This window comes from Lissotriton helveticus, chromosome 3_1 (genome assembly GCF_964261635.1).
Source record: "Lissotriton helveticus chromosome 3_1, aLisHel1.1, whole genome shotgun sequence".
NCBI classification, from domain to species: domain Eukaryota; kingdom Metazoa; phylum Chordata; class Amphibia; order Caudata; family Salamandridae; genus Lissotriton; species Lissotriton helveticus.
Genome location: NC_136061.1, coordinates 936,558,475 through 936,630,563, shown reverse-complemented (window position 1 = coordinate 936,630,563; position 72,089 = coordinate 936,558,475). Strand labels below are relative to the sequence as shown.

The 72,089-nt window shown below is 45.8% G+C and overlaps 1 protein-coding gene across 1 annotated transcript; it reads right to left on the bottom strand.

Moving 5' to 3' along the window:
• Positions 1 to 16,740: 16,740 nt before the first annotated feature.
• On the bottom strand, positions 16,741 to 51,865 carry LOC144823103 (dispanin subfamily A member 2b-like). The gene is made up of 2 exons (XM_078681280.1): positions 51,616 to 51,865; positions 16,741 to 18,482 (listed from the first exon to the last, which is right to left on the bottom strand). Exons 1-2 carry the CDS (start codon positions 51,802 to 51,804, stop codon positions 18,330 to 18,332), a joined length of 342 nt encoding a protein of 113 aa, XP_078537406.1. The 5' UTR covers positions 51,805 to 51,865; the 3' UTR covers positions 16,741 to 18,329.
• Positions 51,866 to 72,089: the final 20,224 nt, after the last annotated feature.

The following is a 72,089-nucleotide window of genomic DNA, read 5'->3' as shown; positions in this document are numbered from 1 at the left end:
CCACATCCACCACCACATCCACCACCATGTCCACCATTATATCCACCACCACCACGTCCTACACCACCACCACATCCACCACCATGTCCACCACGACCACCACCACATCCACCACCACCATGTCCACCACCACATCCACCACCACGTCAACCACCACATCCACTACCACATCCAACACCACCATGTCCACCACCACCACATCCACCACCACATCCGCCACCACCACATCCACCACCACATCCACCACCACCACGTCAACTACCACCACCACGTCAACTACCACCACCACGTCCATCACCATGTCCACCACCATCACCACATCCACCACCACCACGTCCTCCACCACCACGTCCACCACAACATCCACTACCAGATTCTTCACCACCATGTCCACCACCATGTCCACTACCACATCCACCACGTCCACCACCATGTCCTCTACCACATCCACCACCACCACATCCACCACCATGTTCACCACCACATCCACCACCACCATGTCCACAACCACATCCACCACCACCACGTCCACCACCACATCCATCACCACGTCCACCACCACATCCACCACCACCACCACATCCACCACCACATCTACCACCATCACATACTCCACCACCATGTCCACCACCACGTCCACCACCACCACTTCCAACACCAAGTCCACCATCACGTTCACTACCATATCCACAACCACCATGTCCACCACCACCTCTACCACCACGTCTACTACCACATCCACCAACACCACGTCCACCACCACATCCATCACTACCACCACATCCACTACCACATCCTCCACCACCAAGTCCACCACCATGTCCACTACCACATCCACCACCACCATGTCCACCACCATGTCCACCACCATGTCCACTACCACATCCACCACCACGTCCACCACCAAGTCCACCATCACATCAACTACCACATACACTACCACCATGTCCACCACCACATCTACTACCACATCCACCACCACGTCCACCACTACCACCACTCCCACTACCACATCCTCCACCACCAAGTCCACCACCATGTCTACTACCACATCCACCACCACCACATCCACCACCACATCCACTACAACATCCACCACCACCATGTCCACCACCACCACCACTACGTCCACCACCAAGTCCACCACCATCACGTCCACTACCACATCCACCACCACCATGTCCACCACCACGTCCACCACGTCCACTACCACATCCACTACCACCATGTCCACCACCACGTCCACCACCACCACGTCCACTACCAGATCCACCACCACCATGTCCAACACCACCACTTCCACCAACATGTCCACCACCACCACATCCACCACCACATCCACCACCACATCCACCACATCAACCACTATGTCCACCACCACCACATCCACCACCATGTCCACCACCACCACGTCCACCACCACCACGTCCACTACCACCACGTCCACCACTCCCACATCCACCACCACAACCAGCATGTCCACCACCACCACGTCCACCACCACCACATCCACCACCACCATGTTGCACGTCCACAACCACCACCACCACGTCCACTACCACATCCATCACCATGTCCACCACCACCACCGTGTCCACCACCACGTCCAAAACCATGTCCATCACCTCATCCACCACCATGTCCACCACCACCACCATGTCCACCACCAAATCCACCACCACCATGTCCTCCACCACCACGTCCACCACCACCACGTCCACCACCACATCCTCCACCACCACGTCCGCCACCATGTCCACTACCACATCCACCACCACCACGTCCACCACCATGTACGCTACCACATCTACCACCACCATGTCCACCACCACATCAACCACCACGTCGACCACCACGTACACCACACATCCATCACCACACATCCATCACCACAACGCCCACCACTACCACCACGTTCACCACCACGTCGACCACCACCTTCACCACCACCACCACCACATCCTCCACCACCATGTCCACCACCAGGTCCACTACCACATCCACCACCACCACCACATCCACCACCAAGTCCACCATCACGTCCACTACCACATCCACTACCACCATGTCCAACACCACATCTACTACCACATCCACCAACACCACATCCACCACCACGTCCACCACTACCACCACTCCCACTACCACATCCTCCACCACCAAGTCCACCACCATGTCCACTACCACATCCACCACCACCACATCCACCACCACCTGCACCACAATGTCCACCACCACCTCCACCACCACCACCACCACATCCACCACCACCACATCCACCACCACCACATCCACCACCACATCCACTACCACATCCACCACCACCACCACTACGTCCACCACCAAGTCCACCACCATCACGTCCACTACCACATCCACCACCACCATGTCCACCACCACGTCCACCACCACCACGTCCACTACCACATCCACTACCACCATGTCCACCACCACGTCCACCACCACCACGTCCACTACCACATCTACCACCACCATGTCCAACACCACCACCTCCACCAACATGTCCACCACCACCACATCCACCACCACGTCTGCCACCACATCCACCACATCCACCACTATGTCCACCACCACCACATCCACCACCATGTCCACCACCACCACCACATCCACCACCACATCCACCACCACCCATCCACCACCACCAAATCCACCAACACATCCACCACCACCACATCCACCACCACGTCCACCACCACATCCACCACCACATCCACCACCACATCCACCACCACCACATCCACCACCACATCCACCACCACGTCCACCATTACATCCACCACCACCACATCCTCCACCACCACCACATCCACCACCATGTCCACCACGACCACCACACCCACCACCACAACATCCACCACCACCATGTCCACCACCACATCCACCACCATGTCAACCACCACATCCACTACCACATCCAACACCACCATGTCCACCACCACCACATCCACCACCACATACACCACCACCACATCCACCACCACATCCACCACCACCACGTCAACTACCACCACCACGTCAACTACCACCACCGCGTCCACCACCACATCCACCACCACATCCACCAACACCATGTCGCACATCCACCACCACCACGTCCATCACCATGTCCACCACCACCACCACATCCAAAACCATGTCCACCACCTCATCCACCACCATGTCCACCACCACCACCACGTCCACCACCACATCCACCACCACCACGTCCTCCACCACCACGTCCACCACAACGTCCACTGCCAGATCCTCCACCACCATGTCCACCACCATGTCCACTACCACATCCACCACGTCCACCACCATGTCCTCTACCACATCCACCACCACCACATCAACCACCACGTTCACCACCACGTTCACCACCACCATGTCCACAACCACATCCACCATCACCACGTCTACCACCACATCCATCACCACGTCCACCACCACATCCACCACCACCACCACATCCACCACCACATCTACTACCACCACATACTCCACCACCATGTCCACCACCACCACTTCCAACACCAAGTCGACCATCACGTCCACTACCACATCCACAACCACCATGTCCACCACCACGTCTACCACCACGTCTACTACCACATCCACCAACACCACGTCCACCACCACATCCATCACTACCACCACATCCACTACCACATCCTCCACCACCAAGTCCACCACCATGTCCACTACCACATCCACCACCACCATGTCCACCACCATGTCCACCACCAGGTCCACTACCACATCCACCACCACCACCACGTCCACCACCAAGTCCACCATCACGTCCACTACCACATACACTACCACCATGTTCACCACCACGTTCACCACCACGTTCACCACCACCATGTCCACAACCACATCCACCACCACCACGTCCACTACCACATCCATCACCACGTCCACCACCACATCCATCACTACCACCACATCCACTACCACATCCTCCACCACCAAGTCCACCACCATGTCCACTACCACATCCACCACCACCATGTCCACCACCATGTCCACCACCAGGTCCACTACCACATCCACCACCACCACCACGTCCACCACTAAGTCCACCATCACGTCCACTACCACATACACTACCACCATGTCCACCACCACGTTCACCACCACGTTCACCACCACCTTGTCCACAACCACATCCACCACCACCATGTCCACCACCATGTCCACCACCAGGTCCACTACCACATCCACCACCACCACCACGTCCACCACCAAGTCCACCATCACGTCCACTACCACATCCACCACCACCACATCAACCACCACGTTCACCACCATGTTCACCACCACCATGTCCACAACCACATCCACCACCACCACGTCCACCACCACATCCATCACCACGTCCACCACCACATCCACCACCACCACCACATCCACCACCACATCTACCACCACCACATACTCCACCACCATGTCCACCACCACCACTTCCAACACCAAGTCCACCATCACGTCCACTACCACATCCACAACCACCATGTCCACCACCACGTCTACCACCACGTCTACTACCACATCCACCAACACCACGTCCACCACCACGTCCACCACTACCACCACTCCCACTACCACATCCTCCACCACCAAGTCCACCACCATGTCTACTACCACATCCACCACCACCACATCCACCACCACGTGCACCACAATGTCCACCACCATCTCCACCACCACCACCACCACATCCACCACCACCACATCCACCATCACATCCACTACCACATCCACCACCAACATGTCCACCACCACCACTACGTCCACCACCAAGTCCACCACCATCACGTCCACTACCACATCCACCACCACCATGTCCACCACCACGTCCACCACCACCACGTCCACTACCACATCCACTACCACCATGTTCACCACCACATCCACCACCACCACGTCCACTACCAGATCCACCACCACCATGTCCAACACCACCACGTCCACCAACATGTCCACTACCACCACATCCACCATCACATCCACCACTATGTCCACCACCACCACATCCACCACCATGTCCACCACCACCATCACATCCACCACCACATCCACCACCACCACATCCACCACCACCAAATCCACCAACACATCCACCACCACCACATCCACCACCACGTCCACCACCACATCCACCACCACATCCACCACCACATCCACCACCACGTCCACCACCACCACCACCACGTCCACCATTACATCCACCACCACCACGTCCTCCACCACCACCACACCCACCACCATGTACACCACGACCACATCGACCACCACCACATCCACCACCACCATGTCCACCACCACATCCACCGCCACGTCCACCACCACATCCACTACCACATCCAACACCACCATGTCCACCACCACCACATCCACCACCACATCCACCACCACCACGTCAACTACCACCACCACGTCAACTACCACCACCATGTCCACCACCACATCCACCACCACCATGTCGCACATCCACCACCGCCACCACCATGTCCACCACCACCACCACGTCCATCACCATGTCCACCACCACCACCACGTCCAAAACCATGTCCACCACCTCATCCCCCACCATGTCCACCACCACCACCACATCCACCACCACATCCACCACCACCACGTCCACCACAACATCCACTACCAGATCCTCCACCACCACGTCCACCACCATGTCCACTACCACATCCACCATGTGCACCACCATGTCCACTACCACATCCACCACCACGTTCACCACCACGTCCACCACCACCATATCCACAACCACATCCACCACCACCATGTCCACCACCACATCCATCACCACGTCCACCACCACATCCACCACCACATCCACCACCACATCCACTACCACCACCACATTCACCACCACATCTACCACCAAACATACTCCATCACCATGTCCATCACCAGGTCCACTACCACATCCACCACCACCACGTCCACCACCACCACTTCCAACACGAAGTCCATCACTACCACCACATCCACTACCACATCCTCCACCACCAAGTCCACTACCACGTCCACTACCACATCCACTACCACCATGTCCACCACCACGTCCACCACCACATCTACTACCACATCCACCAACACCACATCCACCACCACGTCCATCACTACCACCACATCCACTACCACATCCTCCACCACCAAGTCCACCACCATGTCCACTACCACATCCACCACCACCATGTTCACCACCATGTCCACCACCACATCCACCACCACCACATCCACCACCACGTGCACCACCATGTCCACCACCATCTCCACCACCACAACATCCACCACCACCACATCCTCCACCACCACATCCACCACCACCAATTCCACCACCACGTCCACCACCACCACTACCACCACGTCCACTACCACATCCACCACCACATCCACCACCACCACCACGTCCACCACCACATCTAACACCACCACATCCACCAACACGTCCACCACCACCACATCAACCACCACATCTACCACCACATCCACCACTACGTCCAGCCCCACCACATCCACCACCACGTCCACCACCACATCCACCACCACCACATCCACCCCCACATCCACCACCACGTCCACCATTACATCCACCACCACCACATCCTCCACCACCACCACATCCACCACCATGTCCACCACGACCACCACACCCACCACCACCACATCCACCACCACCATGTCCACCACCACATCCACCACCATGTCAACCACCACATCCACTACCACATCCAACACCACCATGTCCACCACCACCACATCCACCACCACATACACCACCACCACATCCACCACCACATCCACCACCACCACGTCAACTACCACCACCACATCAACTACCACCACCACGTCCACCACCACATCCACCAACACCATGTCGCACATCCACCACCACCACGTCCATCACCATGTCCACCACCACCACCACATCCAAAACCATGTCCACCACCTCATCCACCACCATGTCCACCACCACCACCACATCCACCACCACATCCACCACCACATCCACCACCACCACGTCCTCCACCACCACGTCCACCACAACGTCCACTGACAGATCCTCCACCACCATGTCCACCACCATGTCCACTACCACATCCACCACGTCCACCACCATGTCCTCTACCACATCCACCACCACCACATCAACCACCACGTTCACCACCACGTTCACCACCACCATGTCCACAACCACATCCACCACCACCACGTCTACCACCACATCCATCACCACGTCCACCACCACATCCACCACCACCACCACATCCACCACCACATCTACTACCACCACATACTCCACCACCATGTCCACCACCACCACTTCCAACACCAAGTCCACCATCACGTCCACTACCACATCCACAACCACCATGTCCACCACCACGTCTACCACCACGTCTACTACCACATCCACCAACACCACGTCCACCACCACATCCATCACTACCACCACATCCACTACCACATCCTCCACCACCAAGTCCACCACCATGTCCACTACCACATCCACCACCACCATGTCCACCACCATGTCCACCACCAGGTCCACTACCACATCCACCACCACCACCACGTCCACCACCAAATCCACCATCACGTCCACTACCACATACACTACCACCATGTCCACCACCACGTTCACCACCACGTTCACCACCACCATGTCCACAACCACATCCACCACCACCACGTCCACCACCACATCCATCACCACATCCATCACCACATCCATCACTACCACCACATCCACTACCACATCCTCCACCACCAAGTCCACCACCATGTCCACTACCACATCCACCACCACCATGTCCACCACCATGTCCACCACCAGGTCCACTACCACATCCACCACCACCACCACGTCCACCACTAGGTCCACCATCACGTCCACTACCACATACACTACCACCATGTCCACCACCACGTTCACCACCCCGTTCACCACCACCTTGTCCACAACCACATCCACCACCACCATGTCCACCACCATGTCCACCACCAGGTCCACTACCACATCCACCACCACCACCACGTCCACCACCAAGTCCACCATCACGTCCACTACCACATCCACCACCACCACATCAACCACCACGTTCACCACCACGTTCACCACCACCATGTCCACAACCACATCCACCACCACGTCCACCACCACATCCATCACCACGTCCACCACCACATCCACCACCACCACCACATCCACCACCACATCTACCACCACCACATACTCCACCACCATGTCCACCACCACCACTTCCAACACCAAGTCCACCATCACGTCCACTACCACATCCACAACCACCATGTCCACCACCACGTCTACCACCACGTCTACTACCACATCCACCAACACCACGTCCACCACCACGTCCACCACTACCACCACTACCACATCCTCCACCACCAAGTCCACCACCATGTCTACTACCACATCCACCACCACCACATCCACCACCACGTGCACCACAATGTCCACCACCATCTCCACCACCACCACCACCACATCCACCACCACCACATCCACCACCACATCCACTACCACATCCACCACCACCATGTCCACCACCACCACTACGTCCACCACCAAGTCCACCACCATCACGTCCACTACCACATCCACCACCACCATGTCCACCACCACGTCCACCACCACCACGTCCACTACCACATCCACTACCACCATGTCCACCACCACATCCACCACCACCACGTCCACTACCAGATCCACCACCACCATGTCCAACACCACCACGTCCACCAACATGTCCACTACCACCACATCCACCACCACATCCACCACATCCACCACTATGTCCACCACCACCACATCCACCACCATGTCCACCACCACCATCAAATCCACCACCACATCCACCACCACCAAATCCACCAACACATCCACCACCACCACATCCACCACCACGTCCACCACCACATCCACCACCACATCCACCACCACGTCCACCACCACCACATCCACCACCACCACCACGCCACCATTACATCCACCACCACCACGTCCTCCACCACCACCACATCCACCACCATGTACACCACGACCACCACATCGACCACCACCACATCCACCACCACCATGTCCACCACCACATCCACCACCACGTCCACCACCACATCCACTACCACATCCACACCACCACGTCCACCACCACCACATCCACCACCACATCCACCACCACCACGTCAACTACCACCGCCACGTCAACTGCCACCACCATGTCCACCACCACATCCATCACCACCATGTCGCACATCCACCACCGCCACCACCATGTCCACCACCACCACCACGTCCATCACCATGTCCACCACCACCACCACGTCCAAAACCATGTCCACCACCTCATCCCCCACCGTGTCCACCACCACATCCACCACCACATCCACCACCACCACGTCCACCACAACATCCACTACCAGATCCTCCACCACCACGTCCACCACCATGTCCACTACCACATCCACCATGTGCACCACCATGTCCACTACCACATCCACCACCACGTTCACCACCACGTCCACCACCACCATATCCACAACCACATCCACCACCACCATGTCCACCACCACATCCATCACCACGTCCACCACCACATCCACCACCACATCCACCACCACAACCACTACCACCACCACATTCACCACCACATCTACCACCAAACATACATCACCACCATGTCCATCACCAGGTCCACTACCACATCCACCACCACCACATCCACCACCACCACTTCCAACACCAAGTCCATCACTACCACCACATCCACTACCACATCCTCCACCACCAAGTCCACTACCACGTCCACTACCACATCCACTACCACCATGTCCACCACCACGTCCACCACCACGTCTACTACCACATCCACCAACACCACATCCACCACCACGTCCATCACTACCACCACATCCACTACCACATCCTCCACCACCAAGTCCACCACCATGTCCACTACCACATCCACCACCACCATGTTCACCACCATGTCCACCACCACATCCACCACCACCACATCCACCACCACGTGCACCACCATGTCCACCACCATCTCCACCACCACAACATCCACCACCACCACATCCTCCACCACCACATCCACCACCACCAATTCCACCACCACGTCCACTACCACATTCACCACCACCATGTCCACCACCACGTCCACCACTACCACCACGTCCACTACCACATCCACCACCATGTCCACCACCACCACCACGTCCACCACCACATCTAACACCACCACATCCACCAACACGTCCACCACCACCACATCCACCACCACATCCACCACCGCATCCACCACTACGTCCAGCCCCACCACATCCACCACCACGTCCACCACCACATCCACCACCACCACATCCACCAACACTTCCACCACCACCACATCCACCACCACATCCACCACCACCACGTCCACCAACATGTCCACCACCACCACATCCACCACGTCCACCACCACATCCACCTACGTCCACCACCACCACATCCACCACCACGGTACAGCAAACATATGCAGAGCATTTTATCGCATTTGTTTCGGGACTACATTCTTTATTTCTGTACTACTCCTCTGGACTTGCTCAGCCCTAGCACATGTCTTTGTTTCTTTCGCCGCTTCTTCCCACAGGTTTTAGAAGATTCGTAACTATGTCAAATAATAAATATCACGAGCAGGACAAAGCTTTGTAGCGGAGCTTGAGGATGTTTTCACTGAGGTAAATCCCGGTTTTCAGAAGTGCTTTTTCATTTATCCCAGCATATACAGAGATCTCTAATTCCTGCACAGTGGCCATTTTATCGCATTTGTTTCAGGACCGCTTTTTTATTTCTGTACAGCACCGCAGACTTGCTCAGCCACGGAGTGCAGCTTTGTTTCTTTCGCCACTTCTTCCCACATGTTTTAGAAGGCTCGCAACAATGTCAAATATTAAATTATACGAGCAGGACTAAGCTATGTAGTGGAGCTTGAGGATGTTTCCACTGAAGTAAAACCTGGTTTTCAGAAGTGCCTTTCATTATATCCCAGTAAATACAGAGGTTCATCTCTCATTACTGCATGTTAAGCTCTGTCTGGACCTTAGATATATCAGTTATTCGTTTCCTTTTGTTCCCCTCTCCCTGGCTCTCTTGATGTTCTCCTCTGTCTCTCCCATACCTCATATCTTTGCTGCACTTACTTACATGCCATTTACATCTTGTCTGCTTGTCCGGCTTTGTCGTCTCTTGTGTCCCATTCACAGGGCTGTAAGTGGGCCATGTCTCGCCGTGTCTGAGCACCGGCAGTTTTTTAAGGGGGCCTTGAAACAGGTCTCTATCAGGCTCTGCTTTTCGCCCTGGCCAGGCGGTCTACTTTTTTCCATACTGCAGTGACAAAAGGCACATCGATGTGCGCATGCTCACCCTGCTCACTTCTCACTAGTGGAGAAGTTACGGCATGACGTTATGCCAAGTGAGTGTTGTAGGAGAAGCGAAATCCTTTAAAGAGAGTAATTTTCTATCTGGATTTCCCTTTACTTTTTGAAACTCATGAGCAGGAACATCGTTTTGGTGTCAGCAGGGTTTTAAGCGGAAGCTTTTTCAATATTATATACATCAAGCCATAGTTGCTGCTTATTCATCTTATGCAACCATTGACAAAGCCAATAGTCCGGACTTGTTGTAGGTATGATGTTACTTGTTGTATCAAATATTTGGATGCAATGACAGAAACAGCAAAATACAAGTTGGGAGGCACACTATGCTAAGCACAGATTTTTAGCTTATGTGATTTTAAGCCATGCCCTTGATTACATTGGCCACGCCCCTTTGAGAGACCCCCCTCCAGTTTTTTTCATCCCACTTAAAGCCCTGCCCATTCATCTTTGATACCTCTGCTGATTTCTCTGTTTTCTGTCCCGCTTAATGCTCTAAACACCCAACCCTGCTTCCTCGTGGTATTCTGCAATTTCTTCGACTCAGTTGTACTAGAATTTATTTTCTCCTTGTGGTTCTGAAGCTTACCCCTCTTCTTCTTCTGCATCTAATCTACACCTTTCGATCACTGACATGCTCCAACCCTATGTAGGCCTCCCAAATGACAGTCAAGTCTACAAGTCACCAAGGCCATCCTCTGGTCCTGGGATTTTCATTTAGAAACCCTTGCTTTTGGTACGTTTGTTTAATTGGATCAACTAAAGTGAACCAGGAAGGACTACAGATCTCTGAATGGACTGGGTTGTAACCCATAGACTTAGCCCTATTCAAGATAGGAAGATGGGTATCCGTGATATGTTCTGTTTAATTTAATCCTATTTTTTATTTTTTTTTCTTTGTCTGGACGCTCTGCTCCTCAGTTCTTCTTTTTACGGCATGCGGACTGTTTTTTGTTGTTGTGAAAGCCATGCTCTACGAAAATGTAATTAAACATGTGCAGTACAGACTGTAGCAGGCCCTGGGAGTGACATAAGTGGATACTAGGTTGAGTAGAGGCCGGATGGCCGTCTACACAAACCATTAGAAGGACACCACGCCCTTGAAATTATCAGAAGGGGGTCTTGGGAGAAAGCCTCCCAAGCTAAGCTCCGTATTGCTTTCTTTCCTGATATAAATCTAGCTTGTCAAATTACAAAACATATTGTAAGCAAGGGAGCTGGAACTCACCTTTCGCCCCTAGCAGGGTGGTCTGCACTCATTTTAGATTCAAGCAGCTGCGCATTATGAAGTGAAGAATGAATCACTTGACCACCCATCTTTGTCCAAACACATGAGTTATACCACATTGGCTCACGAAACAGGCCATTTCACATAATTTTGCAAGCGCTGTATTCTGCACTGTAATAACCCTGCTCTGGCACCTGCCCTTTGGGTGGGTAGTATGCGCGCGCTGCCTGGCACACTGGAGACAGACACAGAAGTTGTTCCTAACGGTGACTGTGGCTGCACAAGTCGACTCTCAGCATGTGACCACACTTAAACACTTTTGTGTGGGATAAGAGATAGATCGTTTTTGTTCAGCCAAAATTTATATTTTAACTTTCGACCTCATAAAACTACCTCCACCAATGCAATTTAATGGGGAAATTGAATTCCAAGGATATTTTTTCTGCTCCTCCGCTTAGGTGTACACCCACATTTGCAATTATGATAATGAATACCAATCAATTTTTCTTCAAAGAGAAGCGTCTACTTATTCGGTCTGCAGCAGTGTGTATAAAATAGTGGTGCGGTGGTAAAACGGGAGTGACCCATGAAGTCTTTGCTTGTTTTTTTAACTTTAATTTGCCTTTGGCACTCTTCCAGGTTGCCTGTTTTTGAGATGGACGTTATTTTTCACTTACCATACGAGTGGCATACGTCTGCTTTTCTTTAAAAATAGTGCGATAACAGGAGAAATCCCGGGAATATTATCAACAAATAGCGATATTTATCGGCAAGTAGGGTTAGCGGCAATTTTTTTATCGCCGCACATCACGGGATTTTATCGCTGAGATAACGTGCTATTAGCAACGTTTATCTCAAAAGCGATAAAATTCCCGGCGATAGCGGCATAATCCGTGAATATCGCTGAGAATACAGCGATATTAACGCATTATCGCTAACAGGGTCTTAGCCATTATATCCACCTCCCATTGGATATAATGGCTAAGAACTGGTCTGAGCAGATGTTAGTTTTTGGAGATATTCGCGATTAGTGTGAATATTTCCATCACTACGCCTTTGTTGGTAATAGGCGATAGCGATGTTAGCGACTGCTTTCAGTCGCTAACAGGTTGGGTACGCCCAATTTGGATGTCATTAGCGATGAAGATCGCTGACATGCAAAGCGGGCCCCAAACCGCTCACTATCGCCTACAAGCTGTCGCTAACTGCTGTTAGCGACAGCTTGCTAATAGGGCGATAGTATTATCGCTGCTTAGCGGCCGAAAACGGCCGCTAAAGCGTCGAAAATTGCCTATCGCCCCCTTTGATCATATGCCCCCCATACTTTGACAGTGAAAATTATTTTTCCTGTTTGTTCCATTAACACTTTGCTATCTATTCTTATGACTGTCTGTTAACTCTGCATGGCGACCGCTACTGCAATTGGCATTCTTATACAGTTTACTATAGGTATTGACTTGGATGCCATCGATGGGACAATACAACCATGATTCAACAAGCCCACCGTATAACATCACACAACATAATCACACACCACATAATACCACTCAACACCACATATTTAATCTCCATCTAATTACATTCTGCTCATTACCACATAAAGACACCCTCATCAATCCACTCTGTCACATAACAATCCATACAAAGACACTCCATACGTGCCACATAGTTGCATTCAACATAATTTCACTCAACATCACAGTTCCATGCCACACAATTCAACTTCACAAAATTCCATTCCACACCACATAATTCCACACCAAACCACATAATTCAACTACACAAAACAATTCCACTACACACCACATCTATCCAATCCACATCACAGAATTCCAAATCACGCAACAAAATTTAACACCACATAATTCCATTGCACTACATGCCAAGCCACTGCACACAATACCACTTCACATAATTACACTCCATAACACAAAATCCCATTCCACATAATTCCAGTACACTCCATACCACATAATTTCTATCCACATAATTCCACTGCGCCCCATGCCACAGAATTCCACGACACATAGCTCCACTGAACACTACATACATCCACGCCACACAATTCAACTAACAATTTCAATCCAACCCACATCATTCCATTTCCCACCACATACATCCACTCCACTCTATAACACATGGCTAAAAGACATTGACGATGCCAGTAGCTCTCGAATTGCAGAGACGTATTGGCTTTGCCAATGCTTGTTATAGTTGTTTGTGGCTCATTCACTGTGCTAACAGGGATCTCAGTGAATTTGGTTCAGATATTTTAGGAGTACCCCTTCTGCCATGACTCTCATTCTGCTCTTAAGGGCATAGCCTGGTTACACGGGACGGTAGGGGTGATTAGACCGGTTTGAGGACACTTTTCATCCGGGCTCCAGCTGCATATACTGGTGATAGACTTGCAGGCTTCCTAGACATTTCAGCAAAGCTGCATTTATCTGTGAGAACTGTACATTTGATTTATGCCTGTGTTGGAATATAGTTGGTGTGTGTGCACAGCAGTGCCTCTGATGTCCATCTTTGCCTCTTATGCCACACAGTTCAACTCCACTCAACACAACGCCATACAATTCCACTCCACACAATGCCACTCCACTTCCCTATACTCCACTATATTCCATTCCACGTCAGACAGTTACACTCCAATCCACACAATGCCACTCCAAACCACATAATGCCACAAAAATCCACTCTACACAACCTACACAATTCCACTCTACTCAATACCACACAATTCCACTCCATGCCCCTCGCTCTACACAATGCCACACAATTCCACTCCACACCACACAATTTCACCCACGCCACACAATTCCACTCTACACAATTCCACTCCACATCACATGATTTCTCTCCACACCCTAAAATGCCACATAATTACACTCTTGAGCCACACATTGACACACAATTGCATTCCACTCTACACAATGCCACACATGTCCACTCCAGGCCGCTACATAATTCACTTTAATTCCACTACACACAATTTCACCGCACTTCATACAATGCCACTCTGAATCACTACACCCCAATCCCCTCCACTCCACGCCACACAATCACACTCCACACGATGCAATACAATTACACTATGTGACACCCAATGTCACACAATTCTACTCCAGTCCACACACTTCAACTCCATTCCATGCCACACAATTCCACTCCACACAATTCCAATCCACTCCAGGCCACACAATATGACACAATGCCACTCCATTCAATGCCACACCACACAATATCCCTCTACTCCACTACACACAATGTCACTTCATGCCTCACTATTCCAATCCACCCCACTCAGTTCAACACAATTCCACTCCACTCATTTTCACTCCACACAATTCCACTCCACTCCACACATTTCCACTCCAATCAACATAATGCCACATAATTTCAGGTCACTCCACACAATTCTACTCCACACAGTTCCAAACAAGTGTCAGCTTTCTGTTCAGAGCAGCAATCTGCAGGTGGCCGGCGGTGTTCTTATTTTCACTTCCAGCTGGACACAAAACAAAGACCTGATTTAAAGGAACCATCATTCCTTTTTTGTTCAAGTATCATTCTGGCTTGCATCATCTGGAGGCTAATATCTAGATGGCAATGCAATGGAATGGAACAACGCTTATCATTTCAGAAGTATTTTAAATGAATTATGATTTGGATGCAGGTTTTTGGCTTTATTCAAACCCTCATCCCATGTAAGAGATGTGCTTGCACTGTAAGAATGCCAAATGTATCTGTGTGTATGAGTAATTACACAATGATTTGAATTGCACTTACTCATTTGTTTTATATTTAGTTCTTTTATAGCCCTATTCACCCTAGTGTAGGGTGTTGGAGCACCTTACACACAGAGACAATTAATCATGCAAGAATGCAAATCAATGTACAGCAAATGTTACATAGACAATGGGGGTTATAAGGTGTAGGAGTCACAAACTGTCCACACTTCTAGACATTATATGCTAAGAGGGCACATTTGGGAAAAACACAAAGTCAGGATTTAAAATGTAGGGCATTGATTGAGGTTTTCTGAACTAACAAGACTTTATTACTACACGAGGGAACCCTTCTTTGCAAACTTGGAATAATAACAGATTGAGAAAACGTATTACTTGCAGTTGGCATGCTATGCCTTGATGCTGGTTCATAGTTCATTGTGCTATATTAGAAGGACTGCAACTTACGAACAGGAAGTAAAAGGATCTCTGTCAAAAATAGCAACCGCCTTATCTTTCTACAATGTTGTGATCTGCATGTTACATGGTGTTCTTAGCTGCAAGCACATTAACACTATATGCTAGTTTCTGAGTCAAAACTGTGACTAGACAAAACACAGATCTCTCCAGCAGTTGCATCAACTATCAGAGTTATCTTACCATTATTTTTGCCCATTAAAATTTGCTGGGCAGACAAAGATCTCTGCAACAGATGTTGTGGCCCAAAAGGTATTATAATATGCAGCCTATTTGTGACCAATTAGTTAAACAGAACAGAGTTACGGTCAGATGTTTTTGGTATTGCCAATTTCTTTGTGGCAGATTTAAAATAAATGCATATGGTGACTGTGAGACTCAGCTTTCATGACTTCGCCCCCCTTGACTCCTCCCTATTTCCGCTGTCATATCTTGACCCCCACTTTATGGGTTCCTGGAGTAAATGCACTGTAATTCTCTCCTTTGACAGTTTCTCCTGCAAGCCTTTCTTTTCTTCCCAAATATGTATTTCTTTGCAGAGGGTTTTTACACAACTTGGTTGGGTGATGCACTCTGCCTTGCATGTGAAATAATGATCTGGGTTCCCTTTTTAGGCCAATTGGTTTTATTTGTATTAATTTAATGGCATTGTTTCCTGTGTGGTTTCTTCTTTTTTTATGCAAAGTTATATCTGTAGGGGCTACATTCTAAGAGTTGTCATAGAGCATCCATTTAAGTTCTCACTCCACTGGAGAGTGATGTTATTTTTGCTGATTTAAGGAGCCTTGATGAAAGTATTGGATTCTGGCACGTTATAGGCAGTGATACACTTCGGATTTTATACTGACTATCTTCTCTAATGAGCTCTTGGGACAGTGTCTGCTTGGGATTTCTTTTCTCTCTATTTGGGAATTTGTGCCCTGGATAATATATTCAACCTGGTTTGATTTCCCTGGGGCAAATGTTTCCTCACACTGGTTTCGGCTCAATGCTTATTTTATGATTAAGCTTTTCTTTGCAATAACTTGGGAAATGTAAATGTAAATGTCCAGTATTTGTAAAGCGCAAACAATTACCCGAAGGTGTCAAGGCTCTGGGGGCCGTCGGGAAGATTAAGCAAGCTATTGCCCAGAGTCGCATGGTGCTGGTCTGATCTGCCGCCAGCACCGGGGATCAAACCATGAGACCCAAGGTTCCAGAGTCAGTTGCCCCGGCCGCTGCGCCACAACTCTTCCAAATGTTCAACATGTATAACAAAGTATTTTTCAGAGCACATCAGCTTTGCAGAGTGCTGTCCATTTTGAGTCCTTTTCCATGTTGGGTTTCTGTCTCCTCCAGGATCCCATTTTTATGGGGTCTTTGGGGCATGTCCTCAAGAATAATGGGGCAGCGGATTTCAGAAGGCCATGGTCCAGTTAACGAGCAGATACAGAGGTGACAATGACTGAAATGAGCGTGATGGCCAGGCAGATGCCGATGAGGATGCTCACTGCAATGTTGTACTGCTTGGCGGTTCTTCCGTAGGCCGAAGCGCCACCAACGTCATTCAAAACCTTCCTGTCTCGGGCCTGCAAAGGGAAGAAATATAGAGGCTGTGAGGCACAATCTGAAGAAAAATCACCCTGGAGCACATATTCTTCACTCTTTCAGGAATAATATGGGGGTGCTGGGGTGGAGGACACGAAAGAGCCTGGAGGTCTCAAGACAACTGGTGAGGAGACGTCAGGGTCTGCCTATGGCAATGGGGAATCAAAAGGCTCTGTTGGCCTCTCTAGTATGTTCATCCTCATGACCTACCTGCATAGATGGATATTGAGGGAAGGTATGGGCTGCCGGACCTATTCTAATGTTCCCTTTCAAGCCTTCTTGAAGATAGTAGACTCTTCCTGGCTTCCAGCTAGGCCTTTGCTCTTACACTTTGATTCCTCCATGGTGTCTTTTCCAGTCCATGGACTAGAACGCCTCTTGTGGTTTATGAATATCCCCTGTATTTACTTATCTTTTTGCAAAGAAGGGCTTCCTCATGTTACTACTGTTCGTCTCTGGTAAACACAACCGTCCAGATATTTATGCATTTTGAACCCTATTTTCTCAAACAACTATTGGATGAATTTGCACCAAATCACAAAAAGCACATTTTCTGGGTCAGTATCTAGCTTTCTAACTAATTTGGTGTAATTCCATTCAGATGTTTTTGGCTGTAGCGCTCTTCTCTGCCCCTGCTTGATGTATCACCCAAAACATGAAGAGGAAACTGTGAAATATATATGTGTGCATGTATGCACACACATATATATACATATATATATATATATATATACAACCAAAACAGGAACCTCATTAAGGAAAACCACCGGACATCACAATTCACGCTGTTTAATGGCAATCTTCAGGCAGCAAGACTTAGGCAGACAGTGACTTTCAAAGTATAGCCAGACGCGTTTCAAGAGCTAGCGCTCTCTTCTTCAGTGGCATAAGTTGTACTGAGCAGCAGCGCATTCCAGGTGAGTTTAAATGTTCCCGCCCGGATGGGCGTGGCCGACAGCTCGGCTTTGTGGATAATGTAGTTAAAGGCGCGCTCGCTGCTCTGCATTAATTTTCAAAGTAAATCCCAAGTGGGTGAAAGTTACATCGCTGCCAGCTAGTCACCTTGAATTCTTAATGCCATCGTGGTGTGAACAGGCTTCACCCTGCAATGCCGCCTGCTCTTGTCCTTCCTTTCAGCAAACATCATTACGAGTCTGAATAGGATCCGCTTGGTAGCGATGGGTTTTCTTTGCGACCGAGGATCAGCCGCTATAAATCCAACCAAAACAGGAACCTCATTAAGGAAAACCACCGGACATCACAATTCACGCTGTTTAATGGCAATCTTCAGGCAGCAAGACTTAGGCAGACAGTGACTTTCAAAGTATAGCCAGACGCGTTTCAAGAGCTAGCGCTCTCTTCTTCAGTGGCATAAGTTGTACTGAGCAGCAGCGCATTCCAGGTGAGTTTAAATGTTCCCGCCCGGATGGGCGTGGCCGACAGCTCGGCTTTGTGGATAATGTAGTTAAAGGCGCGCTCGCTGCTCTGCATTAATTTTCAAAGTAAATCCCAAGTGGGTGAAAGTTACATCGCTGCCAGCTAGTCACCTTGAATTCTTAATGCCATCGTGGTGTGAACAGGCTTCACCCTGCAATGCCGCCTGCTCTTGTCCTTCCTTTCAGCAAACATCATTACGAGTCTGAATAGGATCCGCTTGGTAGCGATGGGTTTTCTTTGCGACCGAGGATCAGCCGCTATAAATCCAACCAAAACAGGAACCTCATTAAGGAAAACCACCGGACATCACAATTCACGCTGTTTAATGGCAATCTTCAGGCAGCAAGACTTAGGCAGACAGTGACTTTCAAAGTATAGCCAGACGCGTTTCTAGAGCTAGCGCTCTCTTCTTCAGTGGAATAAGTTGTACTGAGCAGCAGCGCATTCCAGGTGAGTTTAAATGTTCCCGCCCGGATGGGCGTGGCCGACAGCTCGGCTTTGTGGATAATGTAGTTAAAGGCGCGCTCGCTGCTCTGCATTAATTTTCAAAGTAAATCCCAAGTGGGTGAAAGTTACATCGCTGCCAGCTAGTCACCTTGAATTCTTAATGCCATCGTGGTGTGAACAGGCTTCACCCTGCAATGCCGCCTGCTCTTGTCCTTCCTTTCAGCAAACATCATTACGAGTCTGAATAGGATCCGCTTGGTAGCGATGGGTTTTCTTTGCGACCGAGGATCAGCCGCTATAAATCCAACCAAAACAGGGGACTTACTTTGAAAATTAATGCAGAGCAGCGAGCGCGCCTTTAACTACATTATCCACAAAGCCGAGCTGTCGGCCACGCCCATGCGGGCGGGAACATTTAAACTCACCTGGAATGCGCTGCTGCTCAGTACAACTTATGCCACTGAAGAAGAGAGCGCTAGCTCTTGAAACGCGTCTGGCTATACTTTGAAAGTCACTGTCTGCCTAAGTCTTGCTGCCTGAAGATTGCCATTAAACAGCGTGAATTGTGATGTCCGGTGGTTTTCCTTAATGAGGTTCCTGTTTTGGTTGGATTTATAGCGGCTGATCCTCGGTCGCAAAGAAAACCCATCGCTACCAAGCGGATCCTATTCAGACTCGTAATGATGTTTGCTGAAAGGAAGGACAAGAGCAGGCGGCATTGCAGGGTGAAGCCTGTTCACACCACGATGGCATTAAGAATTCAAGGTGACTAGCTGGCAGCGATGTAACTTTCACCCACTTGGGATTTACTTTGAAAATTAATGCAGAGCAGCGAGCGCGCCTTTAACTACATTATCCACAAAGCCGAGCTGTCGGCCACGCCCATCCGGGCGGGAACATTTAAACTCACCTGGAATGCGCTGCTGCTCAGTACAACTTGTGCCACTGAAGAAGAGAGCGCTAGCTCTTGAAACGCGTCTGGCTATACTTTGAAAGTCACTGTCTGCCTAAGTCTTGCTGCCTGAAGATTGCCATTAAACAGCGTGAATTGTGATGTCCGGTGGTTTTCCTTAATGAGGTTCCTGTTTTGGTTGGATATATATATATATATATATATAAATATTCCACCAAAACGTTCACTCGGAAGTGCACTCTTTGCACGGCTGGTGCTGGACAGTGGGGATGAACGTTCCCCCACTGCAAATTATCCACCAAGAAAGAATTAATGTCCGCACTCGCTCAATTCGATAAATTGGGTATTATTAGACAGAGACTTCAAACAGCCCCCTTCACCTACGCGTTTCGACCCCAGGTCTTGTTCACAGTGTTACCACTAGTCCATTGTCTCTTTTAAATTTTTATACCTTCTAGTCCATTTAGGCACATAATGGTGCATTCTGGGTGAGGTAGTTTTTCAATTATTCTTGAAAACTTTAACGTTCGTTTTGCAGTGAATTTGTTTAACATTTTTCAGTACTTCAGGTCACCAGTACTTTCCAAGTGGTTCAAAAGGATATCTCATGCCATTGATAGTCGTTTTTTACATGGGAACATCCCATTAACCCTTTGTAGGCCCAGTTCGCTATGTTCCAGTCATTATCTTACCCTTGTCCCTTCGATTGTAACCTTCTTGTTTGATGTGCATATTTGATTTGTTTGTGTTGTTATCCCTTTGATGATTGTACTGCAACTTTTACCTCCCTCTCCCTCAAATTGTAAAGCGCTCTGATACCCTTCGGGATCATGTTCGCGCTATATAAAACTTTATAAATAAACAGTAGGGGTTTATAGCGACACACAGTTCACAGGCAATCCATCTTGTAATCTTCAGACGTTTGCTGTCGAATTATATCTGGTTTGATTCGGGGCTCAGTGCCCATTTGATGATTTCCTTTTACCACAAATTGGAGTGTTCTCTGACTACTAAGTGGGCTCAGTGCCCATAAGATCCTATAATGTGACCTGTCTTGTATCAATGTCTGGCATTCATGGTGTTTCGAGCAATGGTCCAGTTTGTGTCCCTCACAATTTGTTTCACAGGTGGACATACATTTCTTCGTCCATATTAAGTCCTTTCGGTGTCTTCGTTTTAAATCTGATAATCAGGCGTGACTCCAAACGTCTCAGTTTGAGTTTTCTGTTACCCCCTCTTTCATCTGGAAGGATAGTGGCCAGACCACTGTAGCGTACATCTTTCCAGGTTTTTCCAGTGTGTTGGAGCATATGTTTCGCTATGGCATAGGATGTATCGCCATTTTGGATGGCCCTGATGTGTTCCAATATCCTTTTTTGCAGAGGACAAGTGGTCATTCCAATGTAGCGTTTTCCGCATGCACAGGTCAACATATATACCACATGGGTGGTTTTGCATGTGATGGAATCTTCGATGTTGAAGACCTTCCCTTGTGGGTCTGTCAGTGATTTTAAAGATTGTCCAATTGTGCATGCCTTACATTGATTGCAAAAAACACAGTTGATGGACAGAATGTAGAACAATGTCATACATTCATCCCAGTGCAAGGATCTGGGCCTAAATCCATTGTTTTTTTGCACTCCACGCCACCCTGGTTTAGACACTGGCTATATGCAAATCAGCTCTGACCGTGTGCCTCATGGGAACAGTCCAGTCCGAACTACCAAGCCATGTCTTTCCCAGACCGGAATCAAGCATCCAAGGACCGGTTTCTGGCTATCAGCCTTCATCAGCCTGGATAGCTTGACTCCAGTGGTGTGGAGAGCCTGGGACTCACGTCTGAGCATACCCAGCACACTCGGGGTGAAACGAACGTTAAAGTTTTCAAGAATAATTGAAAAACTACCTCACCCAGAATGCACCATTATGTGCCTAAATGGACTAGAAGGTATAAAAATTAAAAAGAGACAATGGACTAGTGGTAACACTGTGAACAAGACCTGCGGTCGAAACGCGCAGGTGAAGGGGGCTGTTTGAAGTCTCTGTCTAATAAAACCCAATTTATCGAATTGAGCGAGTGCGGACATTAATTCTTTCTTGGTGGATAATTTGCAGTGGGGGAACGTTCATCCCCACTGTCCAGCACCAGCCGTGCAAAGAGTGCACTTCCGAGTGAACGTTTTGGTGGAAAATGTACGAAGAGGAAGTTGCACCCGGCAACTCCCAGTGAATCCCTGCCTTGAGCTGAAGCGCAATCGGCATTTCATCACGGAGTAACTGCTGCGGAACGGAGTTATCGGAACGGAGCAGCAAACGTGAAGAGAAAGGAAACTGGGAATAAATAATTTTACACTGGGAAACCGCAAGTGGCATTCCGCTACTGAAGGAGGAAGAGAACACAGTACGCGGCGCCTCACGAGCAAAGACAAAGGTGAGAGCGCTTAGCGTGTGTTTGTTTGTTTGTGTACTCTCACAATACGGAAACGCCCAGTGGAGCCGCGGCGTGCGTTGCAGATAACACAAGCGTACTGGCGAGAGAAACTGAAAACCTGTGATCGCAACTGCTTGAAATAACGCGCTCAATTTGTTTGGTACAGAGAGACTGTTATAAAAAACGTTCCTCCAGCCACAAGAACAGTTTTTTAAGGGAACTATTACCGTTTGTGCACCAAGGCAGGAAGTTCTGGCAAACATGGAAGAAAGAGCAAACAAACGAGCAATACGAGCTCAAACAATGTTCCAAAAAGGGAAAAAAGCCGAAAGTACCACTAACACGGAAAGGGAAAAACCAATAGAAACTGAACCTGGATTAATGACACTGAAACAATTATTTTTGAAATTGGAAAGACTCCTGAAAAAAGAAATCACCAAAAGCTGGGAAATTCTTACATTAGAAAAATATCTTGAATGCAAAATGGTCCCCAGAGGCTTAAGAATTTTCACTCTCCCGAACCATCCGGATACACGTCCAGAAATGCTCATTGATTGGGGCAATAACAACATGCAGTGCTCCATCAATATGATTAGAATCATTGTGAAATATGCCAAAATTGATGTAGATGAATTGCATGAAAAAATAGCGGAGATAGAATCCCATATACTGTCTCATGGAAAAGAAGATGAGGCCAAGAAACATAGGAAAGATATGGAGGCCACACTTGACAAACATGAGACGGAGGTAGAAGAACGCAAAGAACGCAAATACAGAAGAGATTAGCAGGACTATTCATGTGGGAGGATATTGACATTCGCTAAAAGATTTGACCATCTGAAACAACAATTGAAAACACAACCACAGCCAGAAACCCCCAACACAACTTTGAGCGAATCAGATACGGACTGGAGCGAGAGTGAAGATCAAGAGACCCGCGGAACAAGAACACCTTTTTTAGAAGAGGTGAAGTTGGTGTACTTAGACCAACAACAATCAAGAGGAAGGGGACGAGGGAGAGGAAGAGGCCAGAGACAACAAAGAACAAAAGCGAGGGGAAGAGGACAACAAAGCCAGAAAAAAACGAAGAAAAATCAGAAGAAGCTCCAGAAAAAACAAGGGGGTACCACTTGAGAAATCGAGTAACCAACAAATGATGGAAGAAAAAGAACCAGATCCATATTTAATCATACATTTGTCCAAACATGTGCTAACTAGGGCTGAGGAGAACCTCTTGAATAAAGGCTTAACATTCTGCCCGGAAACCCACTTTGACCCAGTTGAAACCAAAATTGACCTATACAGATATACACGCAAACTTAAATTGGCGAAATTTTTCAAAAGAAGAGGGATACAACCTGAGAATAGCAACCAAAATATCAACACCATTGATGCAAATGAAGCGCAGATTACAATTGCAGAAATACCAGCGATGCGCACTGCATTGGAACTTGCCCATGAGGTGGAGGATTCCACAATAACAGACAGTCAAGCTCTACAACAAATGGGACTGAATATCGAGCAACATCAAAAAACAAAATTCAGGAAACAATCTAGATTTTGCCCAATATTGTATCCAGTCAACAAAATTGATGCTTTTTTTGAATTGGTCAATGGAGATCTTGAAAAAATGAAAAATAATGTACAAAAGGGAAAAAAAGAAAATATGTCTAACTTGGAACGCAAAGCCTTGAAGTCTCTTATGGAGAATGAGTCACTGGAAATAAAACCCGCCGACAAAGGCGGGAATATAGTCCTAATGGAAAAAACCGATTACATGCAGGAAGCCATGCGTCAACTGGGTGAGACCAAAAACTATGAAAAATTAAAAAAGAATCCAATCAACGAGATGATTGTGGAGCTTAACAGCAAGCTCACCAAATGGCAAAACCAAGGACTACTAACCACCCAGGAAGTGGAATTCTTGACAACGGAGGAACCTATTATGCCAACTATGTACTTTCTGCCGAAAGTGCATAAAACACTCAGAAGACCTCCTGGAAGACCCATTATAGCAAGCTGCGGCTCTATATATGAGAACCTTTCCATCTATGTGGATCACTTTCTGGCACCGATAGTCCCCACATTAACATCCTACATAAAGGACACAGGAGACTTCCTACGTAACCTGATGAACATCGCATGGGTAGATGGATATCTACTGGCAACCATCGATGTAGTATCCTTATATACTTCTATAACTCACAATATGGGCCTAACAGCAATGGAATTCTTCTTCAAACAAAAACCCTTGGAAGAATTTCAGCATTGGCGGATGATCAAAGAAATGACAGAACTATGCCTTAACAATAACATCTTTCTTTTCAACAAGACATACTATGCTCAACGATATGGAACCGCCATGGGAGTTTCATTCTCTCCGAGCTACGCCAACCTAGCAATGGGTTAGTGGGAAAGAACAATAGCTTGGAGAGAAGAGAATGAACACCATACATCCAAAGTTATACTTTGGCTACGTTTCATCGACGATCTGTTCCTTATCTGGAACGGCACGGAAAAGGAATTCACTGAGTATCTCAATGAACTGAACAACAATGAAATGGGGTTAAAATTTACATCGGCAATTAGTAACAAGGAAATAATCTTTCTGGATACTAAGGTATATGTAGAAAATGGACAATTGGAAACTACAGTACACCGTAAAAGTACAGCCACGAACAGTGTACTACACGGGGACAGTTTCCATCCTACAAACCTAAAAAGAAGCATCCCTTATGGGGAGTTTGTCCGCATGAAAAGAAATTGTTCCAACACAAAGGAAATGAACCGCAAGTACAAAGAAACTACCAACAGATTCCTAAAAAGAGGATACAAGTACAATGATGTTAAAAAGGGAGAACTTAAGGCCAGAACACTAAGCAGAACAGAAACTTTGATCAATAAAACAGAAGTTGAGAAAACACAAGGACAAACTGAACCAATAAGGATGATTGTTACGTACAGTAAAGAAAGTCAAAATGTAAGGAGAATACTTAACAAGTATTGGAATGTCATCAAAAAAGATCCAGACATCGGTGGACAACTGAGCGAATACCCGTTTATGACATTCAGAAAACCACCCTCACTACAAGACAAACTTGTAAGGAGTCATTTCCCGTTAAAGAAGAAAAAGGATTGGCTAACATCGAGGCAAAAAGGGTTTAACAAATGCCATCAATGTAAGGCATGCACAATAGGACAATCTTTAAAATCACTGACAGACCCACAAGGGAAGGTCTTCAACATCGAAGATTCCATCACATGCAAAACCACCCATGTGGTATATATGTTGACCTGTGCATGCGGAAAACGCTACATTGGAATGACCACTTGTCCTCTGCAAAAAAGGATATTGGAACACGTCAGGGCCATCCAAAATGGCGATACATCCTATCCAATAGCGAAACATATGCTCCAACACACTGGAAAAACCTGGAAAGATGTACGCTACAGTGGTCTGGCCACTATCCTTCCAGATGAAAGAGGGGGTAACAGAAAACTCAAACTGAGACGTTTGGAGTCACGCCTGATTATCAGATTTAAAACGAAGACACCGAAAGGAGTTAATATGGACGAAGAAATGTATGTCCACCTGTGAAACAAATTGTGAGGGACACAAACCGGACCATTGCTCGAAACACCATGAATGCCAGACATTGATACAAGACAGGTCACATTATAGGATCTTATGGGCACTGAGCCCACTTAGTAGTCAGAGAACACTCCAATTTATGGTAAAAGGAAATCATCAAATGGGCACTGAGATCCGAATCAAACCAGATATAATTCAACAGCAAACGTCTGAAGATTACAAGATGGATTGCCTGTGAACTGTGTGTCGCTATAAACCCCTACAAAGGGTTAATGGGATGTTCCCATGTAAAAAACGAATATCAATGGCATGAGATATCCTTTTGAACCACTTGGAAAGTACTGGTGACTTGAAGTACTGAAAAATGTCAAAAAATGCACTGCAAAACGAACGTTAATGTTTTCAAGAATAATTGAAAAACTACCTCACCCAGAATGCACCATTATGTGCCTAAATGGACTAGAAGGTATACAAATTAAAAAGAGACAATGGACTAGTGGTAACACTGTGAACAAGACCTGCGGTCGAAACGCGTAGGTGAAGGGGGCTGTTTGAAGTCTGTCTAATAAAACCCAATTTATCGAATTGAGCGAGTGCGGACATTAATTCTTTCTTGGTGGATAATATATATATATATATATATATATATATATATATATATATATATATATATATATATATATTTATATAAACAAATTCCTGTCTATTCAGCCCTTGGCGCTGCAATTATCACAGGTACAGATCTCTCGGACACCAAAGTTCGTGAAATAACGTGGTTTATTTTCTCCTCCTCTCCACCAGCATAAATATATATATATATATATATATTAACGCTTCCCCTCCACTTTTGTCAGGAAGCACTCGTGGGCGGGTACGGATATGTGGCTATGGAATCCGCAATAAATTATCGCTCCACTTTTCTGTTTCTGGAAAGAAAAGTCCGCACTCATGGGGCGCTTGAATAACCTTTATTTCAAGCGGACAACAACAAACAGACGCATTTCAGCCGTCAGCCTTCTTTGGCCTTTAAGATGGCGGGTTGTTTTACACAGCATTGTAAAAATCCAAGATGGGGCTCTGTTTCCATAGCGGTCTCTGTCCCCTTTCGATGTCAATGTATACCAACACGGAAGCTTTATTAACATGCCGTCTTGACACTGACGAAGGCTTGTAGCTGAAACGCGTTTGTCGAGATTAAAGAGGATTATGCTTTATCCCCCTCTGTGAGTGCGGTATTCTTAATGTAATTTTAAGAATTGGAGCGTTGATGTTGAGCGGTTGTCCACGGCCGCAAACCGCACCCGCCAGAGAGTGATTCGTGAGTAGTGGAGTTGGAGCCTTGATATATATATATATATATATATTCGCCATTTCCGGGACCTCTGAAATAAACGGCTGTCTGTTCCCTACTCCCCTTGTGGCCTCTCGTCTTTTCTATGGAAAGTGGGCAAGTGTTGTATACTGCGCAGCCAGACGCGCAGAAGAGATGGCCCTGCAGCTACAAGTGACTCCGGGATTCACTGGCACCGCGCTGCTCGCAGCTTTATGTTAATCGAAGGATCGATAACCCCGGGAGTCCGCCAAGATTCTCAGAACGGAGGAAACAGACTGAGATAATTCATCTCGACGGGGCAAACTGTCTCGCATTTGACCGCCCCTGTTTCATATCTGACCTGGGAGGAAGGGCGCTGCAGTCAGAGGGGACACAGGACTGGCACCGTGATGTTTGTCGTTCATCGACCACCCCGCCCTCCTGCGTGGGCACAAAACTACATTTTCCACCCCCCACACCAGCTACCTGACTTTGCCGAGACTGTGCATGCTGGGACTTGGAGTCCGCAACATTCAACACGGACTGTCATCGCTGTGCAGAACGCATTACGGGGAGGGAACTCAGTGCCTACAGATATTTATTCACAGGAGGAGTTCATTGGGGAATGGTTCGTTAAGGAGGAAGGCGCTGAAAAAGGCTGTTAAGCCGAAATGCATTCGCCATTTCCGGGACCTCTGAAATAAACGGCTGCCTGTTCCCTACTCCCCTTGTGGCCTCTCATCTTTTCTATGGAAAGTGTGCAAGTGATATATATATATATATTAAACAATGTTCCTGCTCGTCAATGTACGACGAAAAGAGATCAGGTGCAGACCTCCCATTCACCGTCCACGCGTGCAGCAATCAGAGTATATAAACGTAAATCCTCAGATAGGTAGTAGAGTGATGAATTTATTTACAAACGAGTAAAAGGACTAATATATATATGTGTATATATATGTATATATATATATATATGTATATATATATATATGCACACGCACATATATATGTGTGTGTGTGTGTATATATATATATATATATATATATATATATTTTGGTTTTTCCCAAAATAAATCACCGTGAAAATCACAAAGCTCCTTGAGTGCTGCTTCTTTTCTTTTCTTGCTAAACTGAAGAAAAGCTCGAGCGTCATATAGATATATATATATATATATATATATACACATATATACGTACATATCAGTACTTAATTTGAGCCGGTAGTTTCCAGGGCTCAGCACCGGCACTTATTCATCAACACCGGCGCTTGAGCACCAGTTAAGGACACATTCATTTTTGATAGGCATGGGGATTTTAATTGATTCACCCAGAATAATAGGATATTGAGCCGAAGCCGAGACTCGAACCTGGTTCCCCAACTCCAAAGTCAGCAGCTCTGGCAGTAACGCCACATTTTCTACCCACTTGTAGGGTTTGTTGGTTCCATGTCACTGACCATGTCATGAGTAATGTAATATGTGAGGTCATAAGCAGTGCATTGCTGCGGCACGAGTTATAGTTAGCTCAGCTAACTATAACTGCTAAATTTCACTGGTTTTGTATGAGTGAAATCTGAGCCTAACTATAATGTCCCTGTAACCTTTGTTTTGTTCAAGTGAATTTCTAAGTTTTTTAAAATTCTATTTCCTAACTGTTACGTCCCTGTAACCTTTGTTTTTTTTAACATGAAGCAAGGTGCCCATCACAATGCACAGTGAGGTGGGGTTGAGCGCTGGGCCTGGCCTGGCATTGTGCTGCCTCCACCCAAGCTTGCTGCTCCTGCCCCCTCCTCCTTGCCATTCACTGTCCATGTTCATGACCCTGCTCTCTCATTACAGCCATGTGTGGCCGTTATTCTGCCACTGCCCTCCTGCCTTCCCTAAACAGTTAGCTTTCTGCCTCATCCACCTCCTCCCTACCCTCTGTTGCCCGAGTCCATGCACTAGTCCCTCTCTCCTGGCCTGCACGGTCCGATGTGCTGCTACTGCCTTCCATTTAACTCAATGTCCCTTCCCACTCATCTTGCGCTCTGTTCCCCAATTCTATGCAGCATCATTGTCCTCCTGCTTAGCATCTATGCCTAGCTTGCTGTACCTACTCTCCTCCCTCTGCCCTCTGATGTCTGTGTGCATGCCCCTGCTCCCTCACTTCTGCCCACCATAATCCATGGACCTGCCACCCTCCTATCTACTCTGAGTGCTCTGTCAAGCTGCCACTGCCTACCATGGTCAGATGGCTGCCGCCTGTCCCTGCCACCTCGATCCTGCCTGTCCAAGTTCCATGCCCCTATCCCCTCCCACTTTTCCTCCCTGGTCCATTTTCCTGCCACTCCCTTCTGCCCTCCATGCTCTGTTGTGCTGCAACTGCTCCTCCTGTCTGCCTGCATGGTCTGTTGTGAAGTCCCTTCCCCCGTCCTCTTTTGTCTATGTCCAGCCCCTACACCTCCCTTCTGTCCTCCATGGTCTTTTGTGCATGCCCCTGTCTCCTCCCTCTCGCCTACTATGGCTGTTACACTGCCACTAACCCTCCTGCTTGCCATGCAGGGTCTTCTGTACTGCCACAGCCCCTCCCACTTACCCTGTGTGGTCAGCTTGCTGCCTCTGACCAACTCCCACCTTCCCTCTGTTGGCTCTATGAATGCCATTATAGTCTCACTGTTGCCCTCAATGGTGTGTTGTGCTTCCAATTCCCATCACACATGCCCTCCATGGTCAGCTTGCTGCTCCTGCCTTGCCCCCTTGCCTCTTGCCCTCCGTTTTTCATGTGCACACCATAACCTCTCTCTTCTGCCTTTTTTGGTCCTCTGCCGTTCCCCTGCCCCCCCCCCACGCCCTTCAAGGTCTGTTATGCTGCAACTGTCCCTTCTGTCTGTCCGCTACGGTCAGCTTGCTGCCCTTGCCTCTTTCCCCTCTGCTTTCTGTGCATGGCCTTGTTCCCGCCCTTTGTTTTCCATGGTCCGTTTGCTGCACTGCCGTCCCGCTTGCGCTGTGTGATGTGTTGTGCTGCTGCAACCCCTGACGCCTGCCCTGTAAGGTCAGTTTGGTGCCCCTGCCCATCTACCTCCTGTCATCTCCTATCTGAGTCTGTGTCAATACCCGATTCCTCCTGCTCTCCGTGATCCAATCTACCAAGCTTGCCAACATTTTTGAACTTGATAAGAAGGAGATTTTGCAAAAACAAAACCTGGGGGAGTTGATTTTCCCCATTGACTTACATTGAAAAAGAGAAGATTTTAGGCAGGGGACAAATAAAATGAAGGCTTTTTGAACTTAAAAACATCAAGAGTCTCCTGCCTGAATCAGGTCTGTTGGCATGTATGATAGTACTGCCACTGCCTCTTCCTTCTACCCTCAATGTTCTTTTGTATTACCACAGCCTCTCTTGCCTGTACTTCATGGTTGGTTTGATGCCCCTGCCCCCCTTTTCCCTGCCCTCCATGGTCCATTGTGCTGCCACTGCTCCTCTCACCTGCACAACGTGGTCAACTTGTTACCTCTACCCCTCCTCCGTGAGAGGGTCTTATTACCATAGAAATTATGGTGAGTGCTCTAAACAATTAAAATGAGGACATATTTTCTTAGTTCTCGTATAGCAACAAAGCACTTTTAAATAATTTGCTATTTTTATGTTTTTTTATCCCGTTGATCACTTGATTATATGTTACACTTAAGGGAGAGATGTGCTGTTAAAGCCAGCTTCAGACTTTGCAAATAGGGAACCAGGTTTGAGTTTCGGCATCAGCTCGACATCCTGTGATTCTGGGCAAATCACTTAATCTCCCATGCCTAAAACCATACAAGCCAATAGTCCCGATTCAGCGGGAGACTCACGATTTTTTAAGCAAGAAATGGCTTAATTTTCATAAAATTGCCTCTGCTTCAATAGAAGTCAATGGGGGAAACACATTCTCCTGATTATTTTTTAAAGATCTCCCATTTACTTTGTTCAAAAACAGAGGTCTTCAAACTTTTGGATACCGAGACCCCCTGTCAACATTTTGAGGTATAAGGACCCCCTCCTGACAAAAATTTCTAAACCTGTAGGCAGGGCTCTTGGAATTATGAGGCAGGTGAGGACCAAATTATGTGACAGGCTTGACTAAATTGTGTGGGAAGAAAATGTAAATAATGTTATGTGGTGCCGCATATTTTGGGATAGCATTGCTTCATTATTTTGACATTTTTTACACACTGTAATACTGAGGAAAGATGTCAGCTCATTAGTACCAGTTTATAACCAAAATACAGCAACTAACATCAGAAAGATGTCTAGTCAACCTTTGTGGAGGGCCTTCCACTCCACAGGAATACGTGTTGCCACATTAGAAGCTCACCTGGCCCTGGCCAGGAGCAGCAGGGGTCCCTTAAAACCCTGGTGGTCTCGTGCAGAATAAAGCAGTTTACCCATGCCGCTTTCCTCTCACTCCTTCCCTTCCATCCCTCTCTTTTCTCCTCTCCCAACCCCGGATCCCTCTCTCACTTTGCAGGCCATCTTTCACCCCTTTTTACAACTTCTGAACTCTCCCCATTCAACCTCTCACTTCACCTTTAATCACCTCTTGACATTCTGTATTTTCACTGCCCTCATCTCTAACAGTGTCTAGCATTTATCTCATGGCCTCTCTGGCCCGTCACCTCCCGTGCACTTCTCATTCACCTCAAGTCTCTCCATTAACATTTTTGTCTATTTGTATCGTACAACTCTCCAGTCCCCCCGTTCATCTTTCAAATCTCCCCTTTGTTCTTCCACACCTTCTTCAACCAATGCCCTCTCCCCTGTTACCTCAGCACCAGTGCCTAATTTGAGCAGGTGGTTTCCAGTGCTCCGCACTGGCATCTAATTGTGCACACTGGCACTATGACAGTCTTCCACATGGTGGCTCTGTCTGTGTAATTTAGAGATAAGCAGAACAGCTCTTTATTAATACAATAAACTCTATAAACCCCTGACACCCATGCCATTCTTATAGCTTTGGGGGCTTGAAATAGTCTGAATAGTCACACTTGTACAAGTGTTATAGTTGGTAGTTGCATAGGTATTTTCATTGGCTGCGCAGGGTGGGTGTTTAAAGTTGCAGTGGCCTACTGGTGAGGGTCCTGGCACATGTTTTATTACAAATTAATCACTACTCAGCACCCACCCCAGTACTCTCTCTCTGTCCCTATCTCTTCTGTCTCTCACCCATGGCGCATCAAATTATCTTTTTAGGTCACTGATCATCTCTCAGCTATCTTCTCTCATAGTTTAACAGTAGCCCTCACCTTTCGCTCACACTCACTTCTTGCGTGTCCACACTTCCCTTCGGCACTTCACATTTCTCCTCAGCCCTGACCTCTTCAATCGAATTCTCTCACTCCCTCGCTGTCCTCTCTCATCCTCTCATCTCTCCTCCACGAGCATACGGGTCAGACCTGTATATTCCTCTCGGCCAATGCCACTCTGCTTGTTCTTCCCTAATTCAGGAAGGCATGAATTGTCTGTCTCGATGTTTTGGTGCAGGCTACGCTCCACCAAGAATCTATTATCCTTTAGGAAGATATAAAGGCTCTATGCTCTGTAGGTTACCTCATATGGCTGGTTCTCCTTTCCCTTCTGTGTGTTTCTCATTTGCCTTCAGGCAGCAAATGGTTATTAGCCCCAGGACACCTTTTGGTAACAGTAGCGCACTACAAATGTAAATATTAATAATAGGCTGAAGCAGGGGCGCCCCTAGATCCAAACTTCGGGGTGGCTAACACTCCCAGCCAGGGCTGGCCCTAGCACTGGATGCACATGGCGCAACAGTCTTTTTTGGTGCCCCCCGTTTCCTCCTTCTCCATGAATTCCCTCACAATCACTCACCAACAATGCACCTCATCTCTCAATAGCACCTTTCTGACAAACATTTCTTTTTTTATAGCGCTACTTATAGTTTACTCACACTCAGTTCTGTGATCTGCATAGTATACGTTCTTTGTAGCAGGCATATTAAGCCTCTGAACTGTGTGGGTGGCAGGAGTGCCATGTGAGTGCTCGGTGAGCGATGCAACAGTGTGAGATTAGGGTGAGAGGAGTAACTGCGGGGTGAGTGAGGTGACCATATGAATTTGAGTGTGGATGTAAGTGCAGAGTCGGACAAATGAATGCGTGGTTAGTGATGGGGTTGTTTGAGTGAGATTACAGAGTGAGCAGTGAGGGGGACAGGTGAGGGAAGTGTCACATGAGTGTAGGCTGAGTAGTGTGCTCATGTGACTGCAGGGTAAGATATAGGGTGAACAGCGCAAGCGCATTGTGAGTGCAGTGATCACTCAGTGCAGGGTGAGTGGGTGAATGGTGTGAGTGCATGGTGATCAGTGTGAGTGCATTGTGATCGCTGTGAGTGCAGGATGAGGGTGAAAGTGAAGGGCGAGAATGAGGAGTGAGTTGTCTGAATGCAGGGTGCATTCCCAGACACTTAAAGTAACTCAGCATGTTATTGACGGCAGCGTAGGGTTTCAGATATAAGTTAAACTATTGCTATTATGGCCTTAAGCAGGGATCGCAGGTGGAGGAAATAAATAATGTGCTGATCCTGCAACAGACTTCCAGTCTTATGATTAGGGTTGCCAGCTCATTATTTTGATGTCCCAGACAGTACAAAAATAAGCAGTCACCTAAAGCCGTATTTTCAGCACTTATCTGTACATACTTAGAACAGCAAATAAAATTAAACGCACTTTTAATTGTGTTCTAGGGCTGCCTCAATGATCCATAACTGATAATTAAAAAGAATAAAGACAGAAAAGTCACATAACGAATGAATACATACTTTTTTTATTTATAACTCTATTTAGTGTCAAGAGGAGGTCTTTGCAGGCACTTTAAAAAATAAACGGTAGGCATTTTTCTTTTGGCAACCCTGCTTTATATTCCTTTTCAAGAAATACATTCTCACACTACAACAGTAAATGTAAAATACAAATGTAAGCAATAGGCAGAGAGGGGGCCCAGAGCGTACTAGAACCAGAAAAAAACTATGCCTCGGTAAGCAGTTTACAAAGGCATGTAAAAATGCAAATGGTTTTTAAAGACCTGTGCAAAACTCGGGCATGCTGGAGTTAAGACTGCAGACACTGCCCAGTCGAGCCCACAGCAGCTCGAGCTGCACTGCAGCAGCCCAGGCTGAGACACACAACAGGGGAGGCGGGGGGTGAAGCCCTTGTAGTCCTATGGGCCTGGGCAGAAGTGTGACTGAGAATGCGCGACCCCCTTTGTATCACTCCACGGCCCCCCTCGGGGTCACGTCCCACAGTTTGAAGGCCCCTCTTCTAAAATGTTGTTATGTATGCTAAAACCAAAATGAAGGTGTCCTTGTTGATGCTTACGTAAGTCACTCCTATACCTTGGGTCGAGTCTGTGCCATATAAAACTGCACAAAACACAACATAATAAACTGCTTTGCACACTTTTGTCATTGGGCTGCATTTGGGCTACATTTAGGTGTTATTTGTAATTTTTTTCCGGCTCTTTTTTCTCCGGTTGGCATCTTGGAAGACTTATTTGTTATGAAGCTCCCTCATTTTATCATTTACTGCAGTATCCTCAGTAGAAAATGCTTTCAGTTTTCTACTTTGATTCCATCAAGCTGCCGTTCATATGTGCCACACCTTTGGCATAAATTTAGAATGTTAGCACTCTAGTTGCTCATTAGAACACTGTAGTAAAACTGTTGATCACGAGCGAGTTAACTAGGAGTTTGCTTCTGGTGTTCACTGTGCATGTTACAGTTTGCATGTGTTAAAAGTGCATGTTTCAGTCTGTATGTGTCAGCCTGCATGTCAGAATGTTTTAATGAAATAGAAGAGGAAGTTATTAGAGAACTCACCTAAAATGTGTCCTCATTTTTCTTTCTACCGCACTAACTATAATTTCTATGATAAACTGAACCCCCTAATTTTGTTCCTTTCTAAATTAAATGTTTTAAGCTTTACCAGTTTGATTGAATCAAAATGGCTGCAGGTGTGCCATACTTTTGTCATAAGTAACACCATTAGCACTCCAGTTATTCTTTAGAACACTGAGAGGCTGCAGTAGAACACAAGGAAATCACATGTCAAACTTCATTTTCATATGGCTAAGAAAGATAGTGTGTATTTACAGAATATATGCTCTCATTTTAGCTTCTGGAGTACCTTCCATAACGTCTACGGGGAAATGATGAGAAAACAGTTTTCTCTCAAACATGATTCTTGAAATCCCTGCAGAAGGCTTTTCCACAGGGTAAAATTACCTTAGATCACACCATAATTCCTAAAATGTGTATGGTAACAAATGATTTATATTGTAACTCCAATCTGTTATCACCCTTCATAGGTTTTCCTTTTTGTGACGCTCAAAACCTGCCATTCACTACAATGCATTTCAATAGTATGCTATCATGTACATTGGTCCCAAGATGGCTGCCAACACTTCCTGGTTGAAGTGTTGGCAGACAATCAAATTTCAGTAGGATTTTGGGCTGCCAGATATCTATATATTTAAACCAAAGTATCTATGAAACTCCTGATTGGATATACACCAAACCACAAAAAGTGCGCTTTCCGAACCAACATCTAGCTTTCTGTCAAATTTGGTGTAATTCCATTCAGTGATTCGGGCTGTAGTCGTGTTAAAAAAATATGAAAACCCTCAATAGACATAACATTGAGAAAACGAGTTTTGCAACCCCCCTTCTTTCTCAACCCCTGCTTGGCGAATCACCCCGAAATTTTCAACACAGCCGCTGAACCAAAAAAGGGACTTTGTGTGAAAATTTCTTCAAGATTCGTCACGCGGCGCCAATGTTATTGTCGAAACAAAACACACTTTTGCTATGGAAACTTTGGTCCTATCTATAACACTATACCTTTCTCCCTCTACATATTTTGACAGGTGTGCACCTCCATTATATATTTTTGCATATAATCAAAATTACAAGTGACACATCTGGCAATTGGTCTGTGTTTTCTGCAGAGAGACCAAGGGTTGGATGAACCTGTATTTCCAACCCCTTTTTGATCCACTGACAGGCACTGTGAGGAATTCACACTGCATTCGGCCTCAACACCACAGCTCTCCATTGTGGCCCATCCACAACCTGAACTTATACAGCTGCATTGGAGCAACTATTTTCACACTACAGATGAGCAATAAGTTGCATGAAAAAACACTAAAGAATACACCTTCCTGGAAAAAGCAAATACTCATAGGGAAAGCACGAATAAATAAAACGTGAAATGTGAAACAGAAACACATTGCTGTTTCTAGGCTGAGATGGCAGTGTCTGCTTCTGCTGGCTGCAGCTGTGGCCAGTGGTGGGGTAGCAGGTGGGGCCAGGACATTTACAGGTGGGGCACCGGTCCCAGCAGCACCCTTTCCCCCTCCAGCGAAGCCACTTCTGGTAACGCTAAAGCCCGCCTCAGTCTGCAATAGGCTCACCTTCACCGCTGCATTTATATTCCTGAGATGTTTAATCTGCCTGTATTTTACTGCCTTCCTCGACATCCCCAGACTATGTAGACATAGGCCCTTCTATCTCTGTTCATTGGTTGTTCCACATTAGATAGTATTACATCTTTTGTTATCTCACTTGTGACCTTGCTTGGTGAACTGGGCACACTATTGCGGGTTACCCCCAACCAATCAGTACACAATGTTATAGCTTCACCCTTTTTGTCTTCTAATTACCTCTCTCCCATGCACTCCACAATGCCTTGTCACACTGTTTTAAGATTCCGAGGTCACCAGAGAAGACCAGGTGAAGAACCTTCTTAGATGGGATGTATGACGTTACAACGCATACTTTTACAACGCATACCTTTACAACGCATTTTTTACAATGCAACATCCATTACAACGCATTCCATTACAACGCATGCCATTACAACACATTTTTTAAATCTACCTTTAGAACGCATTCCATTACAATGCATACTACCTTTACAACGCATACAACTACAACGCATAACATTACATTGCATGTATGGTAAGTATTGGATAGTGTAGGGGTAAAAATTACTATTCTAACTCCAGGGGGGTGCAACAGTAGGTTAAATGTTGGATAGTGTAGGGGTAGAAATTACTATTCTAACTCCAGGGGGGTGCAACAGTAGGGTAAGTGTTGGATAGTGTAGGGGTAAAAATTACTATTCTAACTCCAGGGGGGTGCAACAGTAGGGTAAGTGTTGGATAGTGTAGGGGTAAAAATTACTATTCTAACTCCAGGGGGGTGCAACAGTCAGGTAAGTGTTGGATAGTGTAGGGGTAAAAATTACTATTCTAACTCCAGGGGGTGCAACAGTAGGGTAAGTGTTGGATAGTGTAAGGGTACTATGCGTTGCAATGTTATGCGTTGTAATGGTATGCGTTGTAATGACATGCGTTGTAGTGGTATGCGTTGTAGTGTCATGCGTTGTAATGGTTGCGTTGTAATGGCATGCGATGTAATGGATGTTGCGTTGTAAAAGTTTCATTGTAATGGTAGTGCGTTGTAAAAGTTGTGTTGTAAAGGTTGTTTCCCCTTAGATGTGATGGCTGCCAATGGCTGTTCTCAACATACCGCTAGCTAGAGTTTCTTCAGACCAACTTTCTTCTAGTACACTAGGCAGGACTGCCTGGTCCCACATGCAATAGAGCTGCTGGAAACACGTTAATTCCCTGGCAATAGACTATTGACACAGAGAAGTCTACCCTTCGCTTCACGTGGACTGTAAAGGTGTAATAAAGCCAGTGCTTTAAATGGGCTGGTACTACCCGGTACGGAGTGCCATCACTTTTTTATTTTGAGAGGGAGAGTACCGGCACTTCTCAAGACAAATGCTATACTTTTAATTGGAGAGTACCGGCACTTCTCAGAAACAAGCAGGTACTCAGGTGCAGAGTACTTGCACTTCTATTTTCCATTTCAGGCACTGCACAAAACCCTTTAGTTGGGCCGGGCTCCTCACGTTATGAGACCATACTATGGTAAAACGTAAGATGTAAGGAGGTTTGAGCCAGGTGTAGAAGCTGCATTGCTATGTGGGGTAAATTCTCAAACACCATGCAAAACTAGTTCCAATTCAGGAAAACACAATTTCACTAAGACAGCCCACCTACAGGTTAGTAGCGCAAGAGCTATACAGAAAGCCACTCCAGAAAACGCCTATTTAGGATCAGCAGTACCGGTGCAACACTTTACTCAGGCAAACACCGACTAAAGACACCAAACAAATCTAATACAATAAAAAAATTAATCAGGATTACATAGGACCAAAATGACAAAACCTGGATCAGTCACTGAAAAGACATAGATTTTCAAAGTAACAGCATCATTTCACACTTCAGTGCACATGATAGGTGCATGCAGGCAGGAGCAATTCACAGCTTTCAAACTTCACAGAGTTTCCTCTGGATACCAGCTCTCCTCTGAGTGAGTGGGAGTGAGCCTTGTTACTCACTTTCAAGTGGTAGCGAGAATCTTCCCACGGACCAGTGGTAAACCAGTAAAAACTGATCCGTTTCACAAAAGGTGTCGTCTTGTGTGCCTTTTATGTCCCAGTGGGCTTCAAGGAGATCAGCTCTCTCTGACTCTCTTTTAAAAACACATGGTTCTTGGTTGGGGTGGCCACCACCCTTCCCCTCTCTTCCAGTAGTCTCTGCTCTCCTCCAGCATCCTGCATCACATGCATTTGTGGTCTGGCTGTCCTCCTGACTTGTCCAGACCTCCAGCTGCGCTCCGTCTCTTGGGAACACTCAGAAGTCTGGGCTCCATTAGCCATGTAACCAACATAACCTCCAGCTGCTTCCATGTGGTTGAAGCCTGTGCCAAGCTAGTCACGAATCCCTTGCCTTGCAAGTCATGAAGGCTGTCAGTGCAAACCCAGAGCTTTAATCTCAAACACCATCAGATATACAAGTCAATACTCTGATCTTCCATCCCCAGTCTCTCCCAAGTTTTCTGCTTTTTTATCACTTGTTGCTAAACCTCTCTACAGTGATTGGTCAGTTAGAAACTCTTCAAAATATCACATCTTTGAATGGTAAAAAGTGAGATGCCCCCAGCAAGAACATTTACACTCATTCCCTCCGTTGTCAAACCCTGCTGCTTGGTTTCATCACGTATGAACCCAGCCTGCACTGTACATCATGTCTCTTAGCAGGAGCCTTTGAAGAATACAGAGCTGAGCTGGCCCAGCCTCCTCCTGCAAATTATGTTTCTGTTTTGTCTCTGTCAGAGCCAGGTCTGGTGGCCGTGGAGCAATCAGGGGCTACTGGGCTACAGATGTGGAGACTGGGGGTGTTTGCCTCTGATGATGTGTGGTCCTTTCTTCTATGACTCTGCAAACTGGGCCTAGGCAACCCCTTCAGCATTTGAATTTCTGTGGTAGTGATGGAGAGCCCTCACATGCTTCTCGGGGAGGTTAAAGTGGGATTACACGTCTTGTCAGTAGTCTTTCTTCAGTGGTGCAGACTGCTTAGGCACACTTGGGACAAGTGCCACAGTCTGCCAAGGCAGCATCCATTTGGGCACACTTGGACGACTGCCATGGACTGCGACAGCAGGTCTCTACTGGGTGATCTACTGGGGCACACTTTGGCATTGCTGCAGGTCATCGGCTTCACTGATGATGACCGTCTCTGAGCCAGGAGCACACCAGGCATGCTTTCAGGGGTCTTTGTTAGACAAACCCACAGTAGAGGGATCAGCTGCTCTTGCCTGCACTAGTAGTGAGCTCCTCCGATAGGGCTGACTCATTCCTTCCATCTTCTTCCAAGGAGGATTCTCCAGTTGTTCCAGGGCAGGGAAAGGGTTTCCTCCAGAAGAGACTCCTGGTAATATTCACCCCCCTCTGGGAAGCCGGCTGTCAGGCAGACACCAGCTTGGTGGCTCAGTAGTCTTCTGGGTGCTCTGCAGAGCAATGAAAGAATGAGGACAACAGCTTCCACTTTTGTAGGGGTACAGCAGACAGGGGATGTGTATTCTGTGACTACACTTTTAGGACTAGTCTGGGTCGGTTCCCTTTTCATGTGTCCTTCTCAGGCTGTCTTTCAGTCTCAGGGTTTGTCTAGAGTGATGCGCCTCATGACAGGTCGTCCCTAGGTTGGATCACCCACAAGAAAGGCACAACGAGGTGTTCGTCTGCACCTGACTATCAACAGCCACACCTGACAGTAATCAGGAAGAGAGACAACAGGCTGACATTTTTTAAAGGACCCTTCACACTCTGACCAACAAGGACTATAGTACCACCCTTCACCTCCACCATCTTCCACACTGCAGTACTGGAACCCACATGCCTCCTTCACTCTGGTTCACTCAGACACACACTAAACGTGTAACACGTAAATCACACACATGCATCCCTGCATGCCTCCTTCACTCTCGTTCACTCAAGACACATACTAAGTGTTTAACACATAGATCACACACATGCATACCTCCATGCCTCCTTCACTCTGGTTCACTCAGACACACACTAAACATGTAACGCGTCGATCACCCACATGCATACCTCCATGCCTCCTTCACTCTGGTTCACTCAACACACATACTAAACGTGTAACACATAGATCACACACATGCATACCTCCATGCCTCCTTCACTCTGGTTCACTCAGACACACACTAAACATGTAACGCGTCGATCACCCACATGCATACCTCCATGCCTCCTTCACTCTGGTTCACTCAACACACATACTAAACGTGTAACACATAGATCACACACATGCATACCTCCATGCCTCCTTCACTCTGGTTCACTCAAGACACATACTAAACGTGTAACACATAGATCACACACATGCATACCTCCATGCCTCCTTCACTCTGGTTCACTCAAGACACATACTAAACGTGTAACACATAGATCACACACATGCATACCTCCATGCCTCCTTCACTCTGGTTCACTCAAGACGCATACTAAGCGTGTAACACGTAGATCACACACATGCATACCTCCATGCCTCCTTCACTCTGGTTCACTCAGACACACACTAAACATGTAACGCGTCGATCACCCACATGCATACCTCCATGCCTCCTTCACTCTGGTTCACTCAAGACACATACTAAACGTGTAACACATAGATCACACACATGCATACCTCCATGCCTCCTTCACTCTGGTTCACTCAAGACACATACTAAGTGTTTAACACATAGATCACACACATGCATACCTCCATGCCTCCTTCACTCTGGTTCACTCAGACACACACTAAACATGTAACGCGTCGATCACCCACATGCATACCTCCATGCCTCCTTCACTCTGGTTCACTCAACACACATACTAAACGTGTAACACATAGATCACACACATGCATACCTCCATGCCTCCTTCACTCTGGTTCACTCAAGACACATACTAAACGTGTAACACATAGATCACACACATGCATACCTCCATGCCTCCTTCACTCTGGTTCACTCAAGACACATACTAAACGTGTAACACATAGATCACACACATGCATACCTCCATGCCTCCTTCACTCTCGTTCACTCAAGACACATACTAAGTGTTTAACACATAGATCACACACATGCATACCTCCATGCCTCCTTCACTCTGGTTCACTCAGACACACACTAAACATGTAACGCGTCGATCACCCACATGCATACCTCCATGCCTCCTTCACTCTGGTTCACTCAACACACATACTAAACGTGTAACACATAGATCACACACATGCATACCTCCATGCCTCCTTCACTCTGGTTCACTCAAGACACATACTAAACGTGTAACACATAGATCACACACATGCATACCTCCATGCCTCCTTCACTCTGGTTCACTCAAGACACATACTAAACGTGTAACACATAGATCACACACATGCATACCTCCATGCCTCCTTCACTCTGGTTCACTCAAGACGCATACTAAGCGTGTAACACGTAGATCACACACATGCATACCTCCATGCCTCCTTCACTCTGGTTCACTCAGACACACACTAAACATGTAACGCGTCGATCACCCACATGCATACCTCCATGCCTCCTTCACTCTGGTTCACTCAAGACACATACTAAACGTGTAACACATAGATCACACACATGCATACCTCCATGCCTCCTTCACTCTGGTTCACTCAAGACACATACTAAACGTGTAACACATAGATCACACACATGCATACCTCCATGCCTCCTTCACTCTGGTTCACTCAAGACACATACTAAACGTGTAACACATAGATCACACACATGCATACCTCCATGCCTCCTTCACTCTGGTTCACTCAAGACACATACTAAACGTGTAACACATAGATCACACACATGCATACCTCCATGCCTCCTTCACTCTGGTTCACTCAAGACGCATACTAAGCGTGTAACACGTAGATCACACACATGCATACCTCCATGCCTCCTTCACTCTGGTTCACTCAGACACACACTAAACATGTAACGCGTCGATCACCCACATGCATACCTCCATGCCTCCTTCACTCTGGTTCACTCAAGACACATACTAAACGTGTAACACATAGATCACACACATGCATACCTCCATGCCTCCTTCACTCTGGTTCACTCAAGACACATACTAAGTGTTTAACACATAGATCACACACATGCATACCTCCATGCCTCCTTCACTCTGGTTCACTCAGACACACACTAAACATGTAACGCGTCGATCACCCACATGCATACCTCCATGCCTCCTTCACTCTGGTTCACTCAACACACATACTAAACGTGTAACACATAGATCACACACATGCATACCTCCATGCCTCCTTCACTCTGGTTCACTCAAGACACATACTAAACGTGTAACACATAGATCACACACATGCATACCTCCATGCCTCCTTCACTCTGGTTCACTCAAGACACATACTAAACGTGTAACACATAGATCACACACATGCATACCTCCATGCCTCCTTCACTCTCGTTCACTCAAGACACATACTAAGTGTTTAACACATAGATCACACACATGCATACCTCCATGCCTCCTTCACTCTGGTTCACTCAGACACACACTAAACATGTAACGCGTCGATCACCCACATGCATACCTCCATGCCTCCTTCACTCTGGTTCACTCAACACACATACTAAACGTGTAACACATAGATCACACACATGCATACCTCCATGCCTCCTTCACTCTGGTTCACTCAGACACACACTAAACATGTAACGCGTCGATCACCCACATGCATACCTCCATGCCTCCTTCACTCTGGTTCACTCAACACACATACTAAACGTGTAACACATAGATCACACACATGCATACCTCCATGCCTCCTTCACTCTGGTTCACTCAAGACACATACTAAACGTGTAACACATAGATCACACACATGCATACCTCCATGCCTCCTTCACTCTGGTTCACTCAAGACACATACTAAACGTGTAACACATAGATCACACACATGCATACCTCCATGCCTCCTTCACTCTGGTTCACTCAAGACGCATACTAAGCGTGTAACACGTAGATCACACACATGCATACCTCCATGCCTCCTTCACTCTGGTTCACTCAGACACACACTAAACATGTAACGCGTCGATCACCCACATGCATACCTCCATGCCTCCTTCACTCTGGTTCACTCAAGACACATACTAAACGTGTAACACATAGATCACACACATGCATACCTCCATGCCTCCTTCACTCTGGTTCACTCAAGACACATACTAAGTGTTTAACACATAGATCACACACATGCATACCTCCATGCCTCCTTCACTCTGGTTCACTCAGACACACACTAAACATGTAACGCGTCGATCACCCACATGCATACCTCCATGCCTCCTTCACTCTGGTTCACTCAACACACATACTAAACGTGTAACACATAGATCACACACATGCATACCTCCATGCCTCCTTCACTCTGGTTCACTCAAGACACATACTAAACGTGTAACACATAGATCACACACATGCATACCTCCATGCCTCCTTCACTCTGGTTCACTCAAGACACATACTAAACGTGTAACACATAGATCACACACATGCATACCTCCATGCCTCCTTCACTCTCGTTCACTCAAGACACATACTAAGTGTTTAACACATAGATCACACACATGCATACCTCCATGCCTCCTTCACTCTGGTTCACTCAGACACACACTAAACATGTAACGCGTCGATCACCCACATGCATACCTCCATGCCTCCTTCACTCTGGTTCACTCAACACACATACTAAACGTGTAACACATAGATCACACACATGCATACCTCCATGCCTCCTTCACTCTGGTTCACTCAAGACACATACTAAACGTGTAACACATAGATCACACACATGCATACCTCCATGCCTCCTTCACTCTGGTTCACTCAAGACACATACTAAACGTGTAACACATAGATCACACACATGCATACCTCCATGCCTCCTTCACTCTGGTTCACTCAAGACGCATACTAAGCGTGTAACACGTAGATCACACACATGCATACCTCCATGCCTCCTTCACTCTGGTTCACTCAGACACACACTAAACATGTAACGCGTCGATCACCCACATGCATACCTCCATGCCTCCTTCACTCTGGTTCACTCAAGACACATACTAAACGTGTAACACATAGATCACACACATGCATACCTCCATGCCTCCTTCACTCTGGTTCACTCAAGACACATACTAAACGTGTAACACATAGATCACACACATGCATACCTCCATGCCTCCTTCACTCTGGTTCACTCAAGACACATACTAAACGTGTAACACATAGATCACACACATGCATACCTCCATGCCTCCTTCACTCTGGTTCACTCAAGACACATACTAAACGTGTAACACATAGATCACACACATGCATACCTCCATGCCTCCTTCACTCTGGTTCACTCAAGACGCATACTAAGCGTGTAACACGTAGATCACAGCATGCATACATAGACACAGGCACGTGGGATGTTAGTGCAAGAATCCGGCAGAACTTTATAAGAGCTGACTGGTAGATCATCACTTCTGTGACGTATATAAAAGGGTTGGTTAATAGAGCCCAGTATGCCTCCATGACTGCTCTACATGCTTGACCCCGGTGACAGGGACTGCCAAAGGGTGTATGGTCTCTTGTTTATTAATCCTGCATGATGCCCACCAAGTTGCACCGCGTTGACCCCAGAAAGTAGGAAGCAAGTCATTGGGAAGGAGATGTGGCCTAATAGCTGGCACTATCACCTTTGAAAATGGGAGTCACTGGAACCCGGGCCTTATCTCAAACATCCTGGGATTCTGGGAAAATTACTTTATCTCCCTGTGCCTCAAAAAATAATAAAAATGTGTAAATGTGTCTGGTTCTTTTGTAAAGTGTTGTGAGGCCCTCAGACTATGTTTGTGCCATACGAAAACGTTTAAAAAAATCCCTCAAAAAATAAGTGGAAATCTAATTAACCAAGACAATAATGTCATTTAATCACTAGTAGGTTTGACGCAACCATATTGTTGGAGTACGAACTGCAAAGCCATCAAATAGGCATGACAATCAGTGATTTTGAATGCATGTTGATCATGTTCATCTACTTGTCATTGTAAAGCAGTAAATGTTTGGGTTAATATATAAGCATTCATTTACAACAAGAATGTTCACATTCAATAAAGCCTACCATTTAATAAAACACTCAATAATGCAATTGATTCAAGATACCTGGCACAGCTGATTTCCTTTATATTCAGAACACAGCAGGTTAATGTTAGTGATGACATATCATGTTCAATGCACTTATTTGTGATAAATTATGAAGAGGGCGCCATGGACATAAGTACAGTTTTACATATAGTCAGAAGTATTTGATTCAGTTTTATTTTTTATTAGTGCCTTGAAGCAGCCTCCTTTCTGTGAGTGCTGCACAAAACCTACTAAGTCACTAAGAGAAATATGAAAAGAGCATCTTGAATTAATTGTAACCATTGTAAATCACACGTATATTATCGAGGGTAGTTTTCCAATGAAATGACTCAAAAAAACAAGATAGTTGGCACATGAAAAAAAATAGTTGGTATATAGAAAAGAGGCTCTTTCTCCAATGAGTAAAACAAATGTTCAATCTATAATGTGGTGCTGCTTTGGCAACAATGATTCGTAAAATAAATAATGCCATTCAAATACAGCCTTGTGTGTCTCTGACCCCTTGCAGCGTCCTTTGGATATGGGAAGTGCTCCCTCCCCAGGTCTATAGTAAACATACACTTTATATACAGCGCTGGACACTGGGCTGCGCTCTTTACTCCTACTCTTCACACCCCTGCCTTCTCCCTCAGCCAAGTCAGCCCAGGATAAACCATGTGAAAGGTCCTGGGCTCTCGGCTTCCACAAACCCTTGTAACCAGGCGTCTGTGCTCATCCTTCCCCAGTGTGGCTCCACACAGCAGAGATGGGCGGGACGCTGAAGGCTGCAGGGCCAGATGCCTGGCTGTGGCTCAGCTCAAGTCCTCTTGACTTTCAGACCCGAAATGAGCCGAGTTTTCATGTGGTTTCTGCCTGCCACACACACACTACCCACATGCACAAAGAATGAAAGACAAACATTAACTTTGATATAAACCATGAGTGACAAGTGGCTGAATTGTGCAATGTGGAACCAGAAAGCCTCAATCAATCCCGGCTTCTCCCTGCTGGATCAAATTGTGTGATTCAACGCAAATATTTTACTTTACCATGCCTCCTTATTCTTCGTTATTGCACATGAGAATGTCTTGAATGAGGTGAGTTCGAGATATGTGCTATCCAAAACCAACTTCTGTGTTTGATTCAATAGACAAAATGTTGTTCCATGTATATCCAAGCCTTATAGGGTGTACATGTCAACTGACTTGCCTCCTAGTTCACTAATGACATCGTCATCTAAATGGGGAGAAGTAGGGGGAGTGCAAAAAATATTTTTTAATTTGTGTTTAAATATATTCAATTTTAATAAACGTCCTTCAATGCCATGATATAATCTGATGTAGCAAGGTGAAGTGCCTCCGCATGTTAAAGAAATACACTTTTTTTAATTTGAAGGGACGTTATCATATTTTCACGCGATGTTTGTTGCACGATTTACATGCCAAACATTTGCATGGCTCCGCTTGTGCATGGGCCATTATAGCTAGGCCAGAGCGTTAGCTCGGATCTGGCTCAGCTAGCCTTGTTAATTTGTTGACTTGGCCACCTCTACCTCACAGTTCCCTTCAGTGTGAGCTCCTCACACTGCCCACTGATTATCCTTGTAGTTCCCTCAAGTGCGAGCTCCCATGTGAGCAGTGCTTAATTTGAGCTGGTGGTTTCCGGTGTTCAGCACTGGCACTTAATTGTCATCACCCGCTATTCAACAGTCTGCCACAAGGTGGTGCTGTCTGGAGGATTTAGAGATGACCACAACAACAGTTAATTATGACTTCAATATACATTAAAATGACTATTACCGGTCACCCAATTCATTCTTATAGCTTTGGGGGCCTGAAATAGTCTGGATCATCACACTTGTAGGAGTGTGATGGTTAGTAGTTGTGTTGTTACTATCATTGGCAGCATAGCAGGGGCAATATGTGGTGCAAAATTCAGTGACCGCCTGACGCGAGCTCTGGCACTTATTTTTTTACAAATGAATCACTGCTTGTGAGTCCAGCACAGTGAAACACTGAAGAGAGCAGCTTACTCTGCTCACCAATGAGGCCCTATCTCACCACATGTCGGTGCGGATTTCTTATAACACTCACCAGTTCGAGCTGCTGGCACTAGTCACCAGTGTGTGGGCTACTTTCACTGACAGGTGTAAAGAGCTTTAAATCGTCCTCAATCACTGCCCAGTGGAACTGCTTGTAAGTGCAAGGACTTATCACTGGCGTCTGTTCAAGTTTCTCACTACTGAGTATCTTCATGTGATATCTTTAGATTGTAGAGACGTTCTAATTGGTTAAGCTTTATAAATAAGGTGCAGCAACATGTTGATTGAATTAGTCCGCGTGCTGCATTAATATGGGGAATAACGGAGAATCTTTGGCGAATGAGTGTGTTGTTGGTTGTGACGTGCAGATTGTAGACCAGCACCCACTTGTGATGCCCAACATTTCAAGCTCCTGAGGTGTAGGTATATCAGGAGATGTACCACTTGGCCCCTCAATTGCGCTTGATATCCTTTGCGCTAGGATTTGAAACGATGCCAGTTCAAGCTATTTAAGTACATCTGGCTTTCTACGAAAATCTGCTCCTCCTATGGACGCGCCTTGCATGCATTACCTGTGGACGGAGCAAAAGCGGTCGGGCGCAGCACGAGGGTTGTCAGTCCAAAATAACCTTTGCACGTGAAACCTGATCCGTGACGGTTAGTACTGTTTGTGGCGCTTCTCGTCCCTCTAGGTCAACTACTTAATATATATAGCCCATTGCATTTTAATGTTTAATTTAATGTGTTAATTTAGTCGTACATTATAACGTATTTAGAATACCTGAGCCCTCTTTGGTTGGATTTATGGAGGAATCATGCATGTTAAAACGTTTTCGTGTGTCTAAACAAACGTGATAAAGCGGTAAAGTATTTGTGTTAAATATGTTATTTAATGAACATCAATAACAAAAGGGAACGAATTAATTATCTAAGCGTTCTTTCTTTTTTAAACTATCAAATTATCCTCGTCTGCTTCATAAAAATCGTCTCACGTCGCTCTCCAGTGATTTTTTCCCCCACACTGCTACGGTACTACTGGTGCAAGCTTCTCACTCCGCTCTCTGGTAAGATCCGCTCGGGGCTCACTACTGCCAGCTTCTCACACTACTCCCCAGGGCAACGTGTTCGCATCAGCTGCCATAGAATCCCCCCTTCCCCGTCACACCGCGGTTGTGACTGCTGGGCTGGGTCAGAGTAGAACAAGGGTATGACAGGTGGTGATCTGGCACAGGGCCGATTTAGCACTATTGGCGCCCTCTGTGACAATGTTTGTTGGCGCCCCCCCCACTGACCACGCTGCTACAGATTCCCTCACTACCACCATTTAACAGTGCCCCTCAAGTCTCCGTACCAGTCTCTCCGATTCATTTAGTTTTATAGCGCCACTCATACCAGTGTGACCCTCAGGGCACTTTACATCAAATGTTACATAAAACAGAGGATTACAAGATGTAGGAGTCACGTGTCATCCATACTAGTAGGTGGTATAGCGTGAGTCCTTGGTCTGGAAAAGCACAAATTCAGAATTTAAAACATAACACTAATTGTTAGGGGTTCTCTTAATTAATAATAATTATGTCATTTCTACCCAAATGAACCATCTTTGCATTAGGTTAAGAAAAGACCAGACCAAAAACGTGTAGGTCTAATATACACCTTGCGGGTTGAATACAGCTCTTTGATCACTACAGTTAATAGCTCATTGTTCCAGATTAGGATTTTAATTTATAAAGTGCAAGTAACAAAAAGATCTCTCTGACAAAAGCAGTGACCCATTGACCTATTAACAATATATGCACTTTGTGGTCTGCATGGCACACATTCTTAGCAGCAGGCATATTAACCTTCTGAGCTACTTTACCAGGAGTCAAACTTCCACCAGACAAAACTTCATCTCTCTCCAGGAAGAACATTAATCAACAGAGTTATCTTGACATTTTTATTGATGTCTGAAAATTTCTGGAGGCAAGGAACGCGGCAGCAGGTGCTTTTCAAGCCATAATATATTTGCAAACAGGGCGCCCCCCACACCAAGTCAAAGCCCGGTGCGGTAGCACCGTTCGCACTGCCCTAGAGCCGGCCCTAACCCGGACGGTTAATCATACCCTCGAACTTCACGAACAGAGGTGGCGGGGGATTGTGCGGAGAGTCGGAGGGCGAGAGAAGGAGGGTGAAGGCGGTGTCTGATTGGCCGGGTGCAGTTATTGTACGAGGGTTAGTTCGGGGTCGTTGCCCAGAGCTGCAGAGGTATGAGAGCAGTGTAGTCAGGATTACGAGGATGCAGTGGGTACCTAAGGGCTGATTCCAGGTGGGATACTCACCTTGATAGAGTAGACGAGCGCCACGAAGCCCAAGCAGCAGACGTTGCAGAACATGGCGTTGAAGAAGGACCAGAGGACATAGTCTCGCTGACTGGGCACCAAGTATGCAGAACTGCCTTGCATTTGGTGGGAGGATGGAGGGACGTAGACCACCGCAGGGGGCGCATTCACTGTGTAAGGCGCCGACATCTCCGGGATAGGACGAGTGCTGTCTCAGAGGGATGGAAGAGCAGATTTGCGTTCTCTGCACAGTGCCACTTTTATACCCAGGGGGTGGGTGGCTCAGAAAACACACCATGGGCCTGTCTGCGAGGAAATGTCTCTCCATCATTGCACCAACTTAGATGGTTGGGTAAGAGCGAGTGTGGTAACACTTACACAACCAGAGTGAGGGTGAGCGGGGGCAGAGGAGAGAATAGAAGAGAGAAAATGAAATACTAGGGAAGGCAAGACAATGTGAGACACAACCACACTACCAGCAAGATCACAACCATGTACAGAAACGTCATCCCACAACCGTTCCCCTTGAATCTCAGCAGAAGTCTCCCGGTGACAAACGAAGAAGGCACAATAACCACATGGGACACCATCAGCACAGAGGAAACCACAGCAACCATGAAGACTGTAGCAGTGGTGGTGAAGTAATCAGGAGATTTCAAATACGATTAAGAGTATGTTTATTCCTGGGAACGCAGGAACCCACGTCCTGCATGTCCTGCCTCCAAGGAATCCAGGCTGCAACTGACTGCTGTAGCTGGGTGCCATGGAGAAGGAATACTGATCGTGAGCTAAAACAAATATCAACATACACAAATAATAAACACAGTGAAAGACAGCGAATAATGTACCAAGAAAGTAATACCTGAAATGTAAACAAGGAAGAAGGACTAGGCTTATCACTACATCATCATCAGCCTTATAAACAAAAAGAAAAACAACATAAGTTTCAGTGTACATAAAAATCTCTGTACTTCACAGGCATGGGAACATTGAGAAGTTCTAACATCCCAGACAGGGCAGTTGCATCAGTACCCTCAGAGGACTTGAGATCAAAACATTCTTCAGAATTACCTGTCAATGTGGGCTCGGTGAGATCTGATTATGTCACCTCAGGAGTGCTAGACAAGGCAGAGGAAGAAAATTGAGTAGCCCCTGAAGAGGAGATGTTTCCCTCTAATGCAAACCGATCATTGCTTTGACCTTCTTCACCAACAAGATTGTTGTGTGTGCGAATTTTACAAGCTTGCTCAGGTCGAACCTCACAAGAGCCTTTTTACTCCACCACCAACCTCTCACATTAAGCAAGACTGCCCCCCTTGAAACTTTGATAATTTGTACAGGTCCAGAGAGAAATGATAGCCCCTTTTTACTCTGGTGGGACGTTTGGTCAAAACCCAATCAGCAACCTTGAAATCAATACCTTTCACATCATGCATTTTGTCACAGTAAATTGTATGAGCTGACTGGACTGCAGCCACCCTTTTCTTGACCATCTCAGAGGTTTTACATTGGCAATCTTTCTCTTTTGAAATAAGGTCCTTGACCCAATCAGGAAAAACCTGAGATCTGGGTTTTCTCTTTCTTGACAAGCAAAAAGGAGACACCCCAGTGGTAGAATGCGGAGTCAGATGATATGCCCATACCCTTTTCCTTAGAAAATCCTCCAAAGGAACCCTCTGGCCAAAGCAGATTGTTTTCCCTCTTCTAGAAACCACTTTATTTTTGCACCAGCCCATTTGAGGTTGGCGAGTATAATGCCACCCTCAAATGTCTGAATGTGATGGTTATGAACAAATTCCTTCATTTGTTAAGATCAAAATGTGTCCTGCTATCAGTAACTAAATCCTTTTGTTCCCCTCAGTTTTGAATTTGTTTTTAAATTTGGAGAAATAATCAACTAAGACCAAAATAAATATTTTGTCTGAGGGCAAAACTTCGAATGGTCTTGCAAAGTCTAAGGCAACCTTAGACCAGACCTCATCAAGAAGAGGAACAGATTGTAACAGTATTTGGTGAGTACTCCAGTGCTTATCTGACAGTAAACAAGTACTTTGTCCCGAGATCCAACTTGCAACATGTTGATCTAAAGAAGGCCACCAAGTGAAATGTTTTACATTTTTACAAGTGGCTCCCACCCCTGAATGGCCTTGATAAGCAGTCTCAATGAATTTGGTTCTAATATCAGAGGGAGGAACAGTGATATCATTACGTAGGAGAATACCATGTACAATGGAAGCACCAATTGAGATCGTGCAGAGCTGCAGTGATACAATGCCTTGGTGGACTGTCAATTCAGCTGTCATGTCGAGCCATCACCTTTTGGAAAATAGCAGCCAAAGAACTGGTCAAAAAAGACAATAGTCCACACGGCAAAGGCATATGACTGACTGGTCACTCCCTTTCTGTACAGGTATCAAATACTGCTCTTTTCATACCACAATGAACTTCTTACATTTCTATCGTTTTAACTGTTGCAGTGACCAAAGCTTACGAAAGGACATTGGTTTAACTCGTCTATACTTCATATATTTTAACCATAGCTAATTATTATGTAAAATGTGTTTTTCTCATGCTTTTATGACTTTTAACGAAATCAAATAAAAGTAATACTTACCTACCTTACCTACCATGTACAATGGCTAGTTCACTTTCCAAGTGTAAGATAGATCTGAGAGGAATAGGTGATGACCTTTCCCTGGGCCAGCCTTTTTTGACAATGTCTATTAGAGCAGATAACACATTTTTAAGAGCAGACAGCCATTCTTCATGAGAGACCAAACCAAGAAGAGCTCAATATGTCACCCAAAGTGGCCACCACGTAATCAACTTCCTCACAATCTTTTATTGTGTTCAACACCCTGACCTGGCATCCTAAACACGAAATCAGCCTTAGAGTTCTTCCCCCCAGAGATGTAATCAATTTTAAAATTGTGGGGCATATTATCAAGGGCGTTTATCTCCGCTTTTTTGGCTTTAAAAGCCAAGAAAGCGGAGATAAAATTATCTCCCTATTACCTAGCTGTCGCTAACACCAGTTAGCGACAGCTATTTGGAGATAGCGACCATCTTGGGCCCCACTTTGCATGTCAGTGATATTTATCACTAATGACATGCAAAGTGGGCGTGCCAAGATGTTAGCGACTGGAAACAGTCGCTAACATCGCTATCTCCTATTACCAACTTTTGGAGATATTCGCGCTAAGCGCGAATATCTCCAAAAGCTAACACCTGCCCTGGGGGCATATTACCAAGCAATAGCGATAATTATCGCTATTGCTTGGTAAGAGACAAAATTTTACCGCTGAGCTGCGGCGATTTTTATTGCAGATAAACCTTGGTATTACCAAGGTTTATCGCAAATGCGATAAAAAACGGCCGCAATGCATGAATATCGCTGAAAAGTCAGTGATATTCATGCATTACCGAGCTAATGCTCTTAGCCATGTTATCCACCTCCCATTGGATAACATGGCTAAGAACTGCTCAGGGCAGGTGTTAGCTTTTGGAGATATTCGCGCTTAGCGCGAATATCTCCAAAAGTTGGTAATAGGAGATAGCGATGTTAGCGACTGTTTCTAGTCGCTAACATCTTGGCACGCCCACTTTGCATGTCATTAGTGATAAATATCACTGACATGCAAAGTGGGGCCCAAGATGGTCGCCATCTCCTACTAGCTGTCGCTAACTGGTGTTAGCGACAGCTAGGTAATAGGGAGATAATTTTATCTCGCTTTCTTGGCTTTTAAAGCAAAAAAAGCGGAGATAAATGCCCTTGATAATATGCCCCACTGTCTCTAACCAAGCAATAGCGATAATTATCGCTATTGCTTGGTAATATGCCCCTGTGTTCCTGCACACGAGAAAGAAGTCTGACAAGCCTTGCCAAAGCTTTTCCTGAGCCATTGCCACTAAGCAAATATAGTAAGGGTTTGTGATCTGTGAATAGTACTCATGCCCCAAAGAAAGGTTTTACATTTCTCGATGGCCTGTGAGCTCCATGGTGCTGTAGTTTGACTCTGGGGTCTTCAATGAGCTGGAGGAGAATGCTACAGTATTTTCTCTGCTGTCATAAAATTGTGAGAGAACACCCCTATTCCAATTTGACTTGCACACCCTTGCTTTCAGGTCTTAAAGAGGACTAAGCAGGAGCATTAATGACCAAAGATTTGACTTTAGAAAAGGCCTCGTTAGCTGCATCACCCGAATGAACAGTACACCTTTCTGGAATAACTTCCGAAGTGGATGTACAACCAGGGCATACCCCTGAAAGAACCTTAAGTTGTACTCACTCATGCCAAGAAACAACCTCAATGTGTCTTTGTCTTTTGGTGGAGTTGAATGAGTGAATGAATGAAGTGGGACTGTCGCTCCCAAAGGAGCATCCTGCTGCAGCTGGAGTTACATCCTGCATTGCTTGTACTAATGAACATTTGGGTTTTATGCCACTGTCAGAAATATGGTGGGCAAAATAGTCTAACTCCTGTTTCCAGGAACAACGTTTTTCAGGTTTGAGGGTGATGTCCATTCCCTTAAATACCTGCAAAACTTTATTGAGCAACTGTGCTAGAAAATATGAATATATCATCCTGGTAGAATTGAGTACCTGGTATTTCGGTCAAGACAGAGCCCATCAACTTCTGGAATACCCTGGCAGCAGACGCAAGACCAAATAGCAACCGTAAAAATGTGTAAGCTCCAAAGAGGTTGACAAAGGTGATAAGGACTTGCAAGTCTGATGTGAACGGAATCTGGTGATATGCAGAGCATGAGTCCAACAATGTGAAAAATTGTGCACCACTTATATTCGCCAATAACCCATTTATCTTGGGTAAAGGATGACAGTCTACAATCAAGTTCTGGTTAAGCGTAGGCAAGTCACCACAGAGCCTAATATCCCCAACTTTCTTGCGTACAACGATATGGGACTTACCCACTCTGAGGAGTCAGTTTGTGCAATAACACATTCCTTAACCAGGTTGTCATGCAGGTTTTCGATTTCTGACCTCATGAATAAGGGTACTGGCCTAACCCGATGAGACACTGGTATGGCATTCTTCTTAAGCTTTATCCTGTGTTCAAATTTGTGTATGTTGCCAATCTTATTGGTAAAAACATCTGGAAATTTCTGAACTAACTCTGACAATAAGCTGTCACTATTGTCACTGATTGACGCCACCAAAATATTGTTCACCATAACACGATTAGGCACACCAGGTACAATCATTAAACCCAATTTTGCGATATCCTGCCACCCAACAATGTTTCCTTTTTTCAGCTATATAAATCTTGCTCCATGTCTGCCTGCTCAAACACTCTAAATCACCCCTAAAAAACAACCATATTAATATCCTGATCTACATATGCCTTAGGATAGACATCAGGAGAAAGTAAAGGCTTGGCTTTAGCACGTTTGTCCATAGAACATATCTGAAACAATCGTAATGGGTGCCCCTGAGTCTGCCAGCATGTTGAGTTTGGTAGAACCAATATGCACGTCAAAGTGTCGACCCTTCACATGTTTCGCTTCCATTGAATCCACATCAAGCGTAAGGACGAATCTCGAAAAACCCTGTGAACATTCATCAATAACTGAAGCAATATCCACAGAACTGATTTGAGAAGCACCCCCAGCACTCCCGCAGAACCCCTAAACGTGTTCCTTTTTATGGCATTTACTACATTTTATTCCTACAGCCGAACAAGAGGCATAAGTGCTAAGATGTGTTTTGAAACCACATCTAAAGCAATATGTCTCTCTCCTTTTTGTGCTTTTGTTATTTTTATCTCTAAAAGACAACATATTTATGGTTTCATGAATTTGTACAGAATTCAACTTATGTGTAACAGGTTCAGCTGCAATACATTTGCTAGAAATTACCGAACATCATATGGCTTTGGCCATATCCAATACTTCAATGAAAGTGGGATCATGAAAGCTGAGTAAATCTTTTTGGATTTTTCTTGAGTTGAAACCAAAAACAAATTGACCCCTGATAAAAGAGTCAAACATAGCTCCAAAATTAAATTTTGCTGCAAAAATCCTGAGCGCAGAAAGAAACTCCTCACTAGACTCTCCCTGAGTCTGCTTCCTGTTGTTAAAATTTAATATTTCAAGCAGTACACTCAGATTTTCTGTAAATTTGTACTTCAGCCTTGTAATCACCTCCAAATACTTATACCAACCATCACCATCCCCAGGAGGTGACACAACAGGTAAGTCATAAACCTATTGACCTTCAGACCTTAAATTGCTGTAAAAAATAGCTTTTTTCTTTTTTGTTGAGATTTTTTCAGCCTCGATAGCTACCAAGAAATTCTCAAAACAACTGAACCATTTTTTCACATGAAAGTGTAGGATTTCCAGGGATCTGGAGAAAAGGTTGAATTTGAACAAACTGCTGTATATTGGATATTGTAAGTGCTGCAAATAGTGATCAGATGCTCCATGTTTATTATAACGGGTTTTTTTAGACAAAAAAAACACCGAAAGTAATGTCAAAGAAATTCCTTGAAGAGGTGCTTTTACCAGTAGTCCAATGATTTTAGTAAAACCAAAACTTGTAGGTCGGTAGCAGCAGTAAGATTACCGCAACACGAGGCAACAGAGCAATGATCTCACTGAAATACAAAAGCTGTTATGCAATAGCAGCGTTGAAATTTCCTTCACACAGGGCCAAAATGCAGCAATGCAGGTAGAAACAAATGGGTAAATAAACTGCTTAAAAATGGCTGCTGCATCGTGATGATGCATCACATTGAATGACGCTATGCGCGTGAATGGTTGTGGGCATGTCCTAGATTCCAGACAGCGAGTCGTTGGATGCTCCGCCACAGATACGCATAATCTCAGTAAAATTAATGCCCCAGCACTCCACACATGCTCAGCGGAAAGGCCCAAAAATGTGCAAGAGCAACGCTCCTTAGCACATGCAAGGAGGGACTGAACCTCCGATAATAGCACAGCTGGGCCAGGCAGCAACCAAATCCAACAAGCATTTTCAATGCAATAGGTCTCGCATTAGGAAAGTTTGATCTATTGGTATTGTAAATGACACATTTTTTATTTGTGTTGGTTTTGAAAATAGCGAAATTAATAGCTTTGTCATTTACAATGCCAATAGTTTTAACTTTGGCAAATGTGACACCTATAGCATTTGTAATGCAGAATGTGTTGTATGTATGTGACTTAGATGTATTGATATTACAAATAACAATTGCTTTTCATTTATTTGAATTATTAATACTTAAATAAAAGTTATTGTAATTTAGAATGGCAATAGCTTAAATTTTGTAACTAACTTTTGTGAAGATTATGTTCTATGTATTTTATTGTGACGAAAATCCAAGAACAGATGTGAACTATTAACATCTTTTTGTGACATTTGTAATAAAGCTTGAAACATTGAGAGAACATATTTGAACCAGTTGTTGTTGAATGGTTGCACAGATTGATGCTGTGGTGGTGCTGAGTGGTGTTGTGGTGGCGACGAGTGATGCGGTGGCGTTCAGTGATGCTGTGGTAGTGCACAGTGATGTTGTGGTGCCCCTGAGTGATGCTGTGGTGGTGCTGAGTGATGCTGTGGTGATGCGATAGATAGATAGAGTGAGGGCGATAGAGGGAGGGCGATAGATAGATAGAGGGAGTGCGATAGATAGATAGAGGGAGGGCGATAGACAGATAGAGTGAGGGCTATCTATCTGAGTGAGGGTGATAGATAAATAGATAGATTGATAGCGATAGATAGATAGCGTGTGCGATAGATAGATAGATAGATAGATAGTGAGTGAGGGCGATAGATAGAAAGATAGATAGATAGATAGATAGATAGATAGATAGAGTGAGGGCGATAGATAGATAGATAGATAGATAGATAGATAGATAGATAGATAGATAGATAGATAGATAGATAGATATATTGATAGAGTGAGGGCGATAGATAGATATAGTGAGATAGATAGATAGATAGATAGAGTGAGGGCGATAGATAGATAGAGTGAGGGCGATAGATAGATACATAGATAGAGTGAGGGCAATAGATAGCTAGATAAATAGATAGATAGAGTGAGGGCGATAGATAGAGTGACGGGGTAGATAGATAGATAGACCAAGGCCGATAGATAGAGTGAGGGCGATAGATAGATAGATAGATAGATAGATAGATAGATAGATAGACTGAGGCCGATAGATAGATACATAGATAGTGTGAGGGCGATAGATAGATAGATAGATAGATAGAGTGAGGGCGATAGATAGAGTGATGGGGTAGATAGATAGACCGAGTCCGATAGATAGAGGGAGGGCGATAGATAGATAGATAGATAGATAGATAGATAGATAGATAGATAGAGTGAGGGCAATAGATAGATAGATAGATGGATAGAGTGAGGGCGATAGATAGATGGATAGATAGATAGATAGATAGATAGATAGATAGATAGATAGATAGATAGATAGATAGATAGAGTGAGGGCCATAACAGCACTGCTCAGGAGAATGAAATGGGGTTCCAACTTTATGAGCTATCAATTACTGTCTCTCCAAGGCCATTACTTCTCATTGATCATGATTGCAGCGAGCTCTTATTACAGGAGGGGCAGGCACCCAAAAAAAAAAGGTTGCATCACATGCAAAATTTAGGGCAAGTTGGCTAAGACGTAGCTTTAATGGGATTTAAAAGGTGCCAGCCAATTCTATAGCAAAGAATGTCCCGGGGAGCATATTGAACAGGACACCTTCTCTGGAGAGCTGGAATCAGGGTAGGGGCACATGTCTTTACACGAAGAGGAGTTTTCCGCCCCAACAGTGGCCAGCTAACGTTTGTGAAGTGTCTGGTAGAGCACCGCACGCCATGTGCAGCAATTTTCGTAGCTTTTAAACAGCCTGAGATGGAAACGGACTTTTTTCCCCTCAAATCTGATAACTACGTAGGAGACACCAGACTATGAGGTGTGTGAGGCATACATGGAAATTCGACATCCACAAATTACATTTTTGTAGTGGCCATGATTATAAAATCATGTTTGCTCATTCTTCGACACATGATTCCGAGTTCTAGACTAATACGGACAACCACAATAAATGTTCATCCAGTATTGAGATCAGATTCTGGATAGGGCAATCTGTACAAATATCTTCAAAGGATTAAGAAATTGTAAAAGAAAGTGCATAAATACAGTCATGCCAGTGTGCATATTGCACTTGTCTGCTCAGTGGAGTCGTTTCCGTATGGAAGTGGTACCCTCTATTCAGAGGCGCAACTAGAGTCAAATTTCAGGGGGGGGTGGGAGGGAGGGCCAAGAAAATATTTCGGGGGGTGGGCTGAATCTTTAATCAATAGGCAGAGTGCAGCTGCAGGGGCTTTTAGAAGGGGTGAAACAACAGCAAGGCCTCATTAACATGTAGATGATCTTTAAAAGACCTGTGAAGTACTCGGGTGCGACTGTGTGCGTGCCCGGGAGCTGTCTGTCTGAGCCCGGGCTGCCACACACGACGGGGGGGGGCAGAAGCACTTTCAGGACCAATGGGTGTTGCACGACTGCCTCTATTCCCTACCATTATCAGGCGAGCTATCTCACAGTTCTATGATGTGCATTGCCAGTAGCCCGTCAATATGTATTACACATTTCCCACAGTATGAATATATTTCCAAATTGTATTACGGCTGCACAGCACGTGCCAAATGAAATAAAACAAAAAATAACAAACATACTTTAAATCAGAGAGATCAGAGAGCTGTCTCTCTGCCTTTTGGGAAGATTTTTTTTTAAAACTAACTAGGTGGTATGGAAGTCTAGTAATTTCAAAATAATGTTCTAACAGTGACTGTGTGGGGGGAAATGGCAGAGGCCGATAACCCACTCTGCTCAAATATAGGGAATTGAAGGCCACAAGTTCGAAGCCTAGCAAGGCAGAGGACATTTGAGAACGGTGAAAATTGTATCACTAAATTCTGTATCAGTAATGTAGCCTGTAGTGCTTAGAAGTGGGATAAGTGCGGTGTAATGCCCTACGTACCAGTAGTGCTGCCACTGTCTGGGACAAGAAAGGCGGAAATGGAGAATCTGCCCTGGGCCATGGACTGCTACATGCGGCATCTCGAGAGCTCTCGGATCACATTCCACACCTCTGCAGCCCCAGGCGTGTCGTTTCTAAGCAACTTCCATTGAAAGGGCAAAGGCGTCACGAGGAAGCAATCCGGCAGTGCAAGGTGAGGCTAAAGAGAACGTGTGCTGTTTAGCATGCTTCAATACAGTAGCTTTTTAGGCACTGGCACCGTCAACGTGGCACTTTCGGTAATGTAGCCTGTAGTGCTTAGAAGTGGGAGAAGTGTGGTGTAATGCCCTACGTACCAGTAGTGCATAGAGTGAGCACAGGGAAAGGGTGGGTGAAGGGAAATGTTGCATTCGTGCTCGGAGGGTGGGGGAGGGCTCAACACCAATCCGGAAGGTGAGAGCGCTTACTTTGAAGCTCCGTGGTGACGTATGAACAGTGAGAGGACATGGCTCAGTAGTCAGCTCTTCAGACTATGGAGCTGGGGCTCAGTGTTCGAGCCTCGGCATCGGTTCCACATCCCTTGAATAACTGTCAGCAAATCTTTGCCCTAAAATGCACCAAAAAATAAAAATCATTTATATTGGAGAGCTGATGGGGCCCACACAAAGCACTAATGTGTGAGGGATAGAAAGCACAAGAATAATAAATAACTAGATAGGAAATAAGAAGTAAACAGAAAGCTTGAGCGCAGGCAGAAACCAGATCTCTGGTAAACCTCAAAGTCCCCAGGCCAAACTTTTAACGAGGCCGGGAAGGGTGGAGGGAGAGAAAAAAACACAAGCGTGGCGGAGACGCAAACAGGGTCTCGAGAGAGGACTACGGTGAGAGTGGAAGCAGGGAGGAAGGAAGGAAGAGAACAAGAAACCAGGTAGGAAAGAAGGAGTGAGGAAGAAGGCAAAGATTGGCGGTGAAAGTCCGGAGGGAAAGAAGTAGAGAGAAACGAAAGTAACAGGGTTAATCTTATAAAACGCGCTCTCAGCATTGCTGTGGGGGGTTGGGGGGTGGGTGGGGGAGCAGCAGCCTTTGATGTCTGGTGGTGTGAGAGACAAATTTTGGTGTGTAAAGCTTCCTTTCAAGTCGGATGGGGGGCGAGGGAGCAGGGGAGCAAGCGAGTGGGAGGGAACGAGTATATGGGGTGTGAGTGAGGCCAAGCGCGCGCCTGGTGAAGCGTCACGCTTCAGTAGACAACATGCATTGGGAGGAATCCGCTTGTTCAAGAGTATTGTTTCCCCTACAATAGTTCAGAGCTATAAATAGCTCGACCTAAAAAGGCAGAAATACATGCAGATGACACTGGGCTCCTGAAACAGTTGACACTCGTCGCCAAATATGTAGCAGTGGTGAAGAAGTAATCAGGAGATTTCAAAAAACAATTAAGAGTAAATTTATTCCTTGAAATACAGGGGCCCACGTTCTACATGTCCTCCCTCCAAGGAATCCAAGCTGCAACTGACGATGCTGTAGCTGGGTGCCTTGGAGAAGGAATGCTGAGTGTGAGTTAGAACAAATATCAACATATACAAATATAAACACAGTGCGAGACAGCAAATGTACCAAGAAAGCAATAACTGAAATGTATACAAGGAAGAAGGATTTAGTGTATCACTACAAAGACATACACTCCAGGGCACCCTGGGACCTTTGCCCCCATCATCCCTTCTTCAAAGGAACAAACCCCATCAGTGAGGGCCTCATCCCCATCCTCAACCTCTCCATCAGCACGGACACATTTTCGGACCCAGGATACATGCAGCCCTAAACGCCCTCCTAAAGAAGGCCTCAGCCAACCCAACCAAACTTGCCAGCCACAGAATGATATCCATGGACGTCAATTCACCAAAATGCCAGGGGTAGCAGAAGTGACATCACAAGCCCCTTTGACCTTCACTTTCACTAACACACACATCCTTAGACACGCACACATATTCACACTTACACACACTCTTGCTCACATAAATACACTCTCCTTCACAGGCACAAACATGACATACATTTAAAAGCATTTTTGAATTTTCTCAGCTTGGCCATGGAAGGTCATATTCCAGCTAATTGTATTCCACATTGTTATTACTCTAATAGTGAATCATAAAATATGATTAACTATTACTGTAATACATTTTTTACAGAAAACAAGAAGAGTATAGCTCCAACCGATGTCCATAAGAACAAACTGCCACTGCATTCCTGGCATTGATTTTGCCACCACTGAGGCTAGGGGTCACAAAGTCAGTGCCAGGGGTTGCAAGGGGCAAGACAGGGGTTGCAGATGTGACCCCTGGTGACCCCTAAATGATGTCCATGCCGACATCCCTCCTCCCTTACCTGGCTACATTCCTGGAAAAAGCCATAAAAAACACCTCTTGGACTGCATCGTCAATCATTGGATTCTTGACGCCACACAATCAGTTTTTAGACCCAACCACAGCAAGGAACCGCTCTCATAACAGCAACAGATGACATCCAGATGATCCTCGACAGGGGGGAATTCACAGTCCTCATCCTCCTAGAGCTATTAGCAGCCGTCGATACAATCTCCTAACCCATTCTGTTCTGATGTCTCCACGATGCAGGCATTCAGGGACAACCCCTCAAGTGGATCTGCATCTTCCTCACTGGAAGAACCCAGACCATCAATATGCCACCCTACTCGTCTGAAGCACAGGAACTCATTTCCAGAGTCCAACAGGGCTCCTTGCCCAGCCTGACGCTCTTCAACATATACATGACTCCACTGACAGGCGTCGCCGACTCACAACATAAACATCCTCACATACACAGATGAAACACAACTGATGCTGTCCCTCTCAGACAGAAGACCGAAAAACAGGAACAACCTCACCAAAGGTATGACTGAAATGGCAACCTGGATGAAGACCAACTGCTGCACTGAACACGGAAAAACATGAAGTAGTGTTATTCGGGAAAGATGTCTTGCCATGGAAAAGATTTCAGTCCTTCCCCACAGCTCAACTCACAAACAAGAAACCTCAGAATCATTATAGACAGCAAGCTGATCATGGCCGCCCAAGTAAATGCAGTTGCCTTACCCTGCTTCAACACCCTGAGAATGCTGAAACAGACTTTCAAGTGGCTACCAAACAGCACCAGGAAAATTGTCACCTAAGCCCTCGCCACTAGCAGACAGGACTATGAGATCACCCTATACGGAGGAATAACCAACCAGCTCACAAGAAGACATCAGACCATCTAGAATGCAACAGTCAGAAGTGTCCTGAACATCCCATGTTGTGCCCACATCCCTCCTCATGTTAAGGAGCTCCACTCTCTCCCGATACATACACATGCACACTTCAAACTCCTCACCCACTCCTACAAAGGACTCCACAAAAAAGACCCTGCCTACCTGAACACCTACATTCATTTGCACCAACCTTCTAGATACCTCCGCTTAACTGGACTCCCACTACCACACACCCTGTGCATACACAAAAGCAGATCAGTCCTGTATTCTCATACCTGGCTCCTAAACCCTAGAACAACCTCTCTCAACATATCAGAGCCTCCTCCTCCCATCTTGAATTCCGCAAGAAACTGAGACCTTGGCTCTTCAAGTAAGTCCACTAGGGTAGGCCTTACTCACCTACCACAAGCAACTGGATACCCTCATGTGTGATTAGTGCTTGGATAACATAACATAAAGAGGAAGAGCAATTAGAGAGAAAGAGTGTGGCCAGTGTGCAACACTTACCCAACCAGAGGGAGAGCAGGACAGAAAGAGCACATGAAAGAAAGCACGACTGCGAGGAGAACAGACCCATGGAAAGAGTGACAAAGGCGAGAGGAGAAAGAGCTGCTTGTCTTACGAAAGTTACGAGTGTGAAATAATTACACACCCAGATTATGGAAAAGTGGGTAAGAATGAAAGACTGGAAGAAAGGAAGAATGAAAGGACCGAAGATGATTAAAGGAGATTTGGATTGAAAAGGAGGAAGGGATGGAGGTGGGAGGAAGAATGGGAAATCCTGCTCAATATCCTGATACTCCTCTTCCTCCTCCTCCTTGGCTATCCATCCTTCCCTTCATCTCCTCCTTTACTGTATTCTTCGACCCTTGGAATCATGCAACAGTGAAGGGCCAAATTATATGGTATGGTTGACTAAATTATGCAGCACATTAATACACAAGGCACCCCAAAAACTATGCAAAATACAAGGGTTTCTGAAAAAGAGTCTACTGATTCACCAGACTCTTTTGAACATGTTATTCAGCAGCAAATCATTTTTATGATTAGATTCCCTTGTAACTCTAAGAGTAAAATTGTGTGCACATGTATGCTTGTTTTCTGCTGAATGCATTGCTGTGGTGCACTCAGCAGAAAACAAGCCTACACACGTGCACTCCTTGTAATAAAAGATGTGCCTTTATTATTCTGCATATCGCTGTTATGTTTTAGAGCTAGTCTCTGTGTTTGAGTATGCTCTGTTTTCACACTTTGGCCTGTAGAAGCACATCTTTGTCTTAAAAAGAGCCCGGAAGCACTATGGATTCCAAATTATAATCTATAGGGCATATTTTCAAAGAGTTTATGCAATGTAGTATAGTAAGTGAAGTTGCTGAGATCTGTTGCATGAAGAAGAGAGAGCAGAACTGCAACATGTCTTAAAAGAAAAGGCATTGTTCTCATCTTTCTATGCACAGGAACAGTTGTGGCTGCCTAGCACGAATGCAGGTACGCTTGTGCTATAATGCAAGGGTATCTAGGCTAAGGTCAAGATAGTTTTTGTGCGGGAAGGGAACCTTTAGCCACAACAACTATCCATTGAGGCTATTTACCTTTGGTATGTATGCTGCAGGGTGCAGTTCACATGCAAAGTGGAAATAACTAGGATTAGCCTCAGGCAGGCGCACTGTGTTGCTGCAAACCCATGTCTACAAGTCCTGATAGACATGGGTTTGTGTCAGAATCCATGGGCGGATGCAGGGAAACACCCATGTTGCTTCAACATTAAATACCTTGACAAAATAAGACACAAAAGGTGTTTGTCAAACAGGAACAGGAAGTTACAATCGATCTGAAATGCGTTTATATAAAATTCATTGAATGTCATAAACAGTTCCAGCAGTCGTTTTTGGTAAGGAATGTGAACCGCTGTCTGTGGAATCATAAATTATTGTATCTGATAGGGAAATCCAGGTGTGGACACAATGTGGCCAGTGGGTAACGTGTACAGATGTCCAGCATGGGGACCGTTGATCACTGCGTGTACTGTGTGTGCTGTGTCCTGATTCGCTATATGGTCCTAACTTTATGTGTCATCTGACTTCATAGTGTTTTGAGAGAGCGCGTACCCCTCCGGCCATGTGTGCTTAATGGTGCCAATTTCCCTGGACCATTGTAGTGTGGCTGCACCTATCTGTGGGATTGATCTGGGATTTCCTGTTGGTACGTTTGTCTGCCGGCTATATGCCACCCCACCTGTGACCTGTCAATCAGTGACATCTGGCCTTGGTCTCAATGCCTGCATAACTACGTATTTCTGAGTCAGGGTTAACATGAAGTTCATAATGGGCGAATTAGTTAATAAAGATGTGATTATGTTTTCATACATGAATGTATCATTATTCATTTTGACATCGACTTTCTCAATATTAACACCTATATACCAACCTTGGAGCGCCTGCCTTTTGCAAAGTAATGGCAAGGCAGCGTTATTCTCTACCTTACTTGTTTTTTTTTTTTTTTTTACAAAGCAAAGCAAATAACTATTTGCTTTGCTTTGTAAATACTACAAAGGATCATGTGTTGGGACTGCATCAAAAAAGTGATGCAAACCTAAGTCAAAATCTTTTGGGAATATGGCTCTCAGTGTGTTGCTGGCGATCTATGATTTGAACCATGAAGCTGACTCATGTGGCCTGATTGAAGCTGACACACGCAGCTTCCTGCACCAGATACAGAGACCGCTCTGGACTAATCACGATCTGGGTAATACAGTATACCACTACTGAACACAGAACTTACCAGGGAACATATGGACCGCTACGGCTGTAGCGTGCTTTTGGAGGAGCCTGTGGCCCATTCATATCAACAGTGCACGCCTTGCCTCGCATAGAAATGACCCTGCATCACTAGTCCTGAGGAGACCCTGCATTGACAGAAGGGTCGAAACACCATCGACAAGCACAAAGAACGAGCCACTACCCAGCGTGTATCAATGTATATTTATGCTGCGAAAACTGATATATGAATGATCATTCTTGGAACTCATGGAAACCTTGTATATAATTGTTCACCTTGTAACTCACATTTAGGTTCAATTTTTCACATGGGGACACAATGCACAAATGTCAGTTTATTTGAATTGTAAAAAAATGTACATAAAATCAAAAAATAAGATATAGTGAACCTTCAGTGTGAATGGTGTCTTGCCCTCTGACATTACTATACCCTTTATATTGCCGTTGTGCCAATCTATTGCTTGAATCATTTGCATTAGACCACAGGAACCGCTGTTTCCTTTATATACCCAGTACCCTGGTTCCATTGTGAGTAGGATTCCCCTATTCTTCCCCTTGACTGATCTATGATTTAAGGCATCAAAATTTAAAAAGAGAAGTAGAATGTTTGGGAATGCCCTCTTGAAATAATGACTGCTCTCCGAACAATAGGGTCGATTACGATGACGGGCGGATCGCCACAGCCCGCATGGCGGTGGCAATCCACCCGCCATAACCCACCTGCCGCCACCCAATTCCCCCCGCCATATTACTATGGCTGGGGGAACCCGGTGGACGGAAAGACCGTCTGCCGGTTTTCCGCCCGGCCGATGTGTCGACTGGGCGGAAAAGATTTTAATATGGTGGCGGTGTCTGGTAGACACCGCCATCCATATTAGGATACATGCAGGGATTTGCCTTTTGGTGGCAGCATTGTCGCCACGGAAAGACACGCGGTCCTTGACATTGGGGGCTCGTAGCGGGCCCCCAGGTTTTTTGGGGGTGGGGGGTGCACATGGGGGGTACCATTTGCATGTAAATAAAAAATGCGGGATGCGCCCGCCAGTGTGGCGGGCGCATCCAAATTGCAAATGCGGGACCGCCGCATGCATTGCGGGCGGTCTCATTTCCCGGGGTTATGGCGGGCAAAGTCCGCCCGCCATGCTAATCAGCGCCAATGTTGCTGGTGTAACAGGAATGTAGACGAAGCACGGAAAAATGTTTTTCAGTGCAAAGAAGTTCGCTCTTTTTGAATTCCAATTAAATATTTCATGATGCAGACAAAATCACTTCCCACCTTCTTTCACTGGAGAAATTAGCATGGCCTAGACTTCAGTTTCACCAGTTTAGTACCAGTTTAACACCTGAAAATACTGGCACACAACAAAGAGGTGACCACAAAAGCTTTAGAAAATGGCTCCCACAGCATAGCACCATTAGTGCCAAATTTATTTTAATGACGTGTGGTAGGTTTTTATAAAATGTATATATCAGATGGTGGAATACGTGGTAAAGTACAGTAAATCTATTGCTACACGGATACTGTTGAAGCACCATAATCGCATAATTCCAGTTGCCTTGCCTATACCCTTGGATTTATGTCCATGGCTATGATGTAATACCCTTACTCCTGCCTATATTCTAATACCTCTGCTCTTGCAGATACCGTAATACAGCCATACCTACCTATAACATAGTATGTCCACCCCCGTCTTCACCCTGTTACCTCTATCAGTTTCTAATCCCCAAGTCCCTACATGGCTTCTTTTAGCCCAATACATTTATTCCCACCCCTTTGCCTTACTTATATACCAGCATCCCAATTTTTATTTATTTTTTATATTATTTTATTTGTCATAGCATCAAGAGTATTTTGACAAGCAATGCTGTACATAGCAGCAGTTACACGGTGCATAATCAGCTATCAGCAATAATGTGAAAATATAGAAGAGGTTATGAAATGGATAGGTGGTAGATGTTGAACACAGATGTGACAGTACTTATATTTCGTATCTATACATCTTCTACATCAAATTGTTTTCCAAACTCTTTTTTTTGTAATTTCCCAAAGTATACAATTGCACAGCAGCGGTGTGTATTTGTCTTATTTGCCTGGCATCATTTGTCCTTGTTTGGCAGCCCGCGTCATGTGTCTTAGAAAGGCCTAGTCTGCTGCTGTTGTTCCACCTAAGTTGTCGGGTCTCCACTCTCTGGCTAAGCAGCATTAATCCAGGCTCGGCTGGACCGGGGTACCCTAGATTTCCCTTTAAAAGCCCCAGTATTTCTTTGCAGAAGGTTTGGGTCACTACGAATGACCACCATATATGAATCCAGATGCCATGTTGACGGTAGCAACCCCAGCACGCGCCAGGAATAGAAGAGAATATGCATTGAAGGCAAGTGAGTGTCAAGCATCCCTGGTACATTTGTTTGTAAACCTATTATTTTTACAGAATGCTGTGGTGTATCTTCAGGATTTCCCACCAAAGACTTTCCAGTTGTTTATCTGTAGCTACTGTCCTTCTGTTGGAATTCCAACCACGATGAAAGGCAAATTTCCGGGTGTCTTTGCTGTTTTGGTCCGCCTGGTACATATATAGGGCCCTTATTTTTTAAGGGTTTCATAGGTCCCTGCTTATAAAGGTCACTGAGGACTCTAGACTCCCCCACCTCGCCATCATGACCAGGAATGCACCTGACTGCTGGGAAAAGTTTGGAATAAGAGAGGCGTTAGGGGATGGGAAAGTCATGAGCCCTCGAGAACAGTTTTTGTTGGGGCAGACACGTGTTCCAGAGTCTGTGCCGCCGTTCTAGACCATGGACTGGGATACAGCCTAGAGTAATTACCAGTGACTGAGATTCATTCAAGTTTTCCATCCAACACTTCTTTTGGATGTTTTCTCTGGTCTAGTCAAGGCAAATCCTATAGTGGACGGCACGCTATGGCCCAGTCAAGTCCACCCATGTTTTCTCTCCCAATCCACTCTGATATACAAATGTAGCTGCACAGTCCAATAATATCTAACTATGTGAGGGCATCCTCCCTGCCATTGGGAGCCTGGCTGAAATGTGGGGTTTTTGACTCCACATATGAATTCTGGCACTCTCTTTTGCCAGGTACAAGTGTCGCCAAGGGAGAAGGGTGTTGGGAGGGATTGAAACAGATACAGTATCCTAGAAAGGATCTTCGTTTTAACAGCACTGATCCGCCTCAGCCAGGATTCATAGAGTGGGCTCCAGCACCTAAGGTCCTCTCAAATATCCATGTGAAACAGAGACCTGCTGTCATTGGTCAAGTTCTCCAAGCGGTTAACGATGTTAAGATCCAGGTATCAGACGGAGTTGTCTGCCCAGTGGAAGAGGGCAAGACTGCAGCTTTGTGACATCTGCATGTTGAATCAGGATATTCAATATTCGTGATTTTTTTGTTTATTGACCTTAAAACCTGATGAAGGCTGCAACTCGTCGAGTAGGTCAACCACTTCTGTTAGAGATTCAAGGGGTTGAGACAGAGTAAGGAGCAAATTGTCTGCAGTAAGACAGGCCTCATGTAATTCTCCCCCAAAGAGAATGCCACTCACCCCTCTTACGGTTATTATTTATTTATTTATTTTATTTGCAAAGTTTTATATAGCACTGGCTAGACCCGGAGATATCAGAGCGCTTTACATGAGGATCAGAGAGTTACAGGATACATAGATATATCAGTTGAATCAGTGAGTTACAGGTTACATAGTTGCATCAATTTGTATCAAAGAATCACAGAGGGAGGAGGGGGAGGGAAGGATACACGAATGGGGAGACGAGTAAAAACAATGTCAGAAGACCGGCTGGGTAGGTGACGGCCAAGGGGCCAGACTCCTCTATAGCTGCATATGACAGCTCCGCTGGGCATCGGCCAAGGTTGCTCGTTCTCCGCGGAGGGTACAAACAGTTTTGGTATCCGCCCAGGGGGCATCGTCATCGTTCCCTCGATAGATAGAGGGAGTGCGATAGATAGATAGAGGGAGGGCGATAGACAGATAGAGTGAGGGCTATCTATCTGAGTGAGGGTGATAGATAAATAGATAGATTGATAGCGATAGATAGATAGCGTGTGCGATAGATAGATAGATAGATAGATAGTGAGTGAGGGCGATAGATAGAAAGATAGATAGATAGATAGAGTGAGGGCGATAGATAGATAGATAGATAGATAGATAGATAGATAGATAGATAGATAGATTGATAGATAGATAGAGTGAGGGCGATAGATAGATATAGTGAGATAGATAGATAGATAGATAGATAGATAGATAGATAGATAGATAGATAGATAGATAGATAGATAGATAGATAGATAGATAGATAGATAGAGTGAGGGCGATAGATAGATAGAGTGAGGGCGATAGATAGATACATAGATAGAGTGAGGGCAATAGATAGCTAGATAAATAGATAGATAGAGTGAGGGCGATAGATA

Excerpts from the sequence above, each read along its gene's own strand:
- LOC144823103 (XM_078681280.1), bottom strand. The coding sequence starts at position 51,804 with ATGTCGGCGCCTTACACAGTGAATGCGCCCCCTGCGGTGGTCTACGTC. Across the intron at positions 18,483-51,615 it reads CGCTCGTCTACTCTATCAAG|GCCCGAGACAGGAAGGTTTT; the intron begins GTGAGTATCCCA and ends TTCCCTTTGCAG.